Source organism: Ammodytes marinus, assembly GCF_949987685.1.
Source record: "Ammodytes marinus genome assembly, chromosome: 9".
Taxonomy (NCBI): domain Eukaryota; kingdom Metazoa; phylum Chordata; class Actinopteri; order Uranoscopiformes; family Ammodytidae; genus Ammodytes; species Ammodytes marinus.
In genome coordinates, this window is record NC_137213.1 from 8,335,423 (window position 1) to 8,407,511 (window position 72,089).

Below are 72,089 nucleotides of genomic sequence, written 5' to 3' on the forward strand. Positions count from 1 at the left end.
GTAACACCAGTGAATGGTGGCTGCATCTGAGCGTTTGAAGTGTGAAAGACCTCCAACAAGTTCAAAACAGAAGGACCTTGGTGGGTGCCAGCTGTTTATTCAGTAGAAACATACAAGGCCATTTTTTAATTGGTTATAAGTTATAGTAAAACGGAGAGAGGTTATATAATTTGATTCTGCTGTGCTAGTATACCCTCAGAGTGGAAAAAAAATTCATTTCATAGTTGACAAATACCGGATGTTCCAACAAGCACAAGAGCAGTTTGGACTGAATCAATCACAGCACTCTTTCATTTCCCTTCTGCCATTTGTTTCCTGTACTGTCATAGAATAGAATGCAGGCTGTATTTGCCCTTCATGCTTGGAGGTTGTTGGCACATACTTTGTGTTATTAAAAAAATATATATATGTTTTCATGTTACAGTTTTTTACCCCAAACCAAAGCATTTGAAAAAGTTTTTTAAGAAATATAAATAAACAATACAAATTGAAAAGTGACATGCCCCCGGATGCAATCAACAGTATGTTTGAGACCTGTGACGTAAGAAGTTGGAATGCAGCCATTTCTGATGAGAAAGGAAATACAAGATGACATAATGCTTTCCACAGGTAAACGGTGAGGTCAGAAGAAAGTGGAATTTTATATTATTTGGTGAATGTACAAAGTGTGAGTAAACACACAATGGCTGTGTTCGAAACGGCCTACTAAAGTCCTCCCACCTACATACTCAACATGTACTACATACTCTCTACTTAATGAACGATTGTGTATGCGAGGTTTGTCGGAACGTTTACACTGAAGTATGCAGAAGCAATCAAGAACTTGAAAAAAAAACTTCTGTGTCGTTTGAAAAAGACACAATGCATTGAGGGGCGGTTGAATAGGAAAAGTAACCTATCGATCCATACACAAAATCTTCCCGGAAGTAAGTACTCATCCGGGCATTTCTCACCTACATAAACTCACATACACAACCACAACATACTCAAATTGACGTCAAAATTAGTATGAGTAGGAGGTTAGTAGGGCTTTTCGAATGTCCACTCAAGAGGTAATGATGGAGATGGAAGATGGTGAAAGTGATGTATCAGATCCACACTGGTTACAAAGCAGGATGTTCCACCATTTTGTTCTGACCTGAAATATCTCCAAAACTTTTAGATGGATTACCAGTGAATTTGGTATTCATGCCCCCCTTCCCTAAGGATGATTTATCTGTCGCCATCATTGAATCGACATTTCAAATGGTAATTTACTTTTTACGACTGAATACTTAAAACTAATGACATTCCCCTCAGAGAGCTGCAAGTGTGGCTGCACACTCTTGGTACTGTGGGACATGTGAACATGGATTGCTCAAATGGAGCTGCAAAAACAATATTAGAAACATAATTAAAAATGCTTTGTCCATACCATACACTTTATCTGAAGGGGAGCGAACAAATTGGAATAGAATACACAGTGGGACATGAAATGAACGTGAAAATGGTATAATAAATGAACAATTCTGCTTCTGCTCTTAGTAAACAATGTAATGCATTTCAAAAACAGCTCTGCTTTTTAGGAGAAACACACAAGACTCTCTTTTTTTAATAGCGAGGACAGGAGGTATACAGAGCAGAGAGGCAGGGAAACAGATAGGTCACTTGTTCTTCTACAGCAGTGTGCTCCTGTGTCTTGGTTTTGTTTGGGCTCATCCCCGGAGCAACTGCAGCGCGTGAATCAGCCCCCCTTTTCTCCCCATGGCAAACTGTGGCCAGTGAACACTGCAATCGATTAAGAATTTAGGAGTCACACACACAGACACAGTCACACACACACACACACACACACACACACACACACACACACACACACACACACACACACACACACACACACACACCGTAAGCAGACACATTTCATCACCATTGTAAAACACCCACAGATCTTGAATCACAATGATCAGAGTGTTAACAGGGATAATCTCTTTAGCAATAAGTGCGTTTTAATTCATAACCCATAAAAGTTGTCTGTAACTTCCTTTATAGGGGCCTTTGCTTTGGGAGTGGTGTCAAACATATGGCCCGCGGGCCGAATGCGGCCCACGAGATGATTTAATCCGGCCCGCGACATGTAGAGCACACATTTATGAGCATTTTAAAAAAAAAGTAAGTCTCTAGCCCATTCCTGTGAGGAGATATTAATTTTTAAAGAAATAACCAAAATGCTCACTCCAGCCGCTAGGGGGCAGCCAAAATAAAAAAAGCACATTTTAGCAACGTGAAAAAATGGCAATCTTGCTTCACCGCTATTAATGTTTCCTCCAGTGCTTTATGGCAAAGTAAAAACCAAAAAAATAAAAAATAAATAATGAATTTTTATTTTTAGTGCTGAACAATTAATGTACTAGCAAGCGCGATGTGTTCGCGGCTCTGCACACCCGAAACGAGCAGGAGCATGCTAGTGTAGGCCTACAAGATTTATTTCCTAATTTTCCATGCTGCTTTATTTTTATGTTTTAAATTGGGAAAAACGAATTCCAAAACAACCAATAACTTCTGTATTTAAAAATAAATCAAAACAGTAGAAGTTGCACTTTTATTTAAAGAGGACCTATGATGCTTTTTGACTTTTATGACCTATAAACGTTGTTATGATGATTCATAGTCATGCTTAACCATACTAAATTATCAAATAATGACTTACATGCATTTCGACGTATTCCCTGCTGACCGTCTGGGGTGTCTGTGCAGAGCACTAAACACTATTCTAGCCAGTCGAGAAGTCACGTCTTCAAAGCGGTCTACCCTTTCATAATTTGTGACGTCGCATAAAAATTTGTGACGTGACCACGCGGATGTTTCCATGTATGGTAATGCTGTCACTTCCCTGTTCGCGTCTGCCTCGCGCCCTTATAGGTCCATGCTCGCGCTTCCCGCCACTGAAAGTGTTCCGGAAGGAAGGTAACCAATCACAACGGAGTGGGGTTTGCAGGAGGGGGGAGGGTAGCGGAGATGGCCGATGCACAGGCGGAGGGAGCGGAGATTGCCGAAGCACTCACACTCAAGTGTTGACAGGACGTGCTGGATCGCCAAAATAAGAGAAAGAGCTTCCCGAAAATCTACATAGTTTTTTGTGATGTGATTCGTGTCAGGTTGCTCTATAGCAGTGTAAAACAAGAAATTAAGACCAGAAAAGTAGTATAATAGGTCCTCTTTAATTTCATTTTGTACTGTCTGCATGTTTGCACAAAATGTTTCCCTGTACATATAGTAAACAAAATTGGACAACTGTAACGTCAGTGCCTGTTGTATTTGTGTATTCAAATAAACAGTTGTTTATTTCATTAGTGCGTATTGGCATCTTTGAGCAAAATACCCCCAAAATTTTTGCTCCTATTTTCACCTCCTATTCCCATGGCCAGCAGCAACCTTTACTAAGACATTTCCTGGGGGGTACAGAGATCCCTTGTGATCCGTGATAATGTAGGTTACAAATGTAGGCTGAGTGATAAAGAATATTACTGAAAAACAAAGCTAGAGATTTGGAGTTGGCATATGTACGTTATTTTGCCATTATTTTACTGGTCCGGCACACTTGAGATCAGAGAGGCTGTATGTGGCCCTCGAACCAAAATGAGTTTGACACCCCTGGTCTAGATGTTATCACTTTATTGGGCAAGAAGAGTGAGAGGTTCATGGAGCAGTAAACGGAAACAGTATAGCCAATGCGTTGACCTCTGATGTGTCAATCTTTACGCATATGATGGACTGCAAATCCGGTGTTACAGTAAATGAACGGTTACAGCTTATTTATTTATTTATTTATTATTCTTTCGGACAATTCCACACAATACACAATTTTCTCTTGCAAATATTCATACATCATACTTTGTGTTGTCCGAAGGGAGACGGAAGAAGCCAAAGGCTTATCAGGTCCCGCCCCCATTTTCATCAAATTCGGATTCAGATACACAGATTACTGTTACAGAAAATAAAAATAAAACAAACAAAAAACTTTTTTTTTTATATATATAGCTATATATATATATATATATATATATATATATATATATATATATATATATATATATATATATATATATATATATATATATATACATATATATATACATATATACATACACACATATATACATACACACACATACATTTTTTTTTTTTTTTTTTTTTTTAAGAATCTGCAGTCCAATACACAGTCAATTTTAATCTAATTGCTTCAGCTTTTAAGATCAGTTCAGCACAGTTTAGTTTTTCTGTGACAATGCCAAGTGTATAAAGTGTGAAGTGGCCTTGTATTTGGCCTGTTCAAAGAGTTTTGGCTCTTATAGAGTTAGACGAGAAGATTGGAACCGCTCTAAACTGTGAACTAAAGGTGGAGTCAGCGATGCTGGAGAACGCTTGCTGTCAACATCACTTTTTGTGAAAAGGGCATTGAGTGCCCTTAACAGATTGATCTAAATACTTAACAACATTCAAAGTTCCAAGTGGCCTGTTCAGGTTTAAAATTATGCCATTTGTGTTTGCACGGAGCACCTGTGACCTTTCAAAGACTGACGGACAAGGTTTTGAGAGGAACAGTAGACTATGATGACGTGGTTATCTTCAGCCGTACCTGGGATGAACATATGCAACATCTTTCTGAAATTTTTCCAACGCATGCAGGATACTGGTAGTGGTATTGTTATTAATGTAAATAAAATGTCAAAATTGCCAAAGTCTGAGGTCTGGTTTCTTGGCTACATGATTGGAGGTGGGGACATCTACCCCTCAGGTTAGAAAGGTTGAGGCGATTGCTGTTGCGATTCAATTCAATTAAATTCAATTCAATTCAAACAATGTTATAAATCCCACTAGGGGCTATCAGTTATGAGCAGCAGGTTGTCTTGTACACAGAACACATGTCACACAAGAAAGACAAACAAACAGATATACCAAGGAGCTCAGATTTGAGAAATCTTTAAATAAATACATTATAAATAGGGTTAATACTATACAAGTGAAATGCACAAAAACATGCCAAGACAACCAGGCATGTCAATAAAAATATAAATAGAATAAAAAACCTATGGGGAATTTAAAAGTTTGAGCGCAGAGGGAATGAATGATTTGGCCTAACGGTTTGTCTTACCAAGGACATGACCTGGGGAGGCCAAAATACATTCTGCTTTCCTTAGTATTTGCTGGTTGCAGAAGGAACTCATGTCTCTTTGTTTCATCTTAGAGCAGATTTTAACACTATCATTCAGGCTGATTCTGCCTTTTAATGTGAGGCTATGAAACCAGCGGATACTTGAAATTGTTGCAGCTGCACATATGATAGGATGGACTGCAAATCCATTGTTGAATGAATAGTAAGAGCTCATCTGTAGAGATGCACCGATCCACTATTTTTCAGTATGACCCGACCCCGATATCTGGGTTTTGGATATCAGTCGATACCGACACTGTCCAATATCATAATTATAATACATTCATAATTTGGGAACAAGGTGAACTTTTAGTTTGAGACGTTTTCATTCACTGTATTCTTCTTTATTTGGCTACTTTCGTGTTAAACTGATAATTCAGTATTCAGTGTGTTTGTGTGTGTGTGTGTGTGTGTGTGTGTGTGTGTGCGTGTGCCCTGTAACAGAAAGGGGTCAGCGGAACTTGGTTATCATTTAACAGAGGTGTGTCAATACGGCACATACCACAACTATTTTCACTGGCACTCCTCGACACAGGGGGCAGCCCTACTGTATTTTATGTTTGCAGAAAGATTGGTTCTCCGATATCTTTTTTCTTACAGCCATCGATTCCTTTATATTGTATAGTTCACATGTTTTTCTCAGTGAAAAACGTATATAGCCTTAACACAAAGGGTCCCTTTTTTCTCTCTCCGAACCTAGTGTGTCTCCCCCAAAGTCAGGAAGTTTCCTTTGGCCCGCTGTGTGGTTTCCCACGTATAACAGAGTGAGAGCCAGCACCCAGGCCCATCTGTTAAGCTCAGATACTCAGTCAACCCCAGTCACCTCTTATGTTTCCCTCTCACGCCCACTGCCGCAAAACACTGTCTGTGTTATTTATCACAGCCGTGTCAGGCCCAGCCGGATCAACAATAAATGAGGCTGCTAAATGAGGCTAGTCGTTATTCGTGACAAAAGAAAATGTGATGCATGGCTAAAGGCTACACATTTCTTGTGTAAAAAACAAGTTACAGTACAAGTAGGCCTAGTACTGTAGCAAATGTCTTAATCAATTCCTCATGGTTACCCTATTACTTTTTCATTAGGTTCAAAATGTAGCCTTTTTTATCGCATACATCTGGACTTCCCAAAGCAGGGAAAAGTAATAGGTATAACAAATTACATTAAGTCCCAGTTAAGCTCCTCAGAGCCAACATGCCATACACAATACATACAAAACCTTTGCATAGTGAATGCTATACCGAGCATCAACTTACCGTTAATAACTAAACATAGTAATGCCTAATGAGCATTAAAGGCCCTATCTGGGCTGAGACTAGTTAGGGAAAAGTTGGAGACACGAAATTGCGAGACAATATGCAAATTGGCTACAATTGTCACTTGCAATCACACTGAGTTGGTACTTATGGCACGTTTGCAAATGTTGCACGAGCTTCCGCCGTAATTTGGACCAAAATTCGCCGGGAGTTCGCAGACATGTCGCCTGATGTTCGGGGGGGCGTGTGGGGGGGGGGGGGGGATTTAGAACCCCCCGCTTCCGTTTATAGAGATGGTTTGGAAACCTCCCTCGCGAATGCAGTTTTGCAATTTGCAGCCAACAGTCGCAGCCCAGTGAGTTAGGGGCTTAAGTTAACTAACCGTAAATAGCATTAACCAAGCATTAACTAACAGTTAATTAATGTACCCTGTCCTTTATCGTAAAGTGTTACGGAAATGTTTGTTTAAAAATTTGGAACACAATGCCCTGAGAAACGCAGGTGACTAAAATCTTGTTTCTTCAATTAATTTCAAGAACTTTAAAGTCATTCTAGCCACACAGCAAGCCTGTGCAGTTAAGAATGAAATAGAGTTTCTCCAGGCCAGTGCAAGTCCAACAGCCACTTAATGGCAAACAGAGAAATAAATATTAAAGCTATAAAAACAGCATATAAAGGTGTGTTTCTATAAGACTGAACAGACACACGCCGGAGTAAGTCAGAACGACTGTAAAAGTATCTGGTGCATTTAAAGGTGTCTATTTAAAGATTAAGAGGCATTTGGAGACGCATTAAAAAATACCTTTAAAGTGAGTATTTTAAATTGGCGGATGTGCCTAAGCAATTACTCCATGCTATAGTCTGATCCCTCCTCAATTATTCAGAATCATGCAGAATGAAATCAAGCACCAAACAAAGGATGGCCTCAGCTGCTCTCTTTAAGGTGTGACAGTATGGAGAAAGGCCCAGGTGAGCTTCCCAACCCCTTGTATGTTCTGCCCATTCAATCATAATGCCAGACTTTCTGTCAACCTCCCTTCCACATGCTATTAGAATTATGGATACCAAATCTGTTTTTCATGCATTATAAGCGAAATCCTTTATATTAAATTCTGTATGTATTCAATAAAGTTATATCTCTGCCATGTTTTGATTACTTTCAGTGGTGTCCTTGTTGTTGCTATATCGCCCACTGTGTGTTTTCTCTTGCATTTTCCTTATTGTCTCCCCATTTACTGTATCTTATCTTAGGTATTCTCCCCAACCCTGACTCAGACTGTTTGCCCCCCCCCCCCCAAAAAAAAAAAAAATATCTGGTTTTGGCAGACTGCTCCAACCAGCACTTTAAAAACATGCCTTAGCACTTACAGTATGTACAAAGACAGTCCATTATACTGCTATTTTGAACATATGTGTATATTATAGGGGTTTCTAGCCACATTAGAAGTCATTCCATGAATGGCATCAGTCGCAATGACAATAGCAAAAAGCGTTGGTTGGTTTGTGGTGCAATATTGAACAGGTGTTGATGGTCCCCAAAGGATGAAGTCCCAGTGAATTTGGGGGACTCCTGACTTTTTATCCAGCGCCAACATGAGGTATTTTACTTATTCAATTAAATGTACTGGTCGGTTGTATGGTTAATACTAATACAGTACATGTAAGCAATATATATGGAGAGCTATTTGGATGAATAGCTGTGATTTTTTTCCTACATGTATTTGACGTACCTACAGGATACTGTCATGATCCCGCTTGGGCCCCTTGGCCTTGTGTGTGTTTTCCCTTTCACCCTTGTCTTTGTGCTGAGCTAATTGTAGGGCTGGAGCCAGGTGTGCTGGAGTCAATTAACAACATTCACAGCTGCCTTCAATCCCCATCAACTGCTCTACATATACCCGGGCCTACCTTCCAGACACTGCCAGATTGTAGCTTCTGTTTTCATACAGTCAGTTCACTCTCTTGCTCACCTGTTTACAGCTCCGCTTTTTTTGCATTTTTCCTGGTTAACCCCTGTTTCTCTGCCACAGTTCTCCCGGCCTGACTCCAGCCACCTGCTCCAGCCCTAGCTCTCCAGCACTAGCTCTCCAGCACTACTCCTCGGACCCCTCCTGCCATGCTCTAGCCTGCTTCCACTCAGCCCCCTGGACTTGCCCCGTTGCTCTCTCCCTGGACCCCCATGCCAGCCAGTTCCCCTCCCCGGATCACAGTCCTAACACCCTGCTGGTTTCTCCTGAAATAAATCATCTTTTACTTATACTGTCTCCGCGCCTGTGTCCTCCAGACCCAACCGTTACAGATACATTCTAATGACTTCGGTAATCCTCTGCCTTGTCTTCACCATCGGGTCAACGTGAATTTTAATTAAAAAAATTTAAATAAATGTTCAATTATGTGATGCAGAACAGTAGTAAACTTATGTTTCCCCCCATAGTATCCCATTTAGCCCTGGGAACATTATTATGCTCCATAGCAATGGTGTTGACTCAGACAAATAAACTGTAACTGTTGCTGCGGTGATGTAACTATTACTCCCTGACCGACAGAAAGGCAGGTTTAGCTATGCATCACTGTTTTCATCATCTCCAGTGATCAGCAATGACTTCATGGGAACTTCTGCCAAGCCGTGAAAGATACCAGTGCTCTATTGTCATCCACACCCTGTATGTCTGCTCTCGTGAGTTGCTGGCACTTTAGAATACCTGGACTCTATGACAAAGACCTTGTAAAGAGACTTCATGCTATTGTTCTTTAACTGAAAAGGTGTTTTTTTTTACTGAAATCCACCATACGCAATGACAAGTACATGGTCTGGCCATCTCCTACATTCATGAATATTCTCCTGTGATTATAATGTTTCAGATGGTTTACATTTGTGTGTGGACTTTTATTGGATGAGAGGTCAGAATCAGTGTGTACTCATGAGGGTTTTTTTTATGTACGGTGACCAACAGAGGAGAACTGAAACTATGCAGAGGAAGTTCAATATCTTGCAAAAATGTTTTCTCAGTTTGAAACAGAAAGGGGGTTCAACGATGAACCCTCCACATCTACTTCGAAGTGTGGTTTTTGGTTACAACACCTGTAGCACAATGTATCCATCTGTTTAGGTATACACTATGCAGATACATATTGTACTATAAGGACGGTGCTGTTTAGGCCCTATTTTAGGAATGCATGAACACACACACACACACACACACAGCAAATTGTCTTGCACATACACATAAAAAGCATGCACATATATAGGCTACCACTTTCAAGTCGCAGACACTACTTTTTAGCTGGCATGCACACTATGTTTTAGCTCGCACACACACACACACACACACACACACACACACACACACACACACACACACACACACACACACACACACACACACACACACACACACACACACACACACACACACACACACACACACACACACACACATACAGTGGACTTTCTGGGGAACAGCTATTATATTATCCCCCCCCCCCCCCCCCTCCTTTTCAGAGAATGTGGTTGATATTTTATTATTGTTGGCTTTATGGCGTAACATAAACATTGCTTGAACCAAATCATTCTAAATGCCTGGAGTCACAACCTCTGATTTACTTAGTTTGGTTGGGTGACCACACATTATGAATCATCATAGACTTCAAACATTAAAACACTTTTCTTTCCAGACCTCCACTGTGTCTCTGATCCCACTCCCTTCCTGCAATGGAAAAGTAGAACGCTGTGTGACAAACTTTTTGATAACTCTCCCTCCCGTGTGTGTGTTTGTTTGTGTGCGTGCGCGCTCCTGAGTCCAAATCGCGCGCACCAGGTCTCGGATCGTCCTCGTGTTGTAGTGGTGGGACACTTTGGTCCAAATACAGGGTGGGGCGGGGTGTGCCGATCTGCTCCGAAGAGGGGCGTGTATGGTGTGTATGCGTGTTTGAGAGTGGGTGTGTATGACATGCTTAAAGTTCCATGCAATGCATTCTAGGACAGACATTAAGTATTCTGATCCGAGAACGGAGCGAGTGAAGAACGATACAACTTTCCAAAAAGTTTTCACGCAGAGCTAGGGATAATTAACCCAGAAGGATTGGCCGCTGACCCAGAGAAGAATCCACACAGCTAAAGTAAGATTTTGACTCTCTCTTATACCTACACTGTCTTATAAAGGAAATGTTTAGTTTAGCGTAGCCTACAACTTGAAGCGGCGCGCGCATGACATAACGGTTTCTCCTTTCAGACTGGGGAAAATCGCTCTTATAATTAGCTAAGGGTGAATGGGTTTATGCTATATCTCACATCTATCAAAACAGCCTATATCACAATATAAAACCTGGTATTATTTTCTGAATCCGTTAAGGGTGAAATTTCTTTGGCTCTGAACTTAGAAAACTTTTGGTTGCAACACAAATCCAAATTAGCAGTTCCCCTGATTGGTTTCCAGAAATAAAAAGTAATAAAAAGGTAATAAAAAAAATAAAAGTTGCTGATCCTTCCAAACTCCCAGAAGTTGCTTTGCTGTTATATACTCTCTGTCAGTGTTCAGTGAAGTACATAGACAGTTATTTAGTTGAGGTATTTTTTTATATGTTTTTCTTCCTTCAGATTCATGAATTGTGTATTGAAATGCTCTTGTGTATGTGATGGCTTTTATTGTGCTGTGTGTGTGACATGTAATGCTTCGTTTCCTTCTGAAACTTTATTTAACATGGGACCAATACCAAGCACACAAACAAGCCCCAGCCAATTGTTGCCATTTGGGAAAATACAGTGACTTGAATTTGAAAGCGCTTATCTCGGGCTCCAGTGGGCATACCAGCCCCTGTCGGCATGCCAACACACACTGCTGGCTTAAGAGAGAGAGAGAGAGAGAGAGAGAGAGAGAGAGAGAGAGAGAGAGAGAAAGAGAGGTGCAGAGCTTTTGCAGGGAGGGGTCGCAGCAGCATAATGAAAGAAGTGATGCATGGGGTGGAAAGAGGAGAGGAAGTTACACCCGTTTTCAAGCTCGGCTGATGCCTGTGTTACAAACCCCATTTAAGTTTTACATTAAAGTGTGAGGTAAGGCTGCCAACAAATTGTCTTTTGGAGTAATGGCTTTTCATGAATCTAATCTGGCAATTTTAGGACAACTAAGGTGCAGCGGTGAGATAAATTGTCTCTTTTAAAGGCCTGGGAAGAGACACCAATTACAACAACAGCTACAAAAAGCTTTTCTTCGGTTACACTTTCGAAAATAACCATCTGTAATTTTATTCAGCAATTTCTAATTGAACTCTTGACCCATTGTCTGTGAGTGAGCAGAGCGTGTGCTTCATTTTTCACAGAATGATCTTGAACTCCTTGCCCTCTAGCCAAATCGTGTTGACTCTCTTTTTCATTTCAATATACATGTTTGTTCCTCCTTTCTAAAATAAGAGATGGAGCGCAGGCTGCGGCACTGAATGGGTCAGGGAGCGTGACTTTAGTGTTTTTGGGTGGAGATCACGTTGCAGCACACACAGCTGACTCCATCCATTGTGTCAGTCACAATGATTAGGGATGTTATTGCCAAATATTTGGAGGATCTGGAAACTGTTGAAGGGAGGAGGGGAATGTCATCTGACCGTCACATGAACTCAGGGAGGTGAAAAATCAGAAGTGAACATGCATGATGCACACACACGCACACACACACACACACACACATATTCACACACACACACGCACTCACACAAACACACACACACACGCATGCACACACACATGCACTCACACAAACACACATATGCAGTCACACACATACACGCATGCATGAACGCACACACACACACACACTCACACATGCACGCACACACATGCACATACAGATGGATACACACACACATGCAGACAAACACACACAAATAAACACACATGTATACACTCACACACACGCAAACATGCACGCATGTACACACACACAAATACACACACATGCACACAAAAACACAGACAGACAGATACACACATCACATACATACACATTCCACACACCACACACACACACTCATTCTATACTTACACCCACACATTCTTTACTTACACCCATGGATTTTGAGGGGCTGATAGCGTGAGCCGCCCCTCCTTAACACCTCTCCCCCAGCTGTTGGTTGTCTGACCTTGGATCCGTACCGCATAACTTCACTATCTCTTTCTTTTTTCCCCCCAAACCCAGTGTGCTCTGCCTGTCTGATACGCCGTGCAAACAGTCGACCGTGAAATCAAGTGAAAAGTTAGCAACACTTTGCAGAGACTCTCACTGCTGATCGCCTGTAAATAGGTCTAGTCATTTTCCTATGGATGCAACTTACATCAACCATCCAATCTCAACCTTAAGTTTTATTTTGAAAAGCGAATAAAAAAATGTAATGCTTTTCTTTTTAAACACACAGGACTTTATTTATAGTCCATGATGCTGTTTTGTTGCATGAAACATATAGCCTTAGCCTCAGTCCCCACTTTGGTGGTAGGCCTGCTACTACCACTTTGCCATGCAAGTAACTATTACCGTAAGTGCATATAATTATGCCCCTTTTAGGTAAGTCTAAATTTCCAATTAGTAAAAAAAAACAGATAATTTTTTTCAAAAATAAACAAGAAATTTGAAAGAGCTAGAATGGAAAGTTTGACAATATTAACAACAGCAGCTGAGGGGGGGGCGGGGTTGAGTTTAGGGTGTTGAAATTTAAATAATCCCCCTATAAACCAAACATCTCCTACATCTGTTTATTTAATAACACTGATGTCACCCTGACTCTGCATCACCCTGCAGCTCAATACAGTTCATAGGTGTTTTACAAGAGCTAACAACTCTGATGATGCTTTTTAAATGCCTGGGTAATGTAGATTTATTTCTCTGCAGGGAGGGGCGCCACGCACATAGTTTACTCAAGAGACACAATATTCAGTTGCAGATCGGGCGGAGAGAGAAGGGGATGATAGGGTAAAAGTCTTCCTCCCTCTGCCTCTCAGTCCATTTTTTTGTTTTTTCGCTTTCCTAATGTTGAAATTCAGTGTGTAACATGACCAATGGTTTTATAAAAAAAATCAGGATGGGCCGAAAATGGGCGGGCTTATCCCCGGTGTGATGAATGATCTAATTCCATTGCGATTATAGGTGTACTGTATGAGGGTGGGGATATGGCAGTGTGATAAATGTTTGTATGATCTGCTGCACTGCATCCATCCATCAGTAGTGCATTGCCACACACACACACAGTATAAAGTAGCCTACATTGTTCCGCAACAGCTGGGGTGAGGCCAATTGAATCCAGCTGCTTGTAGGAGGTATGTTAGATTGCTCAAGGAGTGAAGACCACAGGACTAAAGGCCAAATACCAAAGAACTCTTCTGGCAAAGCCCAAACGGTCCAGGGAGAGTGCATTTCTGGAACGTGGTAATTGTGGGAAAATTCCAAATGAAAAAGTGCAACGGCCTCTTTGTTTGTGATGGAAAGATGAAAGGGAGAGGAACAACTGGAGGAGTGTTTTTTTAAAATCAGATTGCTACGAGTAAAACAATCTCAGGACTGTTGCGACATGCGGACCATTAGCATTTCTTTCTGTCTATCGTACAATGTCTGGGGATTTTTTGGGTGGTGTTCACATTCCATTTTTTTTTCTTCTGAAATTACTGTAACAAGCAACATCTGTTTTCAGAAACAATATTACTGTAGTTAGTGTTGTGCTATTACTATTTGGATAAACCAGAAAGCAGCCAACAGGTCCCATATGGAGAACTGTCATGGTCTGTCTTTGTCTTGTTTTGGTGGTTCCCCATGTTTCCCGTTTTATTTTGGTATGTCTGTCTTGTTCCTCCCCATGTTCTGTCAAGTTTCCCCTCCTGTGTGATTACTGCTCCCTCCCCTAATGTGATACACCTGTCCCTCATTGTCTACCCTGTATTGTGTATTTAACTCCCTGTGTGTCATTGTTCTGCGTCTTTGCATTGTACTTGTTGGTGAGTCTGTCCCTGTCTTCCATGTGCCTTGCCGTTTTGGAGTTTGTGTTTTTTTGGACAATAAATTACCTTTATTTGAAACGTCCTGCTTGCCTGCCTGCCTGTTGTCACCGTAACAAGAACTTTTTGAAGTAGTTCCAAATAAGAAAGTAGTTCCTAAGAAGTCTGTAGTTCCTAAGAAGTGTGTTCACAGCAAAGTCTGGGGTTTGTTCAGAGGTGAATATTTCACAATTCGGTTCAAATCAAACTTTAACCATTTGCATTGATGGCTTTATGGTGCAGTGGTTCAACAACGACCATCTCAAAATCAATCTAAGGGGTCCCAAGAGGATGTGGCTTAATTCAGACTTTGCGATCGATAATTTCGACATATACTATACATACCGTAAAAGGTGGAGTTGGTGATACTGGAGAATCCCTGTTGTCAAAATCAGGGAATATCTCCTCATGATCGATTTCTACCACATGATTGTGTGTGTGTGCTGATAAAGAATATGCTCAATACACAGCTTACATACCCTTTGACTACATACCAGTGTCCAGAGCCTAGCCTATGTAATAACACCAGATTTGTTTCAGCGCACACACAGTACGGATGGTGAGCAGATATTCACTGATTTTGACAAGCATTCTCCAGAATCCATGACTCCACCTTTAATTTCAGAAAAAAATCTGCATCAATTCAGTCATACTGTCAGGTTTCAGGATAATGACAGACAAGAACCCAATAGCAAGACTCAGGAAACAGTTCAGATTCAAAAAACAGATTTAATGAAAAGTGGATGACAAACCAGGTAGAAAGAAAGCGTGGCGATCAAGTCCAGTTGGGGCAGGCAAAAGGGTAATCCAAAGCAAAGTCCAAAAGACAGGTTGAACCAACAGGCAGGATCGGAACACAGGATGATATCTGAATGCTAGAGCGCTAGGTAAGACACTAGTACATCTGGCAACTGACTGAGGGAACTGAACTGAGATATATACTGGGGCTGATTAACTGATGAGGAGCAGGTGAGTGTGGGGCAGACCAGGTGAATGTAATTAACAGGGAGTGCAGAGCAGGAGGGAGTGGCCGGGTCTGAAATGACATGAAAGTTAGAAAGGAAACCAGGAAAACAGACATATGAAAACAAACTAAATACTGGCTGAAGTTGTGACACATACTCTGTTTAACATAAAGTAATGCTTGTAATACCATGATTGGTATCTGCAAATTAATTCCTTAAAATTTAGATAACAGAACGTGTAAACAAATATGGCGGCCTTTCCTCAACCATATAGCAGCGCTGAAGTGACCTTCATGACACCTTTTTGACTTTTCATTTTTTCTGCTTAACATTTACCTTTAATTTAAACAACGTCTTAGAAACCTTTTAAGTAGAGTTTGCCATGTTAGTTTTTCACTTTGTATTGTCTTTTGTTTGTGTGTTTGCTTTTGCAGTTTGGGTGTTAGTGTTCTTTAAAGAGAAAAAAGAAAAAATAAAGTATTTAAAAAAAAAAATTAAATAACAATCTCCTTATGTGTTTTCCCAGAATGCCAGGCGAACGGTCGACAGTGAGGTGCCCGGCGGAGGTGGGGCGGTTCCCCGGTGCGGCCCCCCCCACCAGAGTGGAGCTGACCATAGAGAGACAGGAGAAGAGACAGGGGGAGGAGGGAGGCTGCCGGCGCTGGTTCAGGAAGATGTGTCCCTGCTGCTGTAAGCGCCAGACCACCACCTCCTACGATGTCACAGACAAGGTGGCGGTGGACAAACCCCCGCCCTGTGAGCCCTGCACGGGCCCGGAGCACACCAAGCCCAAGCCTGGAGAGAATGGAGAACATAAGGAAATGGAAGGTATAAGGTCACTGACGTTTTTAGTGAAGTTTGGTATGAAATTATAAGGTGAAAGGGTTTTACAAAACAACTTGTCAAGTATGCAGAAGTGTAAGGCAGTGATGCAGTTTAAATGTCCTTCCGGGTTCGTTTCAATCATACTGAACCCCTTTTAAATTTCGCATTTTGTTCTTGAGTTCCTAAATCTCCAGAGTTCCTGCCCAATGCAGCAAAATGCATTACAGTTTTTTTCGATTGCTAAACCACAGTGGGCACAACTGGAGCGACATGTGCAAAACTCTAACAACAGTATGCAGAGCAGCGGTTCATTCGGGCCAAACTCTAGCTCGTTTTTCATTGCTTAAACACAATTTTCAAAACTCTACACACTTATCTCGTGGCTTAACCACAGCCTGCACAACACAGTGGATTTCCAGCCCTTTTTTTCAAACACTAACACACTACTGCCACAACTGTAAACCACACATTCAAAACAGAATGAATGCCTAGTGCATTTCAAACACTGCAGATTGCAATTTCAACTGAAACACTACTGTAAGATGACTTGTTTTAGACTTGTTGGTGAACATATACAGTATAAAGGGAAAGCTCAAAAATATATATTTTTTTTGGAAATGGACCAACGAAGTCAGGTTGTTGGAGGGAGAAGAGTGGCAGTGAGAGTGTGGATGTGTGGAGGAAGACATAGAGCTGTAATGTCTGATGAAATACAGTAAGGGCTACACTGATAGACCCTGTTGTGAATCATGGTCTCTCATTGAGAGAAGCAGGGTTGAGAGTGCAACCCAATCTGCAAAAATCTAAAGTTGCATCTGTAATACGAATTTTCCAGCAACAGTAAATGACAACATTACAGGATAGATTTCTGTATTACAATTATAGAATATTTACACAGATAAATACTACATTTACTACTACATGTTTTCAATAAAATATACAAAATGTGTATATATTGAAGCAAACTTCTGATTTTAATTTATTTTTGTTTTCCTAAAAAAACTGGTATGTTATAAAATAAACAATTTCATGTGAAAGAATGTCACCCTTTCATCAAAGAAAATATTATGTAATTTGTGTGAAATAACTCAAATTATTCAAACTGTAAAGATTAAAAGTTTGTAATTTATGTATTGGGGTTTGATGCTAGTCTTTGTACTCTGAGCATATTCTGAGTGATAGTGTGTGTTATCTCAGTGAGGACAATTCATAGTGTTTGCTGCACTGAGCCTATTTTGCAGGTGAAGTGAACTGTTCAGCTCCAATGACTGTTGGTAGTGCAGACTGTAGTTAGAGTTTTGCACATTGAGCTACAGTTGTGCCCACTGTGGGTTAGCAATCGAAAAAAAACTGTAAGATGCTCAAAGAAACATTTTACAGGCACTCTCAGAAAGACAGCCAGTGCTGTACCTGTTCAACTCTTGAATAAATAGTCCAGCAATTTACCACAACACTTTCATGACTTGGGCAAAGACATCCACCTCTCTTCACTACTTTTTCCTCATGGACCCTAAGGCTGTGTTCCAAATCGCATACTCTTTATTTTTTCTATTTTACATACTACAGCTGATCATAGACAGTTTCTAATAAGAATGCAGCATGCTACAATTGGCACATACTTTTACTTATATATGGCATCATAACATTGCGCTTTGAACTTAACTCTTGCTCATATATCCGTTGCATCGCTGGTTGTTTTCATCTTGGCGGCACCATCGATGTGACCTCACTTCCAGTGCACACTAGATTGTGGGTCAGAATCACCCAAATAGGCATGCTGATTTCCACACTAAAAATCTCGACTGGATGTAGTTGGGCATCCGGGTATTTATAAGCATGCTGCATCTGACCACAAGAATTGGGACATCCAAAATCTTTGCCCTCCATACTAAATAGCACGGTAGTATTAGTATGTGATTTGGAACGCAGGGGAATTGTACTCCGAGTCTCCCAACTATTTTTGAATGTTGCACACATTATTAAGACCCCTGTAGAAAATATCACATCAATAAAAAAAAGTATAAGATAGTAAAAAAAAAATAGATTAATAAAAAATGAAAAATATCAAATCAATAGCAGACACACATTAATGTTAAACCTTCCTCTCTCCAGAACTGAAGCTGTCTGTGCTTTCTGTGGACCTGCTGAGCTCCAAGACGGGTCAGAACAGACAGGAGCACCACACCGACCTGTACCATGGGGATGAGATGATCATCCGCAGAGGACAGAACTTCCACCTAGAGCTGGAGCTCAACAGGCCTTACTGTTGTGACTCTGACAAGCTGCATCTGGACCTGAGAATAGGTAAGGAATGGATGGATGGATGGATGGATGGATGGATGGATGGATGGTGCCTGTGCGTGTGTGTGTTGTACTTTTTAACCAAATCCTTAAGTTATATGATAAAGGAATCATCAGTATGGCCGTCAGCAGTGGTAGAAGTGCCACGATTGCATGGTTAAGGGGTTCAAAAAGATTTCAAAAACATGTCATATTGGGTTGCATCAAATTGCCCAATGCAGCAAAATGCATTGAGTTGCTCAAAGAAACACATTACAGGCACTCTCAGAAGACAGCCAGTGCTGTGCCTGTTCAACTCTTAAATAAATAGTCCAGCAATTTACCACAACACTTTCATAAAGTTGGACAAATCACGAGAAACAGGTTTTGAAATGGTGTGTTTGTGTGTGTGTGTGTGTGTGTGTGTGTGTGTGTGTGTGTGTGTGTGTGTGTGTGTGTGTGTGTGTGTGTGTGTGTGTGTGTGTGTGTGTGTGTGTGTGTGTGTGTGTGTGTGTGTGTGTGTGTGTGTGTGTGTGTGTGTGTGTGTGTGTGTGTGTGTGTGTCTGGGTGTCTGGGTGTCTGGGTGTCTGGGTGTGTGTGTGTGTGTGCCAACTTCTTTCAAAATCAAACCCAAAGTTCATAACAGAGACCCAATCCCAACCAAGAAACAAATATTTCAGACTTCATTTTTTGCACGAGCAGATGTTAGTTAAAGTAATTGATGAACGGTAAACATGGCTAAAAGTTGAAATAGTTATTTAAAGGTAACACATTAACAAGTGAGCCGATAGATAACTGAAAGTATAGCAGATACATTGTCAAATAGCCCCACGGGACTGCTAAACAGTTGAAATAAATAGCTGACAGTAATTGATAAATAGTTGGGACAGATAGCCAAAATTAGGCTTATAGATGAATAGTTGAAACGGCTAAGCTTGATGGGTACATTTGAAATAGTTAGCTCAAAGCAACGCAGTAACAGGTGTTGGCTTAAAGTAAGTTCTTAATGGTTTGGACATATAGGTTAATATTAGCATTATAGATAAATAGTTGAAATAGCTAAGTGTCTCTGATATATTGTCGAAATAACTATCTTGAACATGGTGGGTGGTCTCAATGAAGGGGTCCGGGAGATCATTTGACAAGGTTGTAGGGGCTATGTCATCCAAACAAAGGTGGGGACCCACTGCCCTCGTAAGAGAGTAGCCCCCTTGAACTAGTCGTTATTGCAAGCCCGTTTGAAACGCAGAGGAAGAAGCGACTGACTCAAAGCGTGGGAAATGTGGTCAAGAAATGCCACGCATAGCTGGCACATTTAAATGGAGCAGCAGTTAAAACCATAGCTACACAACCGGCCCTAAGTTTTTTGGATTCCACCCAGAACCTGACAGTGTTAACAGCTTCCAGACCTCAGGACACCAGACACCTCTCTCTGGTATTCACACACAGGCTTAATACTACAGCGATCCACTACGCACTTGGGAAATAACAAATGGAAGTCAACCCAGACAAGCGATTTGCTCACCAGCTAAATACGCGGGAAAATAGGTGTTGAAAGAAATAATCAAAAGGCATAGCAATCTGAGCCATTAGCATTCGACAGGCACCCATTACCTTTGCTTTCACAGTCGCACTTGCTGTGAAAAGTGTTTTAATGCTTGCACTAAAAGCAGGGCTTTGTGTCATTGGTAGCTTTGGTAAGCTATTATTTTGTTCAACTTTAGGAAGCCGAATAAAGATTCCGAGTGACATTTTCAATGAGGTTGAGGTTGTTCCACCTCTAAAGAAAGTGTTTTCGATTGATTTCCTTTTTACACACGCAATGAGGGAGGAAGTCCTGGATTGCGGTCGGATGGAGAACAATGGTTTCTTGATAAACTCAATATTTGCTTCAGCAAGTGGCAGCTAAATCACAGCAGGGTGCTTCTAGGGAAATAGCTGACATGGAAAGCATCCAGGTAGCCTTCATTCAGTGGCTGGGTTAGATAAGTTTGCAATCAGTTTTTTTTGTCTTTTTTGCTTTTCATGGTGTGTGTCCTTTAGAAAAACACCATAAAAGGGAACATTTACGCTGATTGTAAGTGGATAACACTCAGACATGACAACGTGTGTGCGTGTGTGTGTGCGTGTGCGCGCGTGTGTGTGTGTGTGTGTGTGTGTGTGTGTGTGTGTACGCGTGTGTGTGTACGCAGCTCAGGAGGTTTTGCAGCTGTGAAATTGTGTGTACTTGGACAAACCATGCCCAGCCTGGTGAAGGCCTGTGATGCATTAGGCCAGGGGTGTCAAACTCATTTTCACAAAGGGCCACTCTACGATATGATAATCACACAAAGGGCCAGACTGACATACCTTCTTTTTAATCGAAAAATGAAAAGAACATATCTAAGTAGTATATAAACTGCGTAGTGCGTACAATGGCTAGTTTTCGCTTCAACATTTTCGGGGGACAAATTATAGGTGGGGGGTATGGGGGTGCTCCCCCCGAAATTTTTGAATGTCAAACACTTAATTTCCTGCATTCTGGTGGATTTTTATCCACCAATCTGTGCCTTTTCGGCATCAATTTATGGTGGAAATGTCTAAATTTTTGTAAAGGAAAAGACAACATTCAGGTTCCTGGTGAAACAATTATAAAGGACTATAATGCAGTAAGGCTCTCAGGCATTCTGGATTGAGCCACAATATTTATTCTCCTGGATTTTTCAAAACTTTCTGCACATTCAAAACATATCACATGTTTTGTTTTTTTAGGAATCATGACGCAGCACCAGTGTTAGCTATTTATGATACTTTACATTGGTAATGAAATGCCAAGCTATATTGGCTATATTGTAACTTAAAGCAAAAGTTAGAAACCAGATAATTTTGGCGTTAATCCTTAGACACTTGACACAATCAATCATCAATATTAGCATGTCATTTAGCCACATATATTGGCCTATTTACAGCCCTCAGAAAACTGACAGCTCTTCTTAGATGCAAGTTCATCAATTCATGGCTTTAAATCCTGAGCTGTGGAACTTTCAGCAGACATTCCTAGCTGTAAGCCACGTAAGTTTCCTAACAGTTGGGAGCGTATGCGACATGCGGATATGGCACAGGCACCATGAAATAAAAAATAATATATGATTTAAAAAAAAAAAATGTAAATGATTCAAATCGGCCGAATTGATTCACGGGCCAGATCAAAACGTGTCGCGGGCCCGCGCGCCTTGAGTTTGACACATGTGCATTAGGCCTACAGCATGTGGTCTAAAGTTGTTTTATGGTTGTGTCATCCATTGTGGGAGCAGACAAACTAGTACTATGGCGTGAACCATCAAGTTTCCCACTTCATGTTGCAATGAAGTCCTCCCCTCATGTAAATAGATACATTTTACCTTTGACACAAACAAAATGTAGGAGTTACTGTAATATACATGCACATTGCACGTTTCAAGCAGAGTTAGATGAAAATATCAATGCCGCTTATGCATCCATCCGAAATTACAAGTGAAGCTACGGCCAGACCATAAGCTTAGCGTAGCACAAAGACTCAAAGCGAACGGATTAAAGAAACTAGATACATCTTATCAATTAGTGAGTTTTAGAGGTGCTGGTAGGGTTTTCTAAAATACTTTACATCCTATTTTACCTAACTTTTACCTAAATCTCCAAGAAAAAAGTCAATAAGCAAATTTCACAAAATGTTAAACTGTTCCTCTAATGAGGTAGAAGTTTGCACCTGAGAGTATACCATGATCTGCATAATACATCACTTCATGAGAATTGTATGAAAGTATTACATTATTATTTCATCTTTATTGGAGCATTGTAGGTACACCATAACTCAAACATATAACCCGTGTTGTGTTGTAGGTTCCCTGCCCACCGTGGCCAAAGGCACCCACGTCATCATTCCACTGGTGGATGAGCTCCAGGAGAAACGCTGGAAGGCCAAGATGGTAGAGCAGACTGGCAACAAGATCAAGCTGTCCGTCAACTCTCCAGCCACTGCTGTGATAGGCCTGTACGGGCTCAACGTGACAACACAGTCTTCAAAGGGCGAGAAGACCACTTACAACTCCAGCAAACACATCGTCATGCTCTTCAACCCTTGGTGTGCAGGTAAGATTGACAGTAGGGGCGTGGCCAGAGGAACGGGGGCACAGGGTTTCCTTTGCATAGATCCAAGGGCAGGAATTTGGCAGGAGAGGAAGGAAAGAAGTGGTGTCCTAGGTGATAAGAAGGGAAACATGAAGGAGAAAGAAAAAAAAATAGTTATATAACATGCCTGGAATGATCTGGCCAATTATTGTATTTGAGGTGGAATACCTTCGACATTGTGCTTGCAGGAGAGCTGTTTGATACTGCATTATAAGCAGTCAAAGTGTATACGCAGAACATATAAGTGTTTTTTCCCCCTTATTTTGTTATACTGGCAAATACTGGCACAAAAGCAGATGTTGTTTCCTCTGACTAGTTTAATCTCTGTGAGGAATCCTGTTATACTGTTTCACATTGGTGAGAAAGTCCAACTCTAACTCAGAGCGTGTTGCTGTCCATCAAATAGCTACAGCGTGACCCTGTGGGTAAGTATGGGAGTTATGTAACTGGCTATGAATCAAGGCTGCTGCCTGCCACACTGGCTTATGCCACCTATGCACCACGTTGAACCCATGCCTGTGAACCAAAACAGTGTGTAAGATGAAATACAACTCCATTGGCCTAATTTATGAAACGTTTGTGCATACAGATATATTATGTTACACCTTTGCTGATGCCTAAATCAAACACTTTTTATGTGCTTATTTTTTTTTCAAATGGTCACAGATAATAGCTCAATCTTGTTTTTTTCCCTTCAGAAATGGTTGAAAACGGTTTGCTCATAAACTTATTCAAGGCCTTTGTGGGATTTATCAGTCTATTTTTTTAATGCATTTAGTTACATTCTCTTATGCAGTTACATAATATAATGTCAGGAAATTAGGTCCATTGTTTATTCTGCATACTTCAGTTTGCTGAGCACTGCAAAACGTCCCCACATGCATTTTCGACAAAAAGAAGCGTATTGGCAACACAGCAGAAAAAAACAAAAAAAATATGTGGACCTGGATTTGATAAAAAACTAAAACTGCCGGCTGTCTTTGATTATAGGGTTGCTGTTTTTGGCACAGAGCCCAATCTCCTCTGCGCCCTTCTTCCCAAAACCAATCTCTTCCTCACGCTCATAAAAGTCCAAATCTCACTATTACTGTATGAAAAAACGCCATGGGACTGAGCTCAGAGTAATCCTGCAGCTGGTGACAACCTGTCCTTTGACTGCTTCCATGTGTGTTTCCTGCCTTTATATGCCTCTCCCATGCTAACCCCGTCCTCAATCCATCGCCCCGTTGCTCTGTATTCTGGCCTCCTCCTCCTTCATATCCTCTTGTGTGTGTGTGTGTGTGTGTATGTGTGTGTATATATGTGTGTGTATATACTTGTATAGACGTCTTTTCGGGGACCATGGCATATAACCATCGGAGTGAGGACATTTTTGGAAAGTGTGGACATTTTTCCTGCTTCTCTAAAGGCCTTTTTGAGGGTTAAAACTATGTCTTAAGGTCCCAGTAAGATTTAGAATTTCGCTTATGTTAGGGTTAGTGTGAGGGTTTGGGGTAAGGCATTTAGTTATCATGGTTAAGTTTAGGGCGAGGGGCTATGGAATGCATTAGGTCACTGGGTGTCCTCACATAGATAGAAGTACAAGGATATGTGTGTGTGTGTGTGTGTGTGTGTGTGTGTGTGTGTGTGTGTGTGTGTGTGTGTGTGTGTGTGTGTGTGTGTGTGTGTGTGTATCTACCAGATGCACCCCTCCCCACTCCTTACTCTCACTCCGTCCGAAGCATAACTTCCCCTCTTTCTCTCATTCCTCCCTCATGAATTTGTCAGGCCTCTTCCTTCCACTCGCTTTTTCTCATGCCCATCTTGAACACTCGTATACTTTTGCTTTTCAACAACCACTGGTGGCAACGGCAAGAGGGTGAAAGAAAAATGGGAAAACAAAGAGACCGATTTACGAAGGTCAAGTCAGGGGGGTGCACGCCCAAGTCTGTGTCGCTGCTGATGTCACTCAAAAGCAGACGGTTTCCCATGAATGAACGTGGTGGGCCCCTGTGCAAGGTTCATGGACTCATTGTGTTTCTTAACTATTTCCTGGCCTTGGGGAAATCACATGCTAAAGTGGATTAGTCACTGAAGAGAGGAGCTGAGAAAAAGCGTGGGTTCTGAGTCACTTTAAGAGACAAGGAGGAAGCCAAAATATAGGTCTAAACATTAAGATACTTCCTAAAGTTATGCAGAAAAGGGTTTTCCATGTTATGTTTTAGGGATACATGTTATCATATAAAAATGCGGAAGACTTAAAGCTAGTGCGTAACTTCGGTTGCCCCCATGAGAAATTCTGAGTAATTACAACAACACTGTCTGTGCTTCTTGGGTTTTTTCTTGCACCATGCAGTGCCGAGGGGCGACACCAGTTTGTAAACGATGCCATACACAGAGAGAGTTTTGTGGAGCTGATAGGCTTAATCAACGTTGTGTCAACTCGTTTGGTGATGGCTTGAATTCAACCGGCATTCATTTATATAAAAAAAAAAACGCACTATAGCTTTAAGTGTTTACAATGTAGATGGAAAGGTTCACCGTCAGCGCTATATTGTCAGTATTACACAAGAGATTTTAGTACGTTGACATTGTATTTTTCTCCTGTACATTTCAGTGGACACTGTTTTCCTGGATAACGAAGAGGAGAGGAAGGAGTACGTTCTGAACGACACTGGGAGGCTGTACTACGGCACAGAGAAACAAATAGGTTCCCGCACTTGGAACTACGGGCAGGTAGGAACTATCAAGACAAGATGTGACTCAAAAGTGCTGAACGAAAAAAAAAAAATGAAAAACTGGATGTAAACAGTGTATTTGTCGGAGACTATTTTCAGCAGCGGATTAATACGCTGTACAATTGGTGCACTCGTGAGTATTTCCTGTAGCAGGGCTGTGTATGCAGAGATGCCAAACAAAACGGCAGTGCCAGGGCAACATTTACGATATGTTGTAAATAGTTCTCGGGACAACAATGGAACTCTATTGTGTGGCATGGAAGAAGAAGATATTAGATTAGGCTTTATAGCTACACAGGCAATATTAGCTCATCGCTGGATTTAAGTCTTTTCTCCAGATTTGTTGACAATAAGAAAAAATATAAGATCTTATCTTTATTATCCTACCTGGCTGAAAACAAATGAGACAATGGCTGACCAAAGATTGACTAAATCCCTATTTTTCTTCAATCACATTGAAACAAAGATCTCTTCAGCAAACATGTTTCTGCAGTAATCTGGATGTCGGTGCTAGACCGTTGGAAAAGCATGTCTTTTATAAGTTTGTTATCTTGTGCCGTCAAGTTTCAGCAGCATTATTAGTCTCACACCAGCTTCTATTGCCTACTTTACCTCCAGTTGTGCTGAAATAACAGCACCAAACGTCTGCTTTATGCCATAAAATCAATAAACAAATGTTGAATGCTATACAATACATAGGCCCAGTGTTTTTGTTTATGTTTTAGCAGTAGTAATTTACAATATTTCGAGCCCCGATTTGAATGAATTTCGTTTCTTTGCTGATGATATAGTTCCATGATGGAATCCTGGAGGCTTGCCTGTTTGTCCTGGACAAGAGTGACATGCCCCCGTCTGGCCGAGGGGATCCTGTCAATGTGGTCAGAGTCTTATCTGCCATGGTGAGTTTACCTTTATACAAACATTACACTATGTCAATTGGAATTAGCCAGGGAGTTTAGAAATACGAATATCCTGTGTCCAGGTTCAAGTGTTTCATCCATTCAGTAAACATGTCAGTTGTTTTCCTAATAAATTATGTTTCCCAATGTCGTAAAATGATGTTTCGAACACTTTTTGCAGCGCATAGGTATATCAGATCGTGAGGAGATATTCACAGATTTTGACAAAAAGGGGATTCTCCACAATCGCTGACTCCACCTTTTTAACGTTTTTCTTTTGGTATCACTTGTTAATGACTGTGTTTTACCATTGTGTGTTTTCAGATAAACACTCAGGATGACTCGGGGGTTCTGGTGGGGAACTGGTCTGGGGAGTATTCCGATGCCGTGTCCCCTTCTGCGTGGAGCAGCAGCGTGGAGATCCTGAGGAAATACCACTCCACAGATGGGACTTCTGTGCGATATGGACAGTGCTGGGTCTTCTCTGCGGTCACTACATCAGGTGAGAAAAAGTCAACAGGCATACATACTGTGCACTGTCCCTGCTAAATAAACAATAAATGAAATGAAATACAGCTCTGTTATGATAAAAAAATAAAACTTTTAAAATGCATCAATAAAAACAATCAGGTTCAGCAAACGTGATGTTTTACCAAATCAGGTAGTGCAGTTAAAACCCCCTGTAAAGCCAACATCTTCAAAATCCTGTTGTTTAGGTTTGATAAAAATTGACAGAAATTAGGTTTAGAAGAGGCGGGCTCTGGTTCTTATTACATAATATGTGTTTTGAGCCTATCACGGCAGTTTTTTGCCCTAAACGTTCTATAAAAACAATGACTATTGCCATGGAGACAGTTTTATACGAGCACGCCCACACAGTCATGTCAAACGGTCTAGACAGTAAAAAACTATTTTTTTAACTAAGTTTTTATAATATTCTATTCAGATTTTTGTCAAAGTTTATTGAGACACCCAACTATCATAGATTGATTTTCACTACTATCAGCCAGGTCATCAGTTAAATAATCATGGCTGCAAGTCCATCAGCCCCTTTTCATTAGCTCTCACTGCTCTGTAACATCACTGCTCTGTAACACAATACTTCATTCATTATACGCGCATGCAGCAGGGTCCCTCACATGATAGCTGTAGATGACCTTAGAACAAGGCGTTGCCTCTAATAGCATGCCGTAGCTCATATACACACGAAATACCTCACATTGGCATTCCCGTCATACCTCCTACTTTTGTCCCCAATAGGGCCACATGTGTTGCTTTCATTTACAGCCAGGATAATAAAGTCCCAGGCAACCATGCAAATTGCATCTTAGTCGGAAATGTCTCGAGTCATTATGCTCAAGTATCTGCATCTGGGACCGTAATTCAATCAATGTATGACCTCGTAAATTCCGTTTTAATGAATCCATCTCTTGTCTGTCTGTCTTTGCTTGCAGTGCTGCGGTGTCTGGGCATACCCACCCGCAGTGTGACCAACTTCCAGTCGGCTCACGACACCGATACATCCCTCACCACTGATATCTATTTAGATGAGGAGATGGAGCCAATAGACTACCTCAACGGTGACTCTGTATGGTAAGATGTGAAACTTGAACATGTCCAGGACACCATGCTACATTAGGAACATTCCCTACTGCTAAATCCATACCTTTGGAATGTAACGTACTGTATATATATTTAAAGATCTGCTTAAAAGGCAGTTCCCTCTAACATGAAACCGCCCATGGACGTTATATGCTTTCAATTATTTGCAAATGACTCTGGGATTGCAGAGGCCTAACTGTTATCTATCTGCTCTCTGATAATACCATAAGATATCCATAGACTGATGGGTGACGTGTTTTCTTCCTTCTGGCTAGTTGTGCTTGTATCAATAAATGCAGGTTTAGGATCCATACTGCATCAATTCTTGATTATCTTGCCAATTCTTGAACAGCATTTTATCCATGCTTGCTCTGCGAGACGTTGATACCACTTTTGCCTGACTTGCAAACATGCTCATAAAACCTCAGAAACCCACATTTGTAAGTAAGATCCTTCTAAAAAAAATATATAATGTGTTATTAAGGAATACTTCAATATTTTCTTTCCTTAAATTGTGTGGCTGGGAGTTGGTTGAGAAGATTGATACCACTGTTAAATGAAGCTAAGTCAAAATCCAATAACAAAATCCAGTCATCAACACCTCTAAAGTTCACTTATTACAAAAGCATTGAAAGAGCCAAGCTTGCTGTTTCCCCCAATATCCATAACATATTTATGCTAAGATAAACTATGTCATTCTTGGCAAAAAAAGAAGAACCTTATTTCCTTCAAATGTCTATCTAAACTATTCCTTGGCACCTCAAATTGGACCTCAAATTGACATAGCTTTTAATTCCATGCAGGAACTTCCATGTATGGAATGATTGCTGGATGGCCAGACCAGACCTTCCCCCCGGTCATGGAGGCTGGCAGGCGGTGGACTCCACTCCACAGGAAACCAGCCAGGGAACCTTCCGCTGTGGCCCAGCCTCCGTAAACGCCATCCGCTCTGGACAGGTCTTCCTCAAACACGACACGCCATTTGTCTTTGCTGAGGTGAGTGCCAAAAAAAAAATACAAAAGTGTGCTTGAACAGAGATATCCTCATTTGGTATACAGCAGGATTTAAAAAGTTGTTACCTGGAGTTGGAATAACTATTTGCAAAAATAGGGACTACTTTCTTGGGTAGCTATACGGTGGGGGCCTTTGTTTACACAATTAGTATGCAGAGTATAGGCTGAGTATTAACACCAGATTTGTTTTCAGCACAAACACACTACAGACAGGTTGCAGATCTTGAGGAGAAATTCACAGATTTTGACAAAAAGTGATTTCTGTCAACAAGCGTTCTCCAGAATCACTGACTCCACCTTTTAACTTAGTCATCTTTAGGAAAGCTATAGTACATTCTTATGTACTCTGTGATGCTTCAACTGAACAGGTTTCTCTGTACTTTTCTATCAGGTCAACAGTGATAAAATCTACTGGCAGAGGAACCCGGACAATACTTTCAGCCAGGTCCACAGTGAGAAGAAAGCAGTGGGCCACTGCATCAGCACCAAGGCAGTGGGCTCTGAGGAGCGGGCTGACATCACGCACCTGTACAAACACCAAGAAGGTACGGTAGATTAGTTTTCAATCAGTTGCATTTCTACCTCAGATTGATGTTCAAGATCCCGACAGAATTATTTATGCACTGTCTGGAATGATTGTGAAATGCGATGATTTAATAATTTCTAGCCGCGTAGCTCATTTTGCTGTAGGTAGATTATCGTCATATGACCCCTTCAACCTCTCGCTATTTAAAAAAAAAATGTGGCTCTATCTTTGCTTTGTTTGGACCGTGTTCCGTACTCTGTCAATAAATCCCGAGCCCATGCATCAAACAGAACGAGGCGCACTCACACTTCTCCCTCTCCCACCTCTTTATCAGGTACTGAAGAAGAACGCATCGCCGTGGAGACCGCCAGTCGTTATGGCAGCAAGCCAGAGGCCTACTCCATGGCCATGGCGGAGGACGTGCTCATGGAGGTGAAGATGGACGGCGAGGGGCCCAGGATGGGGGCTGACGCCAAGCTCAGTATCCTGGTGAAGAACCAGAGCTCGGAGCCCCGTCGCACCACTCTGCACAGCCAGGTGGCCGTCATGTACTACACCGGTGTGCTGAAGGGCACCATCAAGAAGGAGCGCATTGAGGTGGAGCTCCTGCCCAATGAAGGTTGGCTTCAAATGACATTCTTAAAAGCAGCTATAGTCAATATGTTTTTTCTGTTTTTTTTTATTATAATTTTTGACAATGAATTAAATGGCCCCATGTTTGTGAAAGAGGTTGCTTATATTGACCAACACACACAGAGCACGCGACTTTCCCTCAGTCCAGAATCACACAGGAAAGCTAAAGAAAGAAATGACCAGCTAGCTAGTGATCACTGGTAGTGTAGTATTTAGTAGCTATAGCTAGACCAGAGATTTGATTCAAAACACCACTTAAAGCGGCAGCAAAACATCTGAGAATATTGAATTGAGAACAGGTTTTTATTTCTTGATGATAGATTTGTAAGGGAAGACAATGTGTCTCAATGCAATGTTATTCACTGGAACAGCCAGGGGAGCTTTTTCTATTAAGCAAATAAAAGTGTGAGAGAAGTCAATACTAGTAGGATAAGACTGAAACTACTGTGCCATGGCATTCACAGTGGAGGAAACCATTCTTGCAATAGCAAGGAAATGGGTCTAATTCAATAGTTACTTTTGGACGGAGGCATTTTGTTTCCCTGTTTCCAGTCTGTTAAGCTAATAAGGTGATACTGCAAAAGAAAGTAAAGCTTGCGTGGTACAACATGCTGAAAATACTCAGCCCCTTCCTTTCCGTGTACCTCTCCACACAGAGAAGACCATTGATTGGCTGCTGCCGTATCTACAGTACCAGAACGAGCTGGTGGACCAGGCCGCTCTGATGCTGACCGTGTCCGGAAGAGTCACTGAGACCCAACAAGTATTAGCCAACCAGACCAGCTTCAGGCTCCGCACGCCTGACCTCAACATCGAGGTAGGTTTACATTGACAGCAAGCACAAGGCAAAAATAAACTGTCCAACACTTAGTTTACATGGTCGAAAAAAGAGTGAGAAGAATTAACAATTTACTTAATTTCACCCCAATTTATACTTTCATTTATATAACTTTTATCTTCATCCCTAGTCTCTAGATTAATTTCTGATATAGTTATATTTATCAAAAAGAATAGACTCATTACCAATGACATGTTTGTCATATTTTCTAGTTATCTTTTTTTGTAATTATCATACACACACACACACACACATGCACCATTATTGTAAGAAAGTCTTTCGTTTGCTCCTCGTGACTCATTTTGAACGACCTCCTGGCAGCCTTTGGGAGAAGCCGTGGTCGGTAAGGAGATGGCAGCAAAGATCACCTTCACCAACCCCCTGCCACGCACACTGATAGGAGTGGTGTTCAGAGTGGAGGGCCTGGGGCTGCAGAAGGGCCATGAAGTGATTGTGGGGTAAGAACACACACACACACACACACACACACACACACACACACACACACACACACACACACACACACACACACACACCACACACACACACACACACACACACACACACACACCCACACACACACACACACACACACACAGTTCCATGTTCAACACTCCACTCCTCTTTCCCCTCCTTCCCAGCGATGTCGGAGGCCTCTCCACCGTGACACTGACGGAGCACTTCATCCCCTCCCAGCCCGGGCCCAGGAAGCTGGTGGCCTCCCTGGACTGCAAACAGCTCACCCAGGTGCACGGGGTGGCGGACATTGTTGTTCTCGACCAGTGAGAGGTGGGGGCGAGCCAGTGACATCACTTCCTGCTTCTCTTACGACCCTTTTTTACCTTATAAAAAAATATAATGTGAGAGCTAATGGTGCTTTACCTTGTTTTCTTTGGTATTATAGCAAAATATAAATGTTTGATATTTCTATAAACAGACAATAAGGCATTGTAGCCCCATCAGTATTATTTTTTTCAACTTTGTATTTATGTGAATTCACGCATCTGCCTGTATTGTGATGATGCCAAACTGATGTGAAGGATGTTAACCCTAACGCTAAAGCGTGCACAGCCAATGACATGTGTAAACTCACAGCTCTTTGTATACTGAAGTTATAAAACAAATTTTAACACTACTAGTAGTGCATTTCTTGACACTGTGGTGAATATGTGAAAGTGCAGAAAGCCTGGACCGTGATCCAATGGTGATCATGTAAATACTGTATGTGTGTTTGTGTTATTCATAGAACTAGTCGTAAGATGAAAAGTATGTGAATAAAAAGTCCTGTCAGACAAAATGAACCTCACATGGCTTACATGAAGAAAGGGTAATGATAGCTTTTCATTGTTTTTTGATGATGAAGTGAATGATGTTGAAATTGCAACTGAGCAGATTATGATTTTCCTAGATTTGTCTTTGACGGAAGAGAATTTAATTATTTTAGAAGGATAACAAAAATGCATTCTTACCAGTGCAGGTTTTCCCAGTACTTAAAATTTAACAAGCATATGGTTTGAAGCTTGAATCATCAGATGAAATGCTGAATCATAGTCCGTCCTTTATTTTGCAATCCATCAAGTTACTACTATTCTATTCTGCGTTCAAAACCAAAATGTAATGTTGTATGTTCTTGTGTGTATGTCTCCATCCTATTAGCTCTATAGTGGCCTATAACTGACTGACTAACTGACTCATAGCTGTGAATATCAGAAGCCCACTCCACACAGAACCTTAGCCCACCTTAACTTGAGCTGGTTCTTGTCTGTTCCGCACTGCAGCACTACTAAGTAGAATGTGAAGGAAACCATTTTGATAACATTACACTTAATATCTACCTGTTTTTGTATTGTATGTGTTGCGTTGGTAATAAACCGTTCACTGTCACGAAGACCTGACTGGAGTTATTTTTCTTTCATTCATCGATAGACAAGTCTTCACTGGATAGAGGTGAAGCGGTGAGGGTTATGACGTAATCCAGAGATAATAAGGGGAAGCAAGTGTATACAAGTATTTCTTCCATTTTTCATTGAAAAAAAAGTGTTGAATGAAGGATGATTTGCCGTATTTGTGGTGGAGGTGACACACCCTAGCTTTATTTCATCATTTAAAATATCAATGGCTGACGTCTAGTTTTTACTTGACATTACATGAGTCAGGTAAGGCTTGGCTTGTCCCAGACACATCCTGATTCATCTTGTTTGGTTAGCTTCCCTGGGTTTTATGGGTTACATAACAAGGTGCTGTGATCATTATGACTGGCAGTACATAAGCTGCAGGTGCATTTTCTTTATGCTATGTCATACTTCTATTCCAATGCATTTTACAGGGAAATAGTACATTAGGACTCTGCAAGCTGCATTATTTTTCAGGAACTTCTGACATTGGAACTTCACATAAATGATGACTATTGATCAGTTAAACTGTTATATATCAATGCTTATGACAGAATATATTATAATAAACTATTATATATTAAAAGGTGCTCCGAGGAACTTTAATTTTTTGGTTAATTCTTGCACCCCCTTTGGACAAAAGCGGTAGTGTTTAATGCGCCAGCTGTTCCTGGCTGAGCGTACCCATGACAAAGGCATCAAGAAAAACTACAGTATATAAAGATAGCACTCTTTGCATTGATGGTCTCTTTTGCTGTTTAATGCAATTTATGATCGTCAGAGGAAAAAATGAGACCGTTTCCAATATATTTAAATGTTGCTCGTGGCACCTTAAAGTTAAAAAACGTACCTATACATGCCCATCTTTTTTAGTTTCACTTAGTTTTTTCACGAGCGGAATAGTTTTTTCTCAAGCTGAGTATTTTTATACCTGAGTATTTATACTTGTGTTAAAAGTGAATAAATGTTTCCACAATGTGATGAGGACTCTGCAGCAGGGTGGAATACAAACACTTTCACTCACCAATTACTGTACAACTGTGATGTTCTTTTAAAACTATTTAGATACCATACCTTTTACCTGACATAATTATCATACAAAACATATGACCATTTTATAACATAGGATACATTGTTTTTAGATTAAACTAGCAGAAAGTATGTAAACTACTTAATATTAGCTCCAGCTCAGCCAGTGGTAACATCAAAATGCTCTTTAAACATGATCAGCAGTTATACTTTAATCCTATAAAAGCCATAACACTGATGAGCGCCATTCTGCCTTATCTAGTTAACATGTTTAAAACACAGGACTTCCACTATTCATTTCCCACTGCTTACACAGGCTGAAGCATGAGACTTCTGCCACTGAAAAACTTTACGAAATGACACTCTTTACTGACCTCTACTGGCTGGGCTATATAGTGCACCACATTTTTATATATATATATATATATATATATATATATATATATATATATTTGTTGTAATTTTTCATGCTTTATGGATAGTTTGAAGAGACAGAGGTGAAATGGGGCAGAGATATGAGTGACATGCAGAGAACGACCGCGGGCGGGAATCGAACCCAGGTCTGCTGCTGGGCCCGGCCCAGGGGGGACGCCCTACCAACTGAGCTAAGGGCGCCCCCCACATTTGAATTTCTAAAGTGGCAGACCTTAGAAAACAGAAAACAGTTTTTTCAATTAACTTTCATTTTTATTTTACATGTATAAAATACAAATACGGCTTTTGGATACATTGAAACAGATGTTTGAGAAAAGCAAGGATCAAACCAACACATTTCTCATACAGTACTTCATGTTAGGCATGAGTAGCCATGTGGCTGCTCTATTACACATAAGCCCAGTACATCCGCAGTAGTGTGCATGGTTTACATACCGTTTCAAATGACAGAAGGCAACACAAATTATGTATCGAGTGGTTCAGTTATGACTCTGTATGAACACATATGTTATAAATAAATCATTTACAAATTCTACTAGATTGAAAAAAAGGATATATATATACCAGTTTACGTATGACAATAGCACTTTCCAACAAAACTGAACAATAAGCTGTTGCTATGAGAAAGGGATTCAGAACAACATTACATTCAAACTCATTTTGAGCAACACAATGTATTCATATGCCTTGACTTACAAGTCATCCAGCGTTGCGTCACATGCAAAGGTTAAAAACCAAGAATTCTCTATATACAATACTTTCAGTCCTTTCACACGTGCACACACACACACACACACACACAGTCAGTTAACAGAGTTACATATATTCTCCACCACCTTGTTGAACTCCTCTGGTTGATCAGCATACACGTGGTGCGAGGCGTTATCTATCAGCTGTACCGTGGAAGAGATAAGGAAACAAAGGAAAAGGAAAAGCAATTATTACACACCACCATGTGAGGTCTCTCTACCAAAGAATCAACAGAAATGAATTGAATTACCAGGGTGCATACAGCTTATATACAGAGTCATATTCAAGCACTTTTCCAGCATTTGGTTATTAAAGTACAAGTACAAGTTTTAAAGTGACAGACTTTCAGACTCATAATTGGCTAAGGTCTGCCTCATGACTCCACTCTGCTGCATTCCTTACTCACCAGTACTTTGGTTTGGGCCTGGTCCCTGATCTCAGCCACCCTGTGCCCAGACGAGCTGTCCACCCAGGACCTAGCTCCATACAGCAGGGTGAGGGGCATGGAGGGAGGCAGCAGGTGGACCCGCTCCAGCATGGGTCTCTTTGCCCAGCCGAAAGACTCCGACATGGCCCGGAAGCCCACCTCACCACTGGGCACAGGGGGAGAGAGGAAATTGGAAAAAGATGGACGGAAATTGTTTAGCTTTTTGTTCAAGCATTAATTATTAAAATAAAATTATTTTTTTGGGCTGTCCTCGACTCTGATATTTCGAATTGAATTGGATCCGCCTGTTCACTGCAGATATTGATTAGACTATTCCATCATACTATTTGGCAAGCAGAAAAGTGCATTGAAGTTAGATATTTGGCCTCCGTCTACACGAAAAGGGTGAACACCAGAGTTTCAGATCATTGAAAACCTAGCTTCTGGAAAACGGCCTCCAGAGCATGCAACCTAGGTTTAGTACAACATTAATAGGCTGAGTGGAGGGATATCAATATATTGCGCACAAACATATGGATCTGCAATAGTTTTTGCTGTTGTAATTTCCAAGCTCGTTTTGCCACTCGCTCAAGAAGATGCTAAATGATGACCACACTCACAATGCTGGTATGATTACACCAGTGTTTTGCTATCCTGTTTTATAGTAAGGCATGACAAACATTTTTAAATAAACCTGAAGGCTTGACTTGAAAGATTTATGTCGATTTGATAAATAGACATTAGCGGGGAAGCCCTATTCATTTTCCACGTGATTAGCCAGTACGCGCGTTGGCTTACCTCGGCGTTTGTGCGTTACAGTGGTAGATGTACTGCGTCATGGTGTCGTCATCAAAGATATCTTCGAATTTCCTTTTGAAGTCAGGACGGAATCTGTTCACCAAGCCCGGACCTGAATCAATGACATACTGTTAGATGAGGACGAATGAGTGTCATATGGCAGAGCACACGGCATCACATAAACAACAAGGCACAACTTACCCCAAGGGCCTGCTGCTCTGATGACAGCCAGCGGGTTGAAGAGGGACACCACCGACGCAACTGCTTTGACCCAGAGCGGAAGTGGCGGCCTCTTCGCCACCTGCTGTGTCCCTGGATCCTGTGCCTCTTCTGGGGCCTGTATCGTGGGTTTCTCAGGGAAGCCCCACGGGTCTACCAGGATGAGATGTGACACTCTGTATAAGAGAAGAGCACAATAAACATTATGATAACCCATCAACTGTGTCATCAGCTTGTGAACACCAAAGCTACTGAGAGGTGGTGTGTGTTACTAATTATTTGGAATACTAACACTAGGGGGGCACCAAAGGCAGGAATCTTCACGCATATCTTCCTGTGTCGATTTTTTTCTTGTTTAACTAAAAATTCTGATTTAAAAAGGAGCATTAACATATTTTGGACACTTGACAGCAGCAGCAAAAAGAGCCATACTTTGTCCTTATTACGTGGTTATAGTGAACACATTAGCAAAAAGTTGCCTATCCAGAGAGACATTATCATTCACTTGTGGGTTGTGTGTCTGGCCACCTGATGATGTCCAATATGAAAGCTACAGTGTGTTGTAAAATGTTTTCGGCGGCATCTAGTGGTAAAAGGTTCTAGATTGCAATGTGCGGCGGCTCCAGCCTTCCCGTACAGAGAATTTACAGAAGCTACGGTGGCCTTCAAGGACAAGAAGCTAGGTACTAAAGATGGCATAATTTACCACTGCCTCAAGTCTTTCCACAAAATCAAGTGTTGAGGTGAAGATGGATTTAGTTATTTTTCTATAGCACTTCTCCTTCGTCTTCCGACAGTTGCATATCCAGCGACCACCCCACTATTTATAAAAACGTGTAAGGCCATTAAGTTTGTCTGTTCTGTGCTACTGTAGAATCATGGCGATGTACACTCATGAATACAATATTCCATCCATAGATAGTAAATAATATTCCATCTCTACAAATTCCCTTTACAGGCAGCAACTTTAATGTCCTTTGCTTTCATGCTGAGCATAAGAGGAGATGATTGATGCTGTTCTCATATCTGTGTGGTTAAATAAAGCTACAAGGAGCAACAAACAGGAGTATGTAAAAATGACGTGTAGTGGTTTTTAGGAAAGGGTTATGTTCTGGGCTATTCCTTGGCCCGGTGCAGTCACTTCCTGGAGCCTTGTCGTCACCGTGAGGTTGCCAGAGAAAACAGTGAAAGGCTCCTAGTAGTGATTGCACCCGGCCTAAAAATAGTCCCACAGGAAAAAGTCCTTCAGGATTGACGTTTCCCCATGGTTTCCAGTCTTTGTGCAAAGCTAAGCTCGCTGACCGCTATCTGCAGCTCCACTCTTACCATACAAACATGACAGTGCTGCTGTCTATCTCTCGGGAAGAAAGCGAATAAGCTAATTTACCTAAATGTCAAACTTTTTCTTTAGGAGCGGGACATTTTTATTCATTTTGTATTAAGTAACTATCTCCAATAATTGGCAAAACGTCCACAGGGTGAATTTGCAACGAGGCCGTGGACAATGATTAGTTCCAAACGAGATTGTAACCGACTAGTCATGAATTCTCATTTGCCGCATTCATTCCAAACAACTGAAATTAATTTGAAATGCATTCGGAATGGAAACAGTCTTCTGACTGAAACTCAGCCTTTTAGCTCCTCACTCATATATACGAGCTGATTAATTATTCCAACACGGCACATTCAATGTGCGCTATTAAAACACAATCACTGGCTTTCACTAATGACTTTTTCATAGAAACATGAGTTACTCAAGTCCTCGAAGAAAATGCTGGATCACTGCCGGCAAGCTTCAGGTACTGTGTTCTGTAGCTGTCTCTTATTATTCGATTTTTTTTTTTTTTTTTTTTTTTTTTTTTAAGATATTTTTTGGGCATTTTTATGCTTTATTGATAGTGCAGAGAGACAGAGGTGAAATGGGGCAGAGAGGGGAGTGACATGCAGAGAACGACCGCGGGTGGGAATCGAACCCGGGTCTGCTGCTGGGCCCGGCCCGGGAGGGGGACGCCTTACCAACTGAGCTAAAGGCGCTACCCAAATTTTTTTTTTACATAGTAGGCTATTATTACCTTGAAGGGTACTGGATGGCATAGGAGGCCGCCAGGTACCCTCCCAGACTGTGCCCCAGCAGAATCATGTTGTCCAGGCCCACAGACTGTCTCCACTGCTCTATGGAGTTGATGAACTGCTCCTCTGCCTCGGCGGCGTCAGAGGGGAAGTGAGGCCTGGAGCTCCGGCCAAAGCCCAGGAGGTCAAAGGCATAGACGGGCCGCGAGCGACTCAGCGTCTCCAGGTTCCTGATCCACAGGCCCACCCCTCCTCCAAAACCATGCACCATCACCAGGGGAGTCTTTGGGGCTAGAGGGACAAACCCCAACACACACACAGAGGAGTTATGTAAGGAGTTTTGTCATTTTTATTTATTTATTTTTGTGACCATAATGGAATGGAGCAATCATACCAAAATACAACAAATATCACTTAAAGCTGCAGTCATTGATTCTGGAGAAAGCCAATTCTCAAAACAGTGAATATTTCCCCATGATCTGCTACCTGTCCGTACTGTGTACGCTGAAAGGAAATACATTATTGATACACAGCCTAGCTGCTGTAAATGGGTATGTGGATGGGTATGTTGTGTGCCCCTTTTTTAGTTTTTTACATATCCTTTTTTTACATACCAGGTACCATTTCCTATAATTCCTTACAATGACATCCTTACATTTTAATCAGGACATGATATGCGTCTCAAGCTGGTTCCTCCCTCTAAGCAAACAAAGACTGAAGGGAGGCGGGTACCTTGTTCTGCAGGTTTGTGCACCACCTTGTTGGGAATGGTCAGAGTCCATATTCGATCCTGGTTGGGGAGGGTCACAAACCTAGCCCATAGGTCGTTCTGAATACCTGTCGTAAGCAGACAAAGGATATATGATAATAAGGCCCTGTGTTACACAACGGTTTCTATACGAGTATCATATAACCATATAACACCTATACAGTGTGCGGAGACAGACACTTTGTAAAGGGTAAGCAGCAGCTTTAACATATCATTACAACAACTTTAATTACATTTATATTAGTCCCTAGCAGTGCTGGGCAAGTTATTCAGAATGTGTAAGAAGTTACACTATAGTTATTACTTAAATACAATTACCTTACTTATTACTGCTATCAAAAGTTACAAGTTACATTACTAGTTAAATGACTATCATACTATCACAACGACCCTTTCGAAAGACACTTTATAGCAAGTAAATATAATATTAAAGGTGGAGTCAGCGATTCTAGAGAACCCTTGTTGTCAAGATCACTTTGTCAGAATTAGTGAAATCTCATCACGATCCGCTGCTAATACAGTATGTACTCTGTGTGTATTGCTAACAACAAGCATTTTCCAGAATCACTGACTCCACCTTTAGAGAACTTACAGGAAGAGTTTTTATAAGTGTGCTTTTTAAAATAAATGTAATGTTCTGTTTTTTGCGGTTGAAAGCTTTCTGTGGCTCACTCAAAGCGTACAACGGACCTATATGCAAGCAGGAAAACGTTTTTCAACATTTCAACACATATTTAAATGCTTATCTTAAAAAAATTAATATCCCTTCAATTGTATTCTAAACGTAGGATCCCGAAAGTACAGTTGTGTCACGGTCGGTCCAAACCATGTCTCTTTTCCAGTTTGTTAAACAGAATTAGTTATTTTGTATAAAATCACCACAGCAACAATGCAATCGCCCTTGGGAAAAGTAATGATATTACTGACTTCCCAACACTGGTCCCCTAGTGGTTACAGAAGCAGCCTAGTGCAAGTCAAAACACTCACATGCAAGAATCTTGGACTCTGTAGTCTTCAACAGGGACATGGAGGTTGGCCGCCAGGAAGGCCACCAGGTCCCGATGGAACCCGACCTGACAAGAAGAGAGAAAGAAATGCAGAGACGTGAAAAGGAATGGAGCGATGAGAGCAAGTGCTATAATGCTACTGGGGAAAGTCCAAGGTTACAGTCAGTCTAATCGTTGTTGATGATCATCATTGCAAAGAGCTGTATACACCCCCCCCCCCCCCCCCCCCGGAGAGTCATGTTTCACACACTGTGCTGTCAATCAATGGAGCCCCACAGCAGCAATGTAGTGCGTATATACTGTATGTTGATCATCATTCCCTCCTCTGACATATTAAAGGTGCAGTCAGCGATTCGAGAGAATGCTTGTTGTCAAAATCACTTTTTGTCAAAACCAGTGGATATCTACTCACGACCCCGCTGCCTGTCCCTACTGTTTGTGCGCGCCAGTGTTTACAGGCTACACAGCCTAGGCTCTGTAAACAGGCATGTTGCTAGCTACGGTGGGCCCCCTTTGTCTACATACTCTTTGTTTACACACCAGTATACAGAGCCTTGGCTGTGTATTTTTACACCAGAATGTCTTTTTTCAGCGCATACACAGTACGGAAAGGTAGCAGATATGGAGGAGATATTCACTGATTTTGCCTGAGCGCAGAATGGCTGACTCCACCTTTAAATTACCAGCAGTTTTCTATGTGAAGCTAAAATAGTTTCTCAGAACAGGATACAAGGAGCTATTTTATTTTCAGGGAAATCACTTGTATTTCTTTCCTCTCTGACTGGAGGTAGAAATAGCTCAGTCACACCTTAATTTACCTCGCCCATCAACACACCAGGTGCACAGGCAGGCCCTCTACCTGTGATGCAATCAACAGGCCATTCAAAATGTGCCAAGTCACCCGGGCAACAGAATCACTCTCTCTCTCCATCCAGTGAGTTACAATTTCAAAAGACTTGTTTGTCAGGAGTGGCAGACCAAAACCAAGTCTCACATCCTAACAATTAGGCCTATATGCACAGCATGTGACTTGAGCAGTGGGTTCATGGTTACTTATAATAACCCTACTATAAATACAATAATAGCCTACCTATGTTTGGAGTTACAGTGAGCCAGTGATTGACTCATGTATGGCTATTTATTTTTAATTTTCGTTTTTTATTTATTTTTTATTTACACTGGTTTTTACTATTTATTTTCAGCTTATTCCTATTAGGCCTACACAAGGCTTACTGGTGTTGAATCTTTGTGTTATACAAGTAGGCCTATAGGCTAAGTAAATTAGAGTCATACAATCAAAGTTAGGTGTCTATATTTATAAAATATCAGAAATGTTTTTTCTTTAATACATAATGTCACATAACACTCCAAACAAGTAGGCCCTATAACAACAAAGCCTATTATTTAGCATATTATAAGGCTTGGCACAATGACACAGCAATAACAGGCAGGCAGGTAGGCAATGGCAAGTCCGTAAGAGGTAGGCTAATGCGACACAAGTGAACAGCATCATTTGTGTACTGTACACATTGTTCTGAAAGATGTTGTGTGTGTGTGTAGTGACTTACTCTGTCTCACAGTCGCTGTGCAGATGTTCTGTTGCTGTGACAGGATCCATCGGCTGACATATTCTGGTGACTACGTCCAGTTAAATCTACTTAGGCCTATGTTGTCAAACTCTCTTGTCCTTCTCCGTCGGCTTTTTAAATGGCACTTATGTAGTCTATTGTGTAATGTTTTGTAACGCGTAAATTCAACGGTCAGCTGACCGAGCACAAAGGTGGTCTATTTAGATAGATGCCTCGCCGGTCGCAAAAGCCGCTCACGTAACTTCCACTAAAGTCTGGAGAGGCGTTAATGGTCACGACAATTAAAATAAATAGCCTAAATAAAAGTAATATTCGCCCTGATGATTTTTCACAAAGGGGAGTGTGTATTGGCACAGAGTAGACGATACTATTCCTAATACTCACTAGTTTAGTGTATAGCTGTTAATATAAACAGAGTTTCCCTGTGCGTTTGTGGTCAAATTAAAAGAAAAAAAATAATTAATTAATTTGTGAAACTCTGTCGGATTCATAAATTAGCACAGGGGTACTATAGGGTCGCAAGAATCGAGAGTGTATTCAAAACAGCCTTAATATAAAAACTGGTAGAGTAAATCATCTTTCCTCTTTTCCCACATCTTTGTTTCACGCCAAGGAACTTTCATTCCCAATAACTGGCTCTTGGTTCTTCGTTCCGTGCGACTCGGAATATATTGTTTGTAACGCCGAGGCCGCTTCCGGTTGGTGAGGACACGTCACTCATTGGACTGAGGAAGAGGACCCGCGCAGAGCTAGCTTTGTACACATTAAACGGCAAAATCATGTCGAACTCAGTCATATCGGTGGTTTCTCGGTTTCTGGAGGAGTACACCACCACGACGCCCACCAAGCTGAAGGTGGTGGACTCGTATCTTCTGTACATCTTGTTGACAGGAGCGCTGCAGTTCCTCTACTGTCTGCTCGTCGGTACCTTCCCCTTCAACAGCTTTCTGTCCGGCTTCATCTCGTGTGTAGGTGCTTTCATCCTCGGAGGTAAATACTTGAACTGTTACATGTTTTCATGTACGTCGTGCCAAATGTATTAGACAATGCGTCGGTCGGATGGGTTTCAGTCAGTCGCTGTCTGCAGCACTGACGTGTGGCCCGTCAGTGAACGTGTGTGCTAACCATAGGTGCAGACACAGGCTAGCTTAGCTAACCTAGCTCAAAGCGGCCAGGACTTGAATACTTTTATAAATATATAAATGAGCGTACTTCCTGAGTATGGAGTTGTTTACACACACACTACACGAATTAAAGGAGTGCGCTCTGTACTAACTATTAAACATCCAGTCTAATTAGTACTACAGCTCTACAGGAAAGCCTGCATACAGGTTTATGTAAAACACTTTGGCACTATTGATTTGATAGTTTAGTTAGTGGTTTTATTGCTTTGCATTAACGATATACTGAGGCGTTTTGAGTGGTTTGTCCAACTAGTATCAGTTAGACTAGAGTAAGAACGTAGTACCCCCTCTTTAAAAAAAATGACATTATGGAATGTAATTCAAAGCACCTAACGTGCTTCCTTCACAGGTTGACTCACTGCCTCTCCACAACAGTTTGAATAAATAGTGTCTGTTAAAATCCTCTTAAAGGTAGGCTTTATTGCATTCATTGATTTATTTAGTGCACACGGTTTTAGCTGGATGTGCCTAATAAAATGGCAAATTGCCATAATGAACCTTAGTACTTAATTCAGGAATCAGTTGTGTTGGAATAATGGTTGAGAAGGATAGTGAAAATGGATGTAAGATTTAATAACAAATCACACCTTTTTTTGTTTGTTTATGTGAATTATTTGGAATTGCCTGAGGGGGGCGTTGCATCTTTCTAATCATTCCTAAATTAAACCAATCACCATGGCTCAAGGCTCAGCTTGGCCATTGTATCCCCTACAAAAAAAAGTTATTTTTTTAAAGATTTTATTCATAATCTTTTTTCTTTTTCACAAAGTTTATATGACATTTTCTTCAAATTCTCTATTTTGGCCGGGCTTATCGTGACATGTTTAATGTGTATTAACATTCGTGTAACATTCTTAAAATTGGAATTTTTCAAACCTTTTTTAAAAATGGGTTTTGGTATCTGTAATGCAATCTAATTGTGCCTCCACCCAGGGAGAAGCTCTGATCTTGAACACCACCGCAGCTCTAGGGACACTGAATCTGACATGATCACAAGTCTTGTTCCTCCTGTTTTCAGCCTTTGTCAGGTTCAAACATACAGTCACTCTTAAACTCAGAGCCACCTGTGTGTAAAAACAAGCAAGCTTTTGTTTCAGTTCAATAACCTGTCTTTATTTCTGCTGCTGAAGGTGATATATCTATGAGCTGTTGTGCTGTTATGTTATGTGCTAAACAAACAATTGTAAAAAATAAATTGAGTAATAATTAAAATATTAGTCTGTAACATTCATAAAGCCTTTAGAGTGTGTTTTATGGGTCTGAAGTGAACAACACTATAACTGAATTCTCCATACTGTGTGTTTTTCTCTCAGTGTGCCTTCGTATCCAGATCAACCCACAGAACAAAGGAGACTTCATGTCCATCTCTCAAGAGAGAGCCTTCGCTGACTTCCTATTCGCTCACACCGTCCTCCACCTGGTCGTCATGAACTTCATTGGTTGAACCTCCAGACACACATGTCACATCCTTTGAGAAGGTGTGTATTCCATCACATGCATTTAACACATTCAAATGTAGTGATTTTACCCTTATTTTTAGCTGGGACCTGTTGCTTCTCAAAGAAAGACATTTATGTAGCTGTTGGTTAAGAATATCTTATACCAGTTTTTTTTCCATAGCAAATTTGCAACTAGCACTTTCTGTAGCCTTGACAGAGACAGTCAGTACTGACAGATACAGTTTTTTGAAATAGTTCACTAACAGACGGGTCAAGGATAAATGACTATCAGTTAAATGAATGAGTTTTGTGCTGTCAGGGTTTTTGAATATGAAACATCTCTCTCTCTATGTGATCATTTATGAACTCATAGTGGGCTTTGAAACAGATATATGCTTTACTATATTGGTGTATGCTTGTAAAACAAGAAATATACCCTTCTCCTTTCAGGTTCTCTCAGTCACATTAAGCCCCCCCCCCCTCCCCCTGCCTGTTCATTCTCACTGGTACAGCACCAGCTAATGTGATAAGAGAGACTCGAGTCTTGCCTCCCCGGGGGACACTCACATTAAACCACATATTACCTTTGCTCTGCTAGAAAAACACTGTTATTGGATTTTTCTTTTTCACACTCTTGGGCGTAGGATTGAAAGAACATATTGCATCCTGCTGTTTCGCAATTGCTTCTTATTAATGACTCCCAGTGTCACAATGTCACTAACCCAACCAGCACCTTCTGTTCTTTTTCATAGGTGAAGACAGGAGCCATAATTAAAACTCCCCTTCAAGGCACAATGCTACACCTGCTTCGTGCCACTGATTCGAAGAGGCCAACCCCACCATCAACGCTGAATTAGTTGCGTCTTGTCAACATATGATGCAGTACAATTTTCTTACTGATAGTGATTCGATTTTTCTTTCATTCTTTTTTTAATTGTTTTGAATTTGTAAAGCATTCCTTTTTGCACTCAGAAGAAGAAATAAAAAACAACTGAAATGGTGACCTTTTGAACAACGAAGCAGTTCTTGACTTCAATGTGTTAAACATCAATAGACCTATTTTCAGTCTTACACTATTTCGGGTGTCGAAGACAAGAAATGGTAGCACTTAGCATATTACATGCATTGGGTCTTAAATTATGCATCTACATTTGCATTTTTGAATGCACTACAATTTGTTAATGGGTAAGAACAAGTATAATTGTTGTAATGGAGGGAAAGTACAAAAGTGAATACACCTAAAACAAAAAATACAGTAAACGAAGGAACAAACACACACACACACATACAATAAAGTCATGTTACAGCTTCAAACATAAAACTTTTTATATCAGTGCTTACGGGAGCTGCATTCTACACCTGGAGTTGGTTACAAGGGGAAATATATATATATATATATATATATATATATATATATATATATATATATATATATATATAAAGTTGTGTTAAAAATAATAGCTGTTTTTAAAAAAATTGAGTAAAGATCAAAATCCTAATAATAGCTTTTTTATTTCCAAACACGCAAATGCATTGGGTACATTGCACATTCTATTCCAAATCCAAATATGAAGAAACATTTGTCAAATGTTTCTTCATCTTAACAGAAAGTGAAGAACAAGGAATATTAGACTGCAAACAAATTGCAGTGTCTGCATTTTTCTTTACAACTCAAACATTTACTGTATCAACTGAAAAATGCATGAAGATTTAGCTTTCCTACAAATCACTGAACTAATATTTAGTTGTATAACCTCTGTTTCTGAGAACAGCTTCACATCTGTGTTGCATGGAGTCGACCAACTTATGGCACCTGTGGTGTTTCAGCCCAGGACGATTGGACTACATTGCACAATTCCTCTGCATTTCTTGATTTTGCCTCAAAAACAGCATTTTTGATGTCACCACATAGGTTTTACATTGGATTAAGGTCCAGGGATTGGGCTCGCCACTCCATAACGTTAATATTGTTGGTCTGGAACCAAGATCTTGTTTGCTTACTGGTGTGTTTGGGGTCGTTGACTTGTTGGAACACCCATTTCAAGGGCATTTCCTCTTCAGCATAAGGCAACATGACCTCTTCAAGTATGCGATGAATAGACCCAAAACCATAGTATGAGAAACATCCCCATAACATGATGTCTGTGCCACCATGCTTCACTGTCTTCAAAGTGTACCTAACTAGAATAGGGGCCGCAGACAGTTTGTCAGACGACCCCCAAACACTGAATTCAAGCCACAGTACACTTTGAAGACAGTGAAGCATGGTGGCACAGACATCATGTTATGGGGATGTTTCTCATACTATGGGTTGCGTTCCGAATCGCATACTCTTTCTTTTTTCTATTCTACATACTACATCCGACAATAAAAATAATCTAGTTAGGATGCAGTAGGCATACTATTGGGACATACTTTTACTCTCTTATTTCATCATAACATTGCGCCTTCCTCTTGCTTTTATATCCGTCGCATCCCTGTTTGTTTTCATATGGAGGCTTCGTCGATGTGACGTCACTTCACGTGCGCATTGGATTGTGGGTCAGAATCGCCCAAATAGGATGCAGTTTTCAACACTAACAATCTTGGCTGGATGAAGTAGAACATCCGGGTACTTCTAACCATCCTAAATCTGACCACAAGAATCGCGACATCCTAAATCGTTTTTCTACATACTATATAGAAGAAAGTATGCGATTCGGAACACAACCATGGTGTCGGGTCTATTTATCGCATACCATGGATCATGGATCAGTTTGGTTACATTTAAATACTTGAAGAGGTCATGTTGCCTTATGCTGAAGAGGAAATGCCCTTGAAATGGGTGTTCCAACAAGTCAACGACCCCAAACACATCAGTTAGCGAATCTTGGTTCCAGACCAACAAGATTAACGTTATGGAGTGGCCAGCCCAATCCTTGGACCTTAATCCAATAGAAAACATATGTGGTGACATCAAAAATGCTGTTTTTGAGGCAAAATCAAGAAATGCAGAGGAATTGTGGAATGTAGTCCAATCGTCCTGGGCTGAAACACCTGTTCACAGGTGCCATAAGTTGGTCGACTCCATGCAACACAGATGTGAAGCAGTTCTCAGAAACAGATGTTATACAACTAAATATTAGTTCAGTGATTTGTAGGAAAGCTAAATCTTCATGCATTTTTCAGTTGATACAGTAAATGTTTGAGTTGTAAAGAAACATGCAGACACAGCTATTTTTTTGAACAGTCTAATATTCCTTTTTCTTCACTTTCTGTAAAGATGAAGAAACATTTGACAAAAGTTTCTTCATATTTGGAATAGAATTTGCAATGTACCCAATGCATTTGCGTGTTTGGAAATAAAAGCTATGATAAGGATTTTGATCTTGTCTCACTTTTTTAAACACACTGCTATTATTTTGAACACAACTGTACACTCACCGGCCACTTTATTAGGTACACCTGTTCAGTGGCTTATGAAAAAAAAAGCTAATCAGCCAATCACATGGCAGCAATTTAATGCATTTGGGTATTTAGCCATGGTCAAGACAATGTACTGAAGTCAAACCGAGCATCAGAATGGGGAAGAAAGGGGGTTGTACTGACAGATACAGTTTTTTGAAATAGTTCACTAACAGACAGGTCAAGGATAAATGACTATCAGTTAAATGAATGAGTTTTGTACTGTCAGGGCTTTTGAATATGAAACATCTCTTTCTCTATGTGATCATTTATGAACTCATAGTGGGCTTTGAAACAGATATATGCTTTACTATATTGGTGTATGCTTGTAAAACAAGAAACATACCCTTCTCCTTTCAGGTTCTCTCAGTCACATTAAGCCCCCCCCCCCCCCCCCCCCTCCCCCTGCCTGTTCATTCTCACTGGTACAGCACCAGATAATGTGATAAGAGAGGCTTGAGTCTTGCCTCCCCGGGGGACACTCACATTAAACCACATATTACCTTTGCTCTGCTAGAAAAACACTGTTATTGGATTTTTCTTTTTCACACTCTTGGGCGTAGGATTGAAAGAACATATTGCATCCTGTCGTTTCTCAATTGCTTCTTAATAATGACTCCCAGTGTCACAATGTCACTAACCCAACCAGCACCTTCCGTTCAGTTTTTCAGTTGATACAGTACATGTTTGAGTTGTAAAGAAAAATGCAGACACTGCTATTTTTTTTAACAGTCTGATATTCCCTTTTCTTCACTTTCTGTAAAGATGAAGAAACATTTGACAAAAGTTTCTGTTGCTGTAGCCCATCTGCTTCAAGGTTGGTTGTGTTTTGCGTTCAGAGATGGTATTCTGCATACCCTGGTTGTAACAAGTGGTTATTTGAGTTACTGTTGCCTTTCTATCATCTGGAACTAGTATGCCCATCCTCCTCTGACCTCTGACTTCCGCAAGGCATTTTACGTCCACACAAATGCCGCTCACTGGATATTTTTTCTTTTTCGGACCATTCTCTGTAAACCCTATAGATGGTTGTGCGTGAAAATCCCAGTAGATCAGCAGTTTTTGAAATACTCATACCAGCCCTTCTGGCACCATCAACATTGCCATGTTCAAAGTCACTTAAAACCCCTTTCTTTCATATTCCTTTGCTCAATTTTAACCCTCAATAAGTTGTCCCGTCCAGGTCTACATGCCTAAATGCATTGAGTTTCTGCCATGTGATTGGCTGATAAGTTATGTGTTAACAAGAAAATGAACCGCTGTACCTAATAAAGTGGCCGGTGAGTGTATATCAGTGATTCTTGAGAACCGGGACAAAAGGCTGTCTTCCATATCATATGTAACTGGTGCTATCTCCAAAAATAAAAATATTAATAATTGTAGATGTTATTAGGGATTAAGAATAGAATGTCTGGAGCATAATTATCCCCTTATATTTAATTTAATAATTTTTATGTCAAATATATGACACTTGTTATCTTCTCACGACGTCCAAAACAGTGTGTCCACAGAGAAGGTTTCAATCTTTCATTAAAACCTGATAAACATTTACTTTAATAATTAAAAAAAAAATGTCATCAAAAGCAACACTAAATAATCTCTCATATCAATAAAAACAGTTTTTCTTCAACACATTCATGTTTTATATGGTTTCAAAGTGGGGGGACACTTTTTGTCACCACCGTCAGACAATCCATTAAAATGTAATAAAATCAGCCAAAATAATGGGCAGCTGTCTCCATGAAGGACCTCTTGTCACATTCTATCTCTGTAGAGTACATTAGAGTCAGACAGGCTCTGAATAGGGTTGTAGTTTTAGAATATTTTACATTACAAATCTTGAAAGTCCTGCGTCACAACCATGATACGTCAACACCAATCTCTGAAGAAGTTATTTTAAATGTTTTGATCATTTTGTTTTCCTGAAGTAGTTCATACTAGCACCTATCATCAACAGAAAAACCAAACTGCCGCTAGAAAAACTCTATTTGTTCTGTTTAAGAAACGTTAAATATGTCAACACCATCAGATATCAAAAACATGTGTATTCATATACATTTTGAAAATATTTTTTGTGGCCTCTATCAGTTTTGGTGAATATTTTTTATCACTATACATCCCATGGGTCTAGCATAAAATGAAGGAACATTTATTTGTGTTTTTTTGTGTCTGACGGTGTTGACACAAAATAAGGAATGGTAAAAAGCCCATTCTGATAAAAAGGACAAACGCTGGAAGGTTGTGTCAAACCTTAGCTCAGTAGCTTAGTATATGTTGGATACATACATGTAATTTAATTTGCCTAAACATAGGGTTTGTATTTTTTCAACATTGCACCATGTTTTGTCACACTTCTCAAGAATCACTGATATATATATATATATATAAATAACTCAGGGAAAATTGCAAGAGCTCCATCTCTTGTAGAATTTGTATTGGACCCCACAGATTGCATAATGTTTTAACGGAGACTACAGTATATCCTTGAGCCAGTGAGGGGGAGTGTTTGTTCAACGGAGGCACCAGGCCTATCCTGCTAAGAGAGGGGGGAAAGCAACAACATAACGCCCTGTAGCAATGTAAGGGCTTGATTCTACTACTAGTTCTGAAATAACCGATTCCAACACAGTTGCTTTAAACTGCAGAGAGCCTTGGGATGTCTGTGTGTGTGTGTGTGTGTGTGTGTGTGTGTGTGTGTGTGTGTGTGTGTGTGTGTGTGTGTGTGTGTGTGTCAATATGAACTGGACATGAACGCTGTCTAGAATACGAAACAACTCAATCCCAGGTCTGTCCTGTAAAGGTCAGATCTAAATCTTTTAGCTATATGGCTGATGTAATAACAGACAGAGAGGAAGTCTATCTACCTTCTTCTACATATTTAATGGATAACATTAGCACTGTTCCTTTGGAAAAGGGCAGGACAAATTGTTCAGATCCCTTATCTGAATAAAGGTAGCAATACCACCTAAAATACTTCATTACAAGAAGTGTCACCTTCAAAATAATGTCTAAGTAGAAGTTACTCAGCAACTTTTTTTAAAGAGGAAAAGTTCCCACTATGCAATATAGTATGTTTTAGTTATTATTATATATTATTCTTTATTACTGCATTTATATGCCATTTGTTCATCTTGCCAGTGGCCGTGGCCAATCTTATTTGACGTATTTTGTATATCTTACTGTTTGTTGGTTTATATAAAGTATTGCAATGTATCCTTTGTATTTGTTATGCTCACAGATCTTTAAAAACCTTATTCTGCAAAGAAACTAAAGCTCTCAAGTGAATGTAATGGAGTAAAAAATACAATATCTGTAGGCCTACTGATGTTCAGTACGTGGGTAAATATACTTCCTACAAAGGAAACAGATAGCAATCCACTTCTTCCTTCAATGAACCATAATTGAAGGGGATAGTATTATAATTTTGGCCTATTAATTTGGCCTGTACGATAACTTTCCATTCTGGGTTTTGTTTACGTTGCTTCAGGAAATGGATGAACATGAAAGGCTTCAGAGCCAAAGCAAAAGGCACAGGGGCTTATGGGAGGTCCCTGACTGCCCACGCAGAGCAAAACTGAGAGACTTGGAATAATTGTTTGGTAATTCACTGGCTGTTGGGGGCTTTGTTCAGGAGCTTTATCCAACAAATTAACACTGGACCAAATCCAAATCCATTTTTTTTCAGGCTTCAAAAATCAAATAATGTCACTGTTGCCTGCCAAATGAATGTTCTGTATTCACGGAGGAACGGCACTCAGAATTTAGTTGCTGGGTTATTCAATATATGAACTCATAAAACAGGAGACATGACAGGAATTATGACATGTTTAAACATACCAGCCAAAACCTTAATTAAAGGAAAAGGCTTGTCTTGGTGGAAACAAGCTTATTTGCTTATTTGCATTTTAGATTAGATGTTAATACCATCTCTTGTGTCTGTATGCTACATCATTAGTTTAGCTGAGCACACATTTTTATTATTTTGTATCTGGAGAATAATGTTTAAATGTCAGGAATAGATTTTTTTTCTCAACAGTTCAACATTATAATAATTTAGAAAAATACAACTCTTCCTCCTCTGATTTATTTTTTCTTGTGCCTGGCACCAATACTAAAAGTTTGACTTGAAGAATGAGAGGGGGTCTCATTATGTTCCCTCTTAACTATATACTCCGTCATAATTTCCCCATCTGAAACGAGAGAGAGAATAGCTAATCCAAAAGTTCAAACCATTCCCCTGATGGCTTCATTTCCGGGACTGACTAAAAATGTAAATAGATAATCTGCGGATGCCGAAGAATGCAAACGATGCTGACAAATGGGTCACTTTATGGAAATAAAACCATTTGTAATGATATTAACAGTTACATTAAACATGGCATATGTTCTTCAACATTAGTGCCGCAGTGAGTAAAGCTTCTTAGTATTTGATAAACAGTTCCTCACTAATTTACGACTGGCACCTGTGATGGGAAAATCATTTTCAGTGGGTTTCTTTCCAGTCTACTTTAAGAATGTTCTCCATTTCTTACTGTCTTATAACACATCTTCTTTTTAAGTAATTGATAAGAGAAAACATTGGAGCCCTGAACCCTGAACGGGTGACTGCTTTCCTTATATTGCTCTGTCATGCTTCTCCACCTTGTGAGGGGTCTTTATTCTTGCGAGTGAGTGAGACAACTCATTGATTACACCCTTGTATGAATATTCTGTCTGGCAACAGAATGTTGTCAGACTTTGGAACCAACTCTGCTGAACAGTTTTAGTTGTTTTGAGACTCTGTTTGTTTTATCCCTTTTAATTAAAATACTTCAAACTCAGTTGAGTTTTATGTTCTTCTTTTTTTCCTCACACGGTAATAGATATATCATTTGTAATTACATTTACAGTAACATTAAAACATGGTGTGGTGTTTTACATTAGTACCGCGGTGAGTAAAGCTTGTTAGTATTGCTTCCTTCGCTATTCATTTCTTACTGGCACCTACATGGTTAACATCTGGAACATCTGGATCCAACTTTTGGTCACGTGACCAAAGAGGAAACTGACTGGAGCCTGGAATGTTTACCCACAGCAGAAAAAAAAAATCACGAAGTAACTGACGGGGAAACATGTTGCAGCTCTTCACACTCACACTCTGCCTGTTACCATGGATCCCAGGTAATAACTGCTGAGGTCATATGCTTACTAAAGCTGTACAATAAGGATTTAATCAAAAGCCAATCGAATTGAATGAAAGAAAGAGTTCTTAGGATGAAACAAGTCTATTCTGAAGCCCCCTTTGCTTTACTGTTGGCAGATACTAGTGTTACAATGTAAGATGCCTCTTGACTATTTTATTACTTTTCTGCATTAGTCATTTGTTGAAGACAGACTAGAATGGTTGAGGAAATGACTTCTTTCTACATCAGCTGGAGAGGGCTTTTGTGTTTTCTCAAGAATCTTCCAAGCGTATGTACTGTTTACCCCTTGTCAAGAAGAGTATGCTGTGATGTTTATTTTGCCAAGTCTCCAAAGGCCTGTTCTAGTTGTCACCCTTAATCTCTATCACAGACGGATAATCCCATTTTGGAATAAGAAGTATGGGCAGGGAAGTTGTAGGGCATGTGGGAAGTGTGGGAAATGTGTTTTGTCACAAACAAAACTGAAACCATAAATGTGATAGAGGTATTGCTCGGGGCCATTCCTTCATCATATGAAAATAATATTTTGAGAATCCTTTTTTGGAAAGTCACTTTGAGCTGGTTTAGTTGCTGCTTCATTTCTTCTCCTTTGTCACGTAATAAACAGGAGCACGGGTGCATTATGGATAGTGTAGTTTGACTGGAGCAAGTATTGACTGTCTGTCTGTCTGTCGTGTGTGTGACTCTATGAGATGGCCTTGGCCTCGGGTAAGAAGGCGTCCCAGTATTTTATCAGCTGCAGTTATGTCTGAACCAGTGACTCTAGTTATTTTATAATGATGTTTTTAAAGTCCTTCACTCGCTCTTTCTCAAACCTGTTGACTTCTTTGAGGATGGTTTTGGAGACTAAACGTTTAAAGGTAGAGTCAGCAATTCTGTGGAATGGTTCTCCAGAATTGCTGACTGACTCCACCTTTTAAGTCCGACGTTCCTTCATCTCCCCTCTCTCCCGTCAGCCTTCCTCTGCAGTGTGACCACCGGTGGAGAGTTTTCAATCCTGGAGGGTCAATCCATCAAGGTGCCATGTCACTACGAGCCTCAGTACGCTAGCTACGTCAAGTACTGGTGTCAGGGGAGCAGGAGGGAGTTCTGCACGTCCTTAGCCCGAACGGATAACCTGCGTTCGGCCAATCCCGATGAGGACAAAGTCAGCATTTACGACGACCAGGTGCAGCTGGTGTTCACCGTGACTATGAAGGACCTGAAGGAGGCCGACTCTGGCTGGTACATGTGTGGCGTGGAGATAGCCGGGGTGTGGAACGCTGACCTGGTGGCTTTCACCAACATCAAGGTCATTCACGGTGAGAAATGCTGATGGATTTTGAACTGATAAATCTATGTTGATTTTCTCATCTACTTCAAATGTAAACTCTTAAAGCAATACTGCGTAACTTCTGCTGCCCCCTTTGAGGAATTCTGAGTAATTACAACAACACTGTCGGCATATCTACATGAGTTAAGCCTTTGGTGATCGATGTATGTATTTTAATCGTTTTGCTGTATGTTTTTATTAGCAGTAGAATCAACAACTGAAACATTTCTTGGGCGCTTCTGAGCTCCTGCGCCAGTGTCAAGGGATGACACCAGTTTGTAAACGCTGCCGTACTGAGAAATACAGAGAGAGTTTTGTGAAGATCAAGAAGAAGGCTTAATAAACTTTGTGTCAACTCGTTTAGCCATGGCTTAAATGTAACCGACATTCGTTTATATGAAAAAGTTACGCATTGTAGCTTTTACCTAAAGTTGATTCCTTCTCTGCAGGTCTGTCGGTGGTGAACAGGCAACTGAGCGGGGAAGAAGGGAGCAGCGTCACAGTCGAATGCCTCTACAGTGAGAGATACAGGTATCCGATCGTCTCCGTCATCGACTTACAATCGTGTACAGTTTCGTTTACACGTTTGTAAACCCGAGAAACACATATTTTCCTTGATATTTTCAATTCAAGCCTGCCGTCTCTGACCCCCCCCCCCCCCCCACCCCCTTTTTTTTTGACTGTTTATGCCAACAGAGAAAGTGAAAAGAAATGGTGTCGGAGTGGAGACTGGAGCTCCTGTGTGCAGGCGGGTTCTGAAGGGAGCTACCGAGACACTTCAGTGGCCATCAGCGATGACAGAACTGGGGCGTTCACTGTAACCTTTAAGAAGCTAAGGATGAGAGACAGTGGCTGGTACTGGTGTTCAGCGGGACAGCAGCAGATATCTGTGCATGTGTTGGTGACGGCCCGACCCACCACTAGTAAGCTGAAGAAGAAAAAAATAACCCCTTTTAAATGAAAATAGTTTATATAGCAAATTATGCTTATTGATATGTATTGCATTCAATGTAAATCTAGACCAGTTGGTAAACTATTCCTAATTTATTTCCATGAATTCTGGCACTTTTTGGAGGCCAGCGGAACACGCAAACACAACATTTACATATTATTACCATATAAAGTTAAAAATGCCAAAAGTTATAGCAGACAGCCTATTTACCTACACGTCCACAGAGCAACATTAGCATTCCGTTAAAATTGTATTGCTGGCCCCACTGTGAATGTAATACCAATATTCACTTTGTAGCTTTCTATTATTTGCTGAGAAAAATACCCAGCTCATGTTTACTAGCAAGCTAACTCTGTCTGTCTGCTGTTGGTGCTAGCAGATAGCCTGCAGTGGGTTATCACTGAAAACAGTAGACTGCTGTGGCTGGAGATGAGGTGCATAAGAACGAAACAAAAGAGTGAGACACTGACTAAAGTATTCAATGGAGCCGAAGGAGAGCAGCAGATTTGGGTTAAAATTCAGGCATACTTGTTTGACTCGTTGAAAAAAATTAATTATAATAATTGATTACTGCAGCTTTAAACATAATTTGTTTTCTTCATTAGGCTGTGAGCCTTGCATAGTATGCCTGCACTTTTTCACAGAGATTTCTTGGATAAATCAAATCATACTTTGTTGAGCCCAGCAGGTGGAAACCAGACAATCCAGCGAACTATGGGGAGTTGATGAAAATTGTGATCCAGCTCGCCTATTGAAACCAACGAATGCTATTGAAAAAAAAAAACAATTCAAACAATTCAAACCCCGGCCTTGTAGGTATATGAAAGGAGAACACAATTCAGTCCATTTTCCCCCCTGCATCAGTTTGCTGTCACCGGAATGAGAAGTAGCCAAGAAAGTGCAGCTTAAAAGATCAATACTTGTTTGTGACAGATGGCAGGCCTATGTCTCCCCCTGTACGAGGTATCGACTATCACGGCTCACTTATCAAGAATATTGATGTCGGGAACTGTGCCGACTCTGCTACAAAACACTGTTTTGCTTACATCATCTTTCAGCCCTTTTAAACAATATCTTTATCTCCAGCAACAGTGGCTGTGACAACCCCATCTACGACAAGTCAGCCTGCTGAACACCTGCCTCCCCCCAAACCCATCACCAAGGACTCCTGGAGCAGTCACAGGTGAGAGTGAAGCACTTAGACCGGATACAAACAGCTTGGAATACTTTAAATGGACAGCGACATATTTCGAGGTAATTGAAAGTAAAACGGCTCTTGAAAAATAGTGGTGATAGTTACTCATAAAATGTCCAGTCCTTCACGACTCCCTCCATTTTTGATGTCCAACTATAAGCCATTATGGATGCTTATATAATACTGTCTTTCGGTGGCGTGCACAGGGAGGGGGCAGGGGGGGGCAAGATCCCTAATTTAAAATATTTATTTGAACAAGTTTATATACAGTATCTAAAGATGGACTCAGCGATTCTGGAGAAAGCTTGTGTTTAAAATCAGCTTCGGTCAAAATCAGTGAATATCTCATCATGATATGCTACAACCTGTGTTTACTGTGTTTACGCCACTGCTGTCATCGTAGATAATGATGATCACACCATTTCTTCCTTGGAATGTCTATCAGCCATCCTTTTGCCTTCATACTGTATATGTCGAAAAGGGAGTGATAGACGTCTTAGCTCTCTGCCTTGTGTTTTGTGTGTCTGTGTTACAGTCACGTGCTGGAGTCCTTGCTGGTGTGTGCTTCTCTAATGCTCCTTGTCGGCATGGCCATGTTGGCCAGAAAGTTATGGAAGCAGCACAGTAAGGCAAAACTCTCCTCCAATTGGATATAAAATATCAAAATCCTGTTTCTGAATAACCTCCACTGTAGGTGTGTGGGAAATGTGTGACAGGCTTTGAATATATTTAGGTTAGATATTTGCATGATTATTTGTGGCTCACATATCCTCCTTATTACATTTCTAGAGCAGGGTCCTGTGCTGAGAAACTTTCAGGAGACGAGAGCAAATAGCAACGTAAGCCCCCTCCATTAAAATACCTGTCACTGTTGTATCACACGCTATGTAAAAATAAACCGCATTCTTAAGGATATGCTTTAGCTGTTATCCCAACTCATTTTTCTTCCCGTCTCCCACAGAAGTACTCGGGGGACGCAGGTGACCTACCAGACACTGCTGTCATTTTCCTCAACAAGGAGTCCCAAATGTATTGAGTCAGCACTCTGTTTAGGGTTACCCTTTGCAATTGAATGTACTTTTTTGTGATGCCTTTGAACATGCAATACATGCTTTACCTCCAGCGTCATTTGTTTATTACTTAGCATTTAAAGACATATACGATCATATACGCTTCATGCTTTCAGTGTTCATCTGAAGATAATTTTGTACACGTTCTGTAAAACAAATTTACCAAATCATCTCTTTTTCAAGGGTGCACTATTTACGTTGTTCAGAGGCCTCTGTAGTCTTTGTCGGAATTTTTATTGTTTTTACCTGCTGGTGGTGTTTTCTTCAGGGAAAAAAGAAAACAAAAAGCTTTCAGGTGATTCCAGCCATTTCAGACTGAGGATACTTAAAGTTGTAATCTGTCATATTGAGTTACGTTGACTCTAGCGGCAGCTTTGGTGGGAAGATGTAAATGTCAGCACGCCTCTTGGACCTCAACTCCCAGAGTTCCTGTTGAAACCGAAAACAGTGTCGACTGAATGACGTCGTCGGCAAGCCCCAACCTCAGCGATTTTTACCAGCATCCAATAAGGAAGTGACCACAACTGTAGTAACCAGGAAGTGCCACTGGGGGCTGGGAGCAGAAGACAGCCATCTCTCATTGACTCCAATGTTAAACATGCCGTTTTCACAGCATTATTAAACCTATTTACAGCCTTGGCCACGAAACCATTTTAGTCTGTATGTTTAGCTCATATCTCCATGACAACACTGAGGGGGGTGATTTGTTTTGGCCCACGCTAGTTTTTATTTTATCTGAGGTTAAAATGTATTGGAGCGATCTCTTGAGTGACAGCTCTTCGCCCGTTGGCCCTCATTTTGCCTCGGAGGTATACGTCAGCTATCTCCCTCCCCCTCACAAAATGGCGACGCGCACAAACCAGGATTATTGGATGCCGTGTGAATAACTGAGGTCAGCCCGGATGCTACATCCATATTATTTACTATCTATGGTCGTCGCTCGCGGTCGCTTCGTTTTTCAACTCATTTATTTTTCATTCCTTTTATATTTCTCTGTTTTGAAGTCTGTATAACACAGCATGTAATTAAGTGCATTGAAATCATGTCAACAATTAACACAGGTCTTAGGAGTGCTATGACCTTGCACACTGAATTGCCCTGTTTGAAAGATATCAATGGACTCTGTTAAAGATGGACTAAGACAAGATGGTGGTAATTGTAGTCAAATCCTGAATGTTGTTTGTTTTCTCTAACTGAAATAAGTCCAGTGTGAATGAATAATACGTGCAAGATGGCGAGTCTTTATGGAAAGCTCTTGGGTTTGACAGAAGTACAGTTCCAAACTCGACTACAGTTTTTCTTCCATAACAAGAAAATGAAATGGCTAATTGACATTCACGCAGCGTGGATGCCATCTGTTTGACGGGTAAACTTGTGGAAGCGGATCCAGCTAATATGATCATTGTCATGAGCCGAGCTGATTATAAGAAAAAGAGGCAAGAAGAAATGAAGACAGGCGCCATTAGAAAGGGGTTCACAAATGAACTCTGAGAGAGAGAGGGTAACAGATCTGCATTTCATGCTTGAACTGTCGGTTCTCATACTGAACTTCAAAAGATGTGTTCGCATTGCAAATTGAACAAGCTAATGAGACGGGCCAAATCAGCTGTGGAAGCTGCTAGAGTCTTATCTTCTACTAAGTATGAATAAAGGCCATGTTCTTGTTTGTGAATTTGAAACAAATAAAATGTCAAATAATCCTTTGTAGTGTCAAATAATGCTTTGTTTTATCTGTGAATTATTTTCTTTCAAGGGAATAGTACTGACATTTGAAAATTCTGGTCCAATTGCGCTCTTTATAATAGCCACATTACATGATATTCGAGAAAAGAAACATTAGGTTACAGCATGGTGGGGTAATATCACCACAGAGGTACGACCAAGAGTGACTACCCAAAAACATGTGCTTTTAGAACTGTTAGCGAGATAGACTTTGTACTAGTAACGAGAGCTTTTAAACGGATGTTCGGTTGGAATCACAAAATGTGAAATTATTCTAACCCTCCATGCTCACAAGCTACATTGCTTTTCTACATCCATTTACTTGACAGAGCCATTCAGTGCCACTACCACTGTCTGTCATATCTTTCACATTGCTCATCCTGCAATCACTATCTCAGATCACAAGACATACAGGAGACGAGTGACAAAAATTTGAATAAATGAGTGGAGAAACATAACGAATGCAGATGCTTCCCAACAGGTGTGCTGCACGGTACATTAAGCAATTAACATCCCATTATGTTCTGTGGCATGTACCAGAATGCAGATCTGGACATGTTGGTTCTGGTTTTGTATAAAGATGAAGAGAGGGAAATGATCAGAGTGATTTTGACAGAGGATCTATGACGGTTGGTGCACGGATGGCAGGAGCTTGAGTCACAAAGACTGCTCAACTGGCTAACGTTTCAGTAATTACAGTTTTTTTCGATTGCTTAAGCACGATTTTGAAGATAGGGCCCGATTTTTCAAAACGCTACACACAATTAGCACAACAAAAACCCAATTACCAAAACACCTCAGACCCTTTGCAAAATGAAACACTCTTTTCAAAACTATACACTATTTTATAAAAAACATTTTGTCACCATATGAAACACACACTTTTCATATAACTTAATTCTGTCTGAACCAGTTACACACTGCTGTTGCTAACACTTTTAGTAATTCTACTTCTCAGTGATTTGAGTAATGTATAAAGTACACAGAGAAAGTGCAAATATACAATATGTTCACCAAACACTTGCTGCAGACTGAGGAAAATATTATTTACTGTATTTCTCTCCATACACCCAAATCAGTCAACATGGAAAATCACAACAAAACATGTCTGCAGTAGTCTGCATAACACTGTTATCCCAGCAAACAACAACACACATACAATACTGTATCCAGTACAGGTTACAAATTACAGATAATACTGTAAATACATTTAAAAAACCTGATAAAGGAAATACAGAATAGAAAATACTAGACATTATCTCTTCGCCTAGCTGGATCTTTCCAGAGAATTTAATCCACATCCTTCCACCGCCATGCAGAGAAAAACTGGATAAGGAGAGTATGGTGGAAGGTATAGGACTGTGAACTGTGGACTGTGGATGGTGTTGAAACCAGTTTTGGACCAGAGCAGCACGATGGAATGACACATTGTCCAGATGACAATGTATTGCATCTGGTGCATTTGGTTACCTGCTGTGACTATGTTGTGCAATCAGTCTAAAAATGTGAGTATGTGAGGTGTGTTGTAAGGGCTAATATTGGCATGACGGATATGTGGACCTCTGTGGATTCCCCTCTCACCCTCACTCTCACTGTTCTTCTGACTCCATTTTAGTTACTGTAAAAGCAGGTGAACTTACCTGCTGCATTTTTATAGTGCTTGAATTTGATTGGAGTGTCTACAATAAAGCAATCATGTGTTTGTGCACCTAATGGCTGTGTTTACTGACTGGCTCATGTGTTTGGTAGTTTGACAGTCAGTGCTTTGGAATTGCAATGAGGTGACATCATGATATACTTCTGTGTCTAATGTATTTAAGTGTGTTTAGTGTTTTGCAAATCACTGTGTGTATTGTTTTGCAAAAAGAGTGAGGCTGACTTTGTGCTTATGGTGGTGCACAATGGTTTGCTTCTTGTTTTAGGTTTTGATAATTTTGTTATACTTTTGATTTTAGTGTTTGTGCGATCGTAAAAAACTGTAAAGTGAAACCTGCATTCAGATCTAATCATGAGAGACTTCATAAACCTAAAGGTTTAAAAATGAACAATTAATTTATTGAAATTTGCTGGAGATATTAAAAGAGTCTTTGGCGATTAGACCCCATCACAAAATCATCTGGAGGGGGCAGCGAAATCCTGGGCTGAGCAGAATACCCCCCCACCCCCCCACCCTCCTATGGCGCCTAGACAGTGGTGGCGGTGAAGAGCTGAAGGTCTGGATGATGCTGATGATGATGTGATGAGGACTGGAGGTGAATGTGGTGGAGGAGGGTTGCATCCATCGTAGAAATTGCATTGATCGCTGAAATGACAACTGACAGCAAGTTGAGGACGGTTTTAAACGTTGACAGGGAAGAAGGTGATTGGCTCACGTATGACAAGGTGAATGTGATAGGTTTGAGCTAATAGAGGGAACCTCCCATAATCGGCTGATAAGTTGAAGCAGCAACTAGGGCGAGAGCGTGAATGAACTGAGGGATCTGAAAACAAAGAACACGGTGCATGATAGTCAGTCCTCCTGAAGAACTTTCGCTAGGCTCCATTTGTGGAAAGCAGTGATGTGTGAGTCCATGCAGGATGTGATCATACTGTGTCAGCTGGAACGGTCTGCCCACAATTACATAGAGAGTGGATTTTATAGTAGCCGGTGTTGCAGTGCATAAACCCCACACATTACAAAGATGAATGCACATTTGAGAGTTCAGTGGTGCAAAAAAACATAATATGTTCCATGCCTTCGGAAGAGCTCTCAGACAATTGGAGAATCGAGGAGCATCTCAACATCCCAACAGCCAGGGACTCATTAATCTGAATGTGTTTGAAGCAGGATCAGTTCTGCCACTAGATGGAGGTCAACCCTGCATGAAATATGGTCCTCTTTCATGCATTGCTGCTTGTGTGTTTTCACAAAGAAGAAAAGGTAGAAGGAAAAAAAGCAGGAATCTGAGAGCTATATACAGAAAAATAAAGGGTTTCAACATCTTAACTTTCATGCATTTGTGTGTGTTTGTGTATTGTTCCACTTAATACATTTAACAAAAAAATCATATTCTTATTGATGTTCAATGCATTAAAAAATAAATTTCTTAGACCCTTCCCTTAAGCCTTGATATTTGAGGGCCATCAACAATCAATATATTTGTACTCACCTTGTGGGCATACTTCCACTCATCATGATGCATTAGCGGGGAAAACATGGAGGGCCACGGCACGCTGAAGGACAATGGACTCTTCTGCTCCTAGGGACAATATTTCTAAAGGCCAAATTATTTTGCAAAAGCATGTACAGTCCCCATTAATTTCTGCACTATATTTGCTCACAAATACCCAAGTGGACAAAAGGATAAGGATTCCTCTCAATTAGGACTGTAATAACTTTATGTGCATGGTTATAAGCTACCTGAAAGCTTAGGGTAGTAATAATATACAGCCTTTTTTTTGGGAACAATGGCGGTTATCCGTGACCCAATGTAATAGCATAAGCTGCATCGTTAACAGGTTGTTTTAATTGACTAAATGCTAATGTATGTACATTCATCAGCTTGTTGTGAAGGCTGATTTCACACTGTGTCTTGGTTCAGTTCTGCTCCTGTGAAGAGGAAGAGGCATGATTTCCCCCCAGTGTTTCTATAGTAACGGCAGATTAAAAACCAACAACACACACAAAATGAAATGGTACCTGGTTGCCAGATCCTGTTTCGATTTTAAGATCCACTGTGACTTACCCGGGGGGCGCCTCCTACTCCTACCAGCTGGGAGAGTGATGACGTGTCTGGAAATATAAGATGTCAGGCTGTTCTAGTGCTGCACATCAGAACTCTCACGACTACATACAATAAAATCACAACTTGAAACCAGACTTCACGTCAATACTGCAAACATACATTGTATACTCCTAAAGAGTTATAATTTCGGTTTCACTTCTGTAAACATGACGGCAATTAGAGAAAAGTGATTGGAAACAACAGCTGATACAATGAATGAGTGAATGAATGAATAACATTTCAACCATATGTATGTTTATGTGGATGCCCCTAGTGAGGAAAAATGGGTATTATAGTTTTGTTAAAGGTCACCTATTATGCAAAATGCACTTTTTGAATATTTATATGGGTCCCGACTGTGACTACCAAAGAATGAGAAACAACCCTCTGTATTTTTCTACACCTCCGCCTTTCTGAAAAACCTGTCAGAAATGTCTCCCCTAATGATGTTATAAGGGGAGAAGCCACACCCCCTCATTACCAACCTAACTTAGCGCTACCTCCACCTTTGATATACGCACACCCACAGATACCCCTGAATCTTAGCAGACTGGGCTGTTTGGAAGGCGGGGCTTAAAGAGACAGACTCTAAAACTGAGCGTTTCAGACAGAGGCTTAAAAGAGAAGATTCAGCAATGGCATTGAGAGAAATATTTAAAAAAAATCCGACACTATACCATGAAAACAGTTTCTAGTAGAAACCCAAATTACAAATTTGATCCTGAAAATGTGCATAATATATGACCTTTAACTGGATTTGTCCTAAAATTGTATTAGTGCAATTAAATCCAATAAAATATCCAATATAATTTTGTTCCAGTGAGGGCACACAAGGGAGCATACTGGGGAGAGACGAGCTACTGAATGTGAAAAAGACCTTTTCACCGCAAAAATGTTTCATCTTCAATATGCTTCAGAAGAATGATACAAATCTAATCAAATTAAAGGGGGAGTGGAAGCTCATTAATGGATGTTTGAGGTTTTCTCTATCCTGCTGAATAATCTCTGGTCTTATTCCAAATGGAAACATAGATTTAATAAGGTTCTCAAGTGTTTTTCTACTCTTACAGGATACTGCTGAGGGGGCAAAGCTGCATAGTTGTATTTGCCATCTATCTATCTATCTACAGTATCTATCTATCTATCTATCTATCTATCTATCTATCTATCTATCTATCTATCTATCTATCTATCTATCTATCTATCTATCTATCTATCTATCTATCTATCTATCTATCTATCTATCTATCTATCTATCTATCTATCTATCTATCTATCTATCTATCTATCTATCTATCTATCTATCTATCTATCTATCTATCTATCTATCTGTACTGATAGTACTCTATCAGTACAGAGGGAATGAGAGTTCAGGGGGTGCCATGCATTTACATAAAATGCCATTTCATTCAAAGGCGTCATCTTGCATTTAAAGAGAAAGGACATTTTAATGTCAGTTCAATTTGAGGTATGTCAGTGTTGTGCTGCAAACTGAAGCCAGCAGGAAAATAGAAATGTTTATATATGATGGCTGATGAAGGGTATATTTGTTATGATGCCTGTCATAAGTGACTTACTATAAGCACAACTGTAAATGTCATAAACTGGCACTATTATGATGCATTATACCGTCATTTCAATTAAAAAAAGGAAAATGTCAATGCCATGACAACTTTACCGTAACGCATCAGACATTTTCAATAACAGAAATGACAAAAGATCTCTGTTGATTCATAATGATTGACCGCCCACGGCTATTTGCACATTGCAGAGATTTAATATTGATGTCTGGGATCACTGAGATACAGAGTTATTAAAACAACGTTTGAAAAGATTAAATAATCATAGCAGCGTTAAGGATGCTGCACACAGAACATGTTGAGTCCTCTTCATTACATGAATACATACTGATAATCCTTGAAGAGTAAAATAGCAGATATTTGCCCTGGTTGCATTATGGTTTCTCATAGACATTTGTTGAATCCTCTTCTGACATTTAACTTGGATCAGGCTGGATCCTTTAAATGGCAGCAGAATTGCAGCTTCCCATCGGAGCAGTCATGGGAAATGCCAGAGCCGAAAACAGACTGTTTTGAACATGTACTGATGGGGGCTATATGTTCAGGGTTCAGCTCCTTCAACAATGAGGATTGTGATTTTAAATGTCATCGCCTAGCGTTAAGCGGCATTCCTGCAATGCGCTCCAACTGGGTCAAGAAGCATTGGGTTCTATTAGTCTGCAGAGAACGCATGTAGCGATAACAATGGGGCACTGAGCGTGGACAGGCAGCAGCCTAACATTGACTATCATTTATTTCCCATAGAAAAGAAGAAACAAATTCAATTCCCCCATCTATAATTTGGCATTTCTTTCCTTACACGTTAGCAAATGTGCACATCAGTTAACAGCGGCCCAAATATTTGGGCTTATTTCCCATTGTAGCATAGGCACACAATGACCCAAATGGAACTTATTTGAATAAAACATTAACTTTTCTAAATGAGCTGCTTCTCGGAGGGAGATAACCACTGAACTACTTCATAAAAAGGGAACAGCCTTGCGTATTCAGAGGCAGAAAAGCACAATAATACAAGTCAGAGTAATTTAATATGTATTTGCTAGGCTGATCAATATCAATTATCTGTGAAATGTCTATGGAACTGATCATTATATTTCTTCTTTCCGCCTTATTAATATAGTCTGACTTTGACAGGTTGGATCTGAGTCCTCAACAACCCTAAAAATATTTGATTTCAGGATACCATCGAATATATATTAATGGCTTGAATATAACAACCTTTTTCTTTCAGAAAGAAGATTTACTACCTGTGAAGACTGTGCACTGATTATAGATGGTTCAGCTACAATGTGTTCTCAAACTCCTAAAATATTTAGCATTATAGAATTAATTGTATTAAAATGAAAAGGGGTTCATCCCACAACTTGATTTGCATTGCACACATACCTGTACAAACTAACCTTGAAAGTCTTATAATTCACGCTATTAAAATAGGCAATTTTATGTGATCAATTTACTTATACTTTTTACCACGGACTGTAATTGTCATGAATATATATGGACTATTGTGAGATAATAACTCTAGGCTATATTCAAGGCCTAACATCCATAACCCCTACTAGAGAGTAGATGCCGAAGATAATAGAAGCTCATGGGATCAATATCTATTTCATGCTTCTGTAGAACTATCGGCACTGTATAAGTTATCGGTGCAACAACTCCATTGTGACCTGCTCTGAGTGCATAAGTAGATACTGAGACGAGTTTGGTATTTTAGAGGCTGATGATGCCCATTGGTTTTGCGTTACATAAAAAATAAAAAACAGAATAAATAAATAACACAGAGAGCCGTTTTAATGAGTGCGGCTCCAGCTCAACGGGGGCCTAATGTTTTCTGGGACAATGCACTTGCTGCCGTGCTCCCGTTTCACTCATTGCCGAGCCGCAGCGAAGCACGCTCAGAAAACATTTTGTCATGATTATGCATTGCACCACGCAATATGTTTAAATACAGTATGCTTCATTGTATCACTGAAATCGTTACAAATTCACCACCACCCACTCCCTCTGCCTGAGGGATGCCTACTGCAATCTGTGCATATGTGTTTTGGACTCTCCTTGTGGTTTCAAAACGAGGGCCCTGCTGTATAATTAATCCAAGTACGATGCATGACAGAGTATTAAAACTAAACCTCAAAAAGCTGCATCCATTGATTTGTTTGGCCCCTTGTTGTGTGCAGCAGAATAAGCTTAAAACACAGTATTGGCTGTTACTTCTTGGGGTCACATATTATGCTATTATATTATTTTCACAGCTAATGGGCTGTCGCTCGGGCTGGCTGCATACAGGCTGGTCCTGTGGCTTGTATTCGTTTTGGAACTAGCTGATGCTCAATCCACTCCTTCGTTTCAAAGTCATTGTCCGAATTTTCAGAAATGTGATCCTCACTTTGAGCTCATCACTGATGTTTGCGGATGATGTGATCCTGATGACATCATCGGTCTGTGACCTTCAGCTCTCACTGTAATGGTTCAGAGCCGAGTGTGAAGCTTCTGGTAATAGGATCAGCACCTCTTAATCTGAGGCCATAGTTCTCAGGATGAAACTGATGGATTGGGGTGGGGAGGTATTGCACTGGCTTTAACACACCGGTGTGATGAAAAAGAGACTTAAGTCAGAAGGCAAAACTCTCAATCTACCGGTTGATCTTCGTTCCAACCCTCATCTATGGTCATGAAAGCTGGGTAAAAACCGAAAGAACTAGATCGTGGGTACAAGCGGTGAAAATGGGTTTTCTCAGGAAATTGGCTTGCGTCTCCCATAGAGAAAGGGTGAGAAGCACAGTCAGCCTGAGAGATTTGGAGCAGAGACCCTACTCCTACGTTTAGAAAGGGGCTAGTTGAGGTGGTTCGGGCATCTGATTAGTACCCACTGGGTGCCTCTCTATGGAGGTGTTTCATTCACGTCCAGCTGGAAGGAGGCAGGGAGATATGATCTCTCCACCTAGTCCTGGGGACTAGGTGGAGAGATTATATCTTCACACTGGCCTGGGAACGCCTCGGGATCCCCCAGTCAAAGCTGGTCAATGGGGCCTGGGAAGGAGAAGTTTGGGGTCCCCTGCTCAAGCTGCTGCTCCTGCGACCCGACCTCGGATAAGCAGTTTATGATGAGTAATGATCATGAGAGAGTGAGTGATTGTCACATTCTGAAACCACTTCCTCTACACCCTCATTAAATGCTTCTATCTCTTCCAAAACCTATAATTTCTACACTTGTATTAACCCTGTCCAGTGGACCTGAACATCCTTTATGTATTATAAATGTGTCATTGAATATTTTTTTCAGATATATCTTCTTCACAGTATGAGCCAAGGCCAGTGTGTTTCAGTATGAAATTATAATTAATAGTATCATTTTTCTTTTGATAAAAAATTAAAACGGGTCCCACAGACCCGAATACCACACAAGGGTTAAAGCAGCCTGATAAGATAACACATCATTGAAAAGGTTCAAATTCACTGCGAGGGTCTAAAGTGGAGTGGAGGTCACAGGGTTAAATGTGTGGAGAAAATATAACATTTGCCCTTCATATAAAAGGGTCTTTCATATTCAGGAACAGAAAAACACCATAGTGAAATGCAGGTACATTTTAAATTATTGGGTTAGGAATACAAATGCTTGCTGCTTGTTATGTGTTGCTAGGTGAGGTCGCACTCCTGTGTAGCTCTGTCACAACTGTCATTTTAAACCTGTTTTGTGGCCTTTTATCGAGTTCTGTTTTGGATCATTACCATCCTAAGTGCCTGCTTCAACCCGGTTTAGGGTTTTTTTTAATTTATTTTTATCTGATGTTTGTTATTTTAAACCATGCGTCTTGACTGCTGAGGCCGGTCAGCCTTCAGTTTTAATGCACCAAAGCTCTGGAATAAACTTCCAGGGGACTTGAGGTCCGCTTCAACACTCGGCTCTTTTAAATCAGTTCTGAAGACTTTACTGTTTCCGTTTTAACCTGTCATTTTACATTTTTATTTATTTTTATTATTTTTAAATGTTTTAATTATTTTATGTTTTATTTATATTCATGTTTCTCATTCACTTTTTTTTAAATGTGTGCTCTATTGTTGATGTATTTTGTTTTTGCATCTGTAAAGCACCTTGAATGGCCTTGTGTCCGAAATGTGCTTTAGAAATAAACTTGCCTTGCCTTGCCTTGCCTTGCCTTGCCTACATTAAAATCTATTTGCTTGGCTGAGCACTGACCTTGAATAACATAAATCAATTATCTGTGAAAACATTTATTTACAGTTTGGCTGTGAAGTTTGATGCGAGTCCTCTAACGGGCGCTCACTGATTATGGTGGATTTCAGGATCCTATCAAATATATATGAATGGCTAAAATTGGTTATTTGCATTTAAAAACCTTTTTTGTTCCGGAAAGATATTCACTCGCTGAAGACTGTGCGCTGCTGACAGATGCTGCATCTACAAAGTGCTGTCAAACTTTTCAAATATTTTTGCATTGTAGAATAAATTAGATTATATCAAAATAGTTTTATTATTCTGAACAAAACCCTACAACATGATATGCATTGCTTCAAACATATCATGTCTACCTAACTTCAAAGTAGTTTACATTTAATACATCCTTGAAACCCTAAGGTGCAAATGCAATGTAATCAGAAACACTCATTATGTCTTAATTCATTTGGGCCACCCCAACAAGTGAAGTGTGGGTCGAACCATTTAAGGTATGGGAACACAATGACAATCACCATTTCATTGAAAGGGATAATTTTTTCAAACTCCGGGTTGTTATTTTAATGTAAATGCGTATTAAAGGTGTAGTAGGCGATTCGAATGAATGGTTGTTGTCAAAATCACTTTTTTTTGTCAAAATCAGTGAATATCTCCTCATGATTCAATACCTGTTCATGCAGGCATGTTGCTACAGGTAGGCCCTAACTGGATTTGTTTACATACCCTTTGTTTAAATAGCAATTTACAGAACCTAGCTTGTGTACCAACAAAATGTTTATTATTTTTTGTTAATGACTGTTTAAGAACAAGTGTTCTTCAAAATTGCTGATTCCACTTTTAAAGGATTACATGGCACACTTCAAAATGACACAACAACATTTGTAAGATGTTCTTCCCAACGATTGGCGTTTATTTGACTAACTGTACCCCGCCTTCCAATGACAAACCCATTGACTTCCATGTTAACCTCTCTTAACAAATGAATTATGGCCGAGACCTAGGCTATGGCCCACACCACTTGTGTCTGTGGGCAGCATACTAGACCGAGTGGAGGCAGGCATGCAGCATTGGAGGTGTTCAGCAGTGCTCAGTGGCTCAATACTTCAGAAGGCGCTGCCAAGGTCTGCTGTGAGCCTTGCAGAGCCCCGTTCACATTTCACTGAATGACATTCACCTGCTGAGGGCTGATGGGAGGGGGAGCAGCCACCGTGACGGTGAGGGATGAAGGACACACGCTGCTGCTGCCGCTAGAATTCCATTTCCATCACTGTCAGAAAAGACAAGCGCAGGTTTCCCCTACACTTTATTTACAGTCTAGTGAAAACGACAAAGGGATTCATTTAGCTGCTGAAGGTTTTGCTATTTTAAAGCCACATAACCTATTGTATTACATACTGAGTCTTGCGTCTGGAGCGCTACCCCCATACTTGGGCGCTGGTGTTGTAAAAACACGACCGACCACTATAGCCGGCTTCTGTTCAGGATTGCCAGTTTTTAATTATGTCTATAGCCACCAGTAGCAACCGTACGTTAAGAGACCAATCGGAAATTAACAAAAGAAACATTGAACTTTAGAGCAGTTTGCTTAAGGTTCCTTGTAACTGGATAGACACATTTTATTCATGACGTTAAAGGCCTACATCACCGGTTTGAATATGAAGGTGTATTGAATTCTGAGATCCTATGTAGTATAAATAAATACAACTTACTTTGTAAATATTACTGTGATGTCTTTTACTGTGACATCACAGTAATATTTACAAAGTACGTTTTTTTTTAACCCTATATTTCTCTTTCTGTGATGTCACGAGAAAGAGAAATATAGGGTTAAAAAAAACACTCTTTCTGCCTTTTCTCAGGCTAGGATGAACCGATTTTTTTTTTTTTTTGCACATTTATACTACATAGGATCTAAGAATTCATATTCATATTCAAACCGGTGAAGTAGGCCTTTAAGCGTACAATGTCAACTGTTAGCTATCTGTTTCAACTGTTAAATACATTTAGCTCACTACTTTAAACTGTTTAATCCTTTTAACTTTTCCAACAGTGAATTTAATACATTTAGTAATTTCTACGATTTATCCGTTACTTTTAGCTCACTGGTTTTCAGGTAATTTAGCGAACAAATTCACATTATGTTTCTTATGCATGGGCTACTGTTCATTCATAACTTTAGCTAACCCTTTAATCTACTTGTTACCAAACAGTTTAATTCAACCATGAATGCATAAACGTTTAGCTGTTTCTATTTTACTTCTTTCTATCTTACTAACCATACACAATCAATCTACTGGCATTGTGGTAGCCCTGGACGGCAATCACTATTGAATTATGTTAAGATGGTATAGATCTATATCACTGATAACTGCAAAATGCAGATTGAACGCAGAATATACTCACAAAGACTTGTGTAAAATTAATCGTGTTTTGGGACTATAAAAAAAACAAATTTGCACATAATTTGTACTTCCAATCAGTCTTCTCCACAGGTGATCATTTACTGTGAAGTGTGTCTTGACTCGACCATTATATGAGCACAACCAAAGCGGATCAAAGTGATTTTGCAGCTATCAAGTAATACACTCCAGTTCAGTATGATTCATTGATTGACATTTTCTTCTACCATTCCTTTCTGTGGTGCGGGGAGAGCATTTTCAAACACTGTTGTCTGTTTCCATTGGTGATTTCAAACATATTGAGCTGAATTGATTTTTCTGGTCTTGTATTATGTAATCCTGGACGAGAAAAAAACCCACTGTTTATTCATGACCTGAATAAAAGTTACCGCACATAAAAAGTCCTCATTGAAGCAAAAGTTTTTTATGAGATAATATTTTTTAGACATTTTTCATGCTTTATTGAGAGTGTGGAGAGACAGAGATGAAATGGGGCAGGGATTGGAATGACATTCAGAGAACGACCCGGGCCGGATTCTAATCCATGGCTGCTGCTGCGAGGACTGAGCCTCTATATGGGGGCGGCGCTCTAACCACTACACCACGAGAGCACCCCCCCCGTAAAACTATATTTTCTATTGGGAACTGGAACGGTACTTAAAAGACCCATAACTAACATAGGTCTTGAATCAACATGCACAGGGGTTTCTACTCTCTCTACTTTGGCTACACTTTCTCTGCAGGTGCACAAAGGCATTACA

The 72,089-nt window shown here is 40.4% G+C and overlaps 4 protein-coding genes across 4 annotated transcripts; 3 read left to right on the forward strand and 1 right to left on the reverse strand.

The window, feature by feature from the left end:
* The first annotated feature begins 10,374 nt into the window (after nt 1-10,374).
* On the forward strand, nt 10,375-32,783 carry tgm1l1 (transglutaminase 1 like 1). The gene is made up of 14 exons (XM_080034468.1): nt 10,375-10,567; nt 15,948-16,249; nt 18,359-18,550; nt 22,385-22,633; nt 25,269-25,387; nt 26,181-26,288; nt 26,613-26,790; nt 27,743-27,881; nt 28,694-28,886; nt 29,296-29,449; nt 29,765-30,049; nt 30,720-30,880; nt 31,223-31,359; nt 31,543-32,783. The coding sequence occupies exons 2-14, from the start codon at nt 15,949-15,951 to the stop codon at nt 31,685-31,687; spliced, it is 2,361 nt and encodes a 786-aa protein (XP_079890594.1). The 5' UTR covers nt 10,375-10,567; nt 15,948; the 3' UTR covers nt 31,688-32,783.
* A 1,734-nt stretch (nt 32,784-34,517) lies between these two features.
* On the reverse strand, nt 34,518-42,004 carry abhd4 (abhydrolase domain containing 4, N-acyl phospholipase B). The gene is made up of 8 exons (XM_080034473.1): nt 41,866-42,004; nt 40,278-40,363; nt 39,254-39,358; nt 38,524-38,812; nt 36,434-36,627; nt 36,233-36,344; nt 35,414-35,600; nt 34,518-35,150 (listed from the first exon to the last, which is right to left on the reverse strand). The coding sequence occupies exons 1-8, from the start codon at nt 41,913-41,915 to the stop codon at nt 35,061-35,063; spliced, it is 1,113 nt and encodes a 370-aa protein (XP_079890599.1). The 5' UTR covers nt 41,916-42,004; the 3' UTR covers nt 34,518-35,060.
* Nucleotides 42,005-42,574: 570 nt separating this feature from the next.
* dad1 (defender against cell death 1) lies at nt 42,575-45,528 on the forward strand. Its single transcript, XM_080034477.1, has 3 exons — nt 42,575-42,876; nt 44,384-44,548; nt 45,262-45,528. The coding sequence occupies exons 1-2, from the start codon at nt 42,666-42,668 to the stop codon at nt 44,512-44,514; spliced, it is 342 nt and encodes a 113-aa protein (XP_079890603.1). The 5' UTR covers nt 42,575-42,665; the 3' UTR covers nt 44,515-44,548; nt 45,262-45,528.
* A 7,480-nt stretch (nt 45,529-53,008) lies between these two features.
* Nucleotides 53,009-59,364, forward strand: pigr (polymeric immunoglobulin receptor). The gene is made up of 8 exons (XM_080034474.1): nt 53,009-53,113; nt 54,093-54,437; nt 54,898-54,979; nt 55,145-55,371; nt 56,487-56,583; nt 57,131-57,219; nt 57,385-57,434; nt 57,557-59,364. The coding sequence occupies exons 1-8, from the start codon at nt 53,065-53,067 to the stop codon at nt 57,629-57,631; spliced, it is 1,014 nt and encodes a 337-aa protein (XP_079890600.1). The 5' UTR covers nt 53,009-53,064; the 3' UTR covers nt 57,632-59,364.
* The last annotated feature ends 12,725 nt before the right edge of the window (nt 59,365-72,089 follow it).

What these genes read in the sequence shown, in the direction of transcription:
- pigr (XM_080034474.1), top strand. Translation starts at nt 53,065, where the DNA reads ATGTTGCAGCTCTTCACACTCACACTCTGCCTGTTACCATGGATCCCA. An exon ending in CTCTACAGTGAGAGATACAG is followed by an intron (nt 54,980 to 55,144) that starts GTATCCGATCGT and finishes TTATGCCAACAG; the next exon opens with AGAAAGTGAAAAGAAATGGT. An exon ending in AAAGTTATGGAAGCAGCACA is followed by an intron (nt 57,220 to 57,384) that starts GTAAGGCAAAAC and finishes TTACATTTCTAG; the next exon opens with AGCAGGGTCCTGTGCTGAGA.
- tgm1l1 (XM_080034468.1), top strand. Translation starts at nt 15,949, where the DNA reads ATGCCAGGCGAACGGTCGACAGTGAGGTGCCCGGCGGAGGTGGGGCGG. An exon ending in GCACTTGGAACTACGGGCAG is followed by an intron (nt 25,388 to 26,180) that starts GTAGGAACTATC and finishes CTGATGATATAG; the next exon opens with TTCCATGATGGAATCCTGGA. An exon ending in CTCTGCGGTCACTACATCAG is followed by an intron (nt 26,791 to 27,742) that starts GTGAGAAAAAGT and finishes CTTTGCTTGCAG; the next exon opens with TGCTGCGGTGTCTGGGCATA.
- abhd4 (XM_080034473.1), bottom strand. Translation starts at nt 41,915, where the DNA reads ATGGATCCTGTCACAGCAACAGAACATCTGCACAGCGACTGTGAGACA. An exon ending in CAGAGCAGCAGGCCCTTGGG is followed by an intron (nt 36,345 to 36,433) that starts GTAAGTTGTGCC and finishes TCATTGATTCAG; the next exon opens with GTCCGGGCTTGGTGAACAGA. An exon ending in TGTAACGCACAAACGCCGAG is followed by an intron (nt 35,601 to 36,232) that starts GTAAGCCAACGC and finishes CCCTGTGCCCAG; the next exon opens with TGGTGAGGTGGGCTTCCGGG.
- dad1 (XM_080034477.1), top strand. Translation starts at nt 42,666, where the DNA reads ATGTCGAACTCAGTCATATCGGTGGTTTCTCGGTTTCTGGAGGAGTAC. An exon ending in AGGTGCTTTCATCCTCGGAG is followed by an intron (nt 42,877 to 44,383) that starts GTAAATACTTGA and finishes TTTTTCTCTCAG; the next exon opens with TGTGCCTTCGTATCCAGATC.